This window comes from Salvelinus sp. IW2-2015, linkage group LG20, assembly GCF_002910315.2.
Source record: "Salvelinus sp. IW2-2015 linkage group LG20, ASM291031v2, whole genome shotgun sequence".
NCBI lineage: Eukaryota > Metazoa > Chordata > Actinopteri > Salmoniformes > Salmonidae > Salvelinus > Salvelinus sp. IW2-2015.
The window spans coordinates 47,062,693-47,117,465 of record NC_036860.1 but is presented as its reverse complement, the minus strand read 5'-3'; the positions used below and the strand labels follow the sequence as shown (position 1 = coordinate 47,117,465).

Here is a 54,773-nt window from a genome sequence, read left to right as displayed (position 1 = left end):
GGGGATGTGGACATACTCGGTATACATATCCCGAAAGAAAGAAATGATCTCACTCCAATAAATTTTAATAGACAGTTAGCAAAAAATAGTAAAAAAAATAAAAAATAACGTTCCCAAGGTAAACGGACTATTTCTCAGGTCCAGATCGTAGAATATGCATATAATTTACAGATTAGGATAGAAAACACTCCAAATTTTCCAAAACTGAGGCGAAAACCTGAGGAAATCTAACCCGGGAAGTGATATTTTTGTTAAAAAATCTTTGTTTCCTGGCCTGTCTTTCTTCCATTTAAAGGGGGTATCAACCAGATTCCTTTTCCAATGGCTTCCTCAGGCTGTGACCAGGCTTTAGACATAGTTTCAGGCTTTTATAGAATTCTTTTATTTTGAAAAATGAGCTAGATTTTTCAAAAGTAGTCAGGTGTCCTCTGAATAGTTCCTACGCGCGAGAGGGGAGTTCTCTATTTTCTTTTTCTCTCTTATTGAATAGGTTACGGTCCGGTTGAAATATTATCGATTATGTTTGTTAAAAACAACCCGAGGATTGATTATAAAAAATATTTGACATGTTTCTACGACCATTACGGATACTTTTTGGACTGTTCGTAGAACGGAACGAGGCTGTAGTTTTCTGAACATAACGCGCAACCTAAACGGCGTTTTTTTCTTATAAAAGTAATATTTATCGAACAAAAAGAACATTTGTTGTGTAACTGGGAGTCTCGTGAGTGCAAACATCCGAAGATTATCAAAGGTAAGCGATTCATTTTATTGCTTTTCTGACTTTCGTGACCATGCTAATTTGGGGCTAGCTGTTCTAGCATTGATTGATACACTCACAAAAGCTTGGATTTCTTTCTCTGTAAAGCATATTTTCAAAATCTGACACGATAGGTGGATTAACAACAAGCTAAGCTGTGTTTTGGTATATTTTACTTGTGATTGCATGATTATAAATATTTTTAGCAACATTTTGCGCCCTGCAATTCAGCGGTTGTTTAGGAAAATGATCCCGTAAAAGGGATCCGTGCGCAGAGAAGTTAAGATCCTGCCTATTTGTGGAAAAATCACCCTGCTTAACTCTCTGAATTCAATTTACATATTTCTTCCCCGGTAGATGCTGTGTTATTGGTTGATGGACAATATTAAAAACAGTCAAATGCATTCTCTCCGTTTCCCACACGCACTTTAAACATTTGGATAATAAAGCATTTAAAAGGCTGACATTGGCTGATTTTAATACTTCTGACAGCCGAAATTCTAATATATATATATATATATATAAAGTAAAGACCAGTAGTTGATTTATTTAAGCAATATTTTTAGCATTTTCCGGCCTACTTTACAGTGTTGTAGCCTACACAGGCGAATAGAAGTGTGCGTGACCATAATCCTCAAGCACCTTTTCGCGCTGCTCTGAGACAAGCATGGGGACTGGTCTTATTTTCATCTCCGTTTGGGTATTGGTTAGACTACAATTAGGATGTGGAAATGTTAGGATTATTTTGCTCTTCACTCGCAGTCACTTAGAAGCCTACTCCCGACCGGTCCCGTTGTACAGCGCCATATTTTCCTAATGGAAACTCTGAGCGTTTCGTTTTTTGTTTTTCTTGGAATAGAAACACCATAATATTAATCAAATTAATTAAGCTAAATTTCTTTAAATCAATCCCATATACTATGTTCTTACAAAAAAAAGGTTTTAAATTCTCTAGTACAGCCAATATTAAAAACAGTCAAATGCTTCTCAAAGATGCCCTCTGATGGTCAAACGAGCACTAGAGCATTAATGGCAACAATGGCTGACACTTAAAATAACGTGCCATAGAATTCTGCGGCAGCCTGCAAGCTGTGCTGCAGTAGGACTCAACGTTTAAAGGAAGAACCACTGTAGGTGGCAAGCTGCACTTGGTAATGAACTAAACACTCTGCCAGCTTGTGATATCTGTGACGTCATCACTGAGTTCTTAAAGGGACAGGCTTTTTTACACAGCCGCCCCAAATGTCTGCTATGACATTCAAACCAGATGGAAAGTCTGTTCTAGGTGACAGGTTCTTCTGCATCGTCATCAAGGATGGCTGGGAGCTGCACCAGCCGAGCCACTGGTCGTAGCTAAGTCCAACCCTTGACCTGGATAGAAGCAGTCCAAATATGTCCATCAGTTCCGGGGGAAGCCTTCCCAACAGGCCAGAAAGCTTGAGGGAGCTGAGGGTCCACGATGAGAACCACTTGATCCACAGTAAGTTCCCTTCCATCCTTCCTACACTTGTCCTTCCTGTAGACTTGACAAGTAATAGCGAACGAACTGGGACCTAAAGTGATCGGCAAGGACTTGGCTATGCCTCCAGCGGTGTTTCCCTAGGATGTTACTGGAGTCATACAAAACCTGAGGAAGAGATACATCATAGCGTCCCATGAGTAGGAGGCTCAGTGTGACGGGATCTGGGTCCGTGAAAATGGTGAGGAGCTGAAGCTCATTGGCTAGAACTCTAATTGCTAAGGGGCTGGCCCACATTGGGGAAAATGGTGCAGCACAGCTTCCAGAAAAACAGTCGCTTTCAAACTAGAGATTTTGTGAGTGACTCATTTGTATAATGCACACTGTATTGTTTTGACCCACTCTGTTTTTCCACAGATGAGAGTAGTGGTTGAAGAGGGACTCAATCAGCTGCCATACAGCGAGTGTACAGTGACCACTCCCACAGGTTAGACATATTGAGTGAAATTCGTTTGAAATTATAGAAATTGGGCAAATACTATGCATTACTGTAAAATGTCTCACCAAGACTAGAACTGACTATTTTAATATCTCTCTCTCTCTCCCAACTCTTCCTTCAGGGCATAAGTATGATGGCGTGAAGTTTGAGAAAGGCAACTGCGGTGTCAGCATTATGAGAAGCGGTAAGACACTGATTATATAGGAGATTAAAGGAAAAATACATCTGAATTGGTCTCTGACTAGAACTCCTGACTGGTAGATTTGCCTATAAGCACCTGACATACATAGCATTATCCAATTACTGTTTGACTTATCAGTTGCTCATCATTACTACGTCTTGTATGAGGTTTCATTTGAATGAACTGCGTGGAATTCAACATCTATCCATTTCTGTGTGTGTGTGTGTAGGCGAGGCCGTGGAGCAGGGACTCAGAGACTGCTGCCGGTCCATCCGTATCGGTAAGATCCTCATCCAGAGTGACGAGGACACTCAGAAGACCAAAGTTTACAACGCCAAGTTCCCCCTAGATATCAACAGGAGGAAAGTCCTCCTAATGTATCCCATTCTCACTAAGTATGTATCATCATGTCAAGTATGGATCACCAACAGACTCAATACAGTACTAACTCCTCCTCAGGACAAAGAGTTCATGTGAAGTGTCGCTCTGCCCTGGGCCCAAGGAACTGTGCTGTAGGAGTCACTTTTTGAAATTACCAGAAATTAGGACTAAATTGCTCCCGTTAGCAAGGCAATAGTGTAGTAGTCATGGGCATCCCCTGTTTTTATGAAGAACACTTGACAGTGAGACTTTTCCACTTGATTTGCTCTCTGCAACACGATTTCTGTTAAATTACACCTTCCAGCTAAGATAATTGTGGGAAGGTGTCTTTTATTCGGCTCTGAAAATGACCTTGGTAGGTAGCGTGCTTCATATTTTTCAGCATCATTTACCCCAGGCAGATAATTACACGTTTCTGAGGGAAACCATAAAGAGCTCACTGGACGGCAATGAAAATTATGAATAGGCCAAATGGAGCCACTGAGAGTGAAGTAATGGTCATCTTTTTGTCCTCTAACTAGCATCCCTCCCTGGGAGCATGAAAACCTGCCTTGAGACAGATCAAAATGACATGTTCTTTTATAGAAAGTATCAGCAGATGAGTCATAGATGATAACTCAAGGCTAGTACTAAGGACAGACTTTTCTTCAAGACTTCATTAATGTTGCCTGTTCCTCAGTCAAGTCACTGTGATGTGTCCTGTTTTTATGCTATCTAATATACATATGTTCTGCCTTCAGGTACAGGTAACACAGTGATTGAGGCTGTGAGAGTTCTGACTGAACATGGTCTCTGGGCCAAACATATCCTCCTGAGCCACTTCTCCACCCCTCACAGTACGCCTCACCTATATAACACTGCCTCACCTATAGTCCCTAGCTTAATATGGAAGTAGACTCCATAAGGTTCAACATTCTAGGGTTTCATACTACACCCTGTTTTCCATTCATTCAGGGCTCTATTTGTAACTGCGCAAGTGTGAAGCGTGTGTTAGTTTGCAATTTCGTCATGCAAAACTGACACAGTGGCATTTTCCAGCCTTAACGCCAGGTTCGGCAATTTACCCGTTTAACATCAGCTTGCTTGCGCTAAGGTGGGAGGGGTGGCCATATTTGAGGCTTGTTTTTAAAGACACCTCAAATATGGCCATCGGGCGAGGGGCACTCTATGAAAATAGGGATGGATAGCCTACTTGAACAAGCCAAATGCAGGCATGTGAATTGTGAATAATTAAAAAGCATTAGAGCAAAAACKCTCCAAAATATTTCAAAGCACTCGCAGTAGACCATTTAAACCCCCTTTTATTTATAGGCTACTTTTGGCTAATGGCCAGGACTTAAAGACACACCTATGCGTTGCTGCTAAACCAGCCTTGATTAAGGGGGAGGGCAGGCTATGCTTGGCTTTTAATCAAATTAAATGGGTGGGAAACCAATAGTATTTTTATGTTTCTAATTACGAGATTCACCAGCACAAAAGGCACACGTCTCCTTCCATGGGCACTGTGCTTTTAAAACTTCCCATTTACGCTGCTTGAAATTGTAACTTTTGCGCTTGTTTTTAAGGACATACCTGCTCAAGCGCAATGCTTTTATCATGTTCCTGTCGGTTGTCATGCACACCTGTCTGTCTTCGTGCGTCTTTGAGACCCTGGGCTATTGTTTCACTGGTATGGTCATCGGGGAAGTATGACGTCTTGAGGCATACATTAAGCAATGTCTATTTTTCATCTATATAGTGGACTGTCAAGCTTAGGTATGGCTCCGACATTCTGCTCGACCATAGATCGGTTGTGGTGGAAAAGTAAGACACATTAGCCAGCTTCTCAGTGACTATTTGGCGGGTAGCAATGTATAACCGCGGCAATGCTTCTTCTGCAAAATACTTGCGGCTTGGTAGCTGATATTTGGGGTCAATTGTGTTTAGCAGCTTTTTGAAGCCAGGCTTCTCCACTGTATAGATGGGGACCATATATTTTGCTATATGATAGGTCACCGCATCTGTTATCTCCTTCCACCTCAAACTGTTCTTGTCATATGGGATGATGTTTGAAAATTATGCAGCTATGGTATATTTAAGCAATAAGGCCCGAGGCTAAAGGCTGTTCTTATGAACGACACAAAATAAATGTACATGTTATTCAATAATTTCATCCAAACTGCTTGCGAGCGTCTGCGTAGCCAGGCACTAAAATGCAGCTTGGTTCTATTTTTTATGCTTGACGCGCCGCAAGTCCCGCCTCTCCCATATCCTCATTAGTTTTTAGGAGCATATACCCACAAGGGTGATTTTAAATCTGAACTGAGGTCCAGACTCCAGCCCAGTTGGTGGTGGTAATGCACCTTAAAGTTGGTTGCCAACTGCCATATAAAGTCAGAAAAAGAAGAAAGAGACTGAAGGAGGAGAGATGACTAAAAACGAACTAAGTATCTGTGGATTAATAGTAGAGTAGAGGACCTTGTGCATTTCAGGTAAAATAACAACCCAACATTTATATCCCAGGACAAATTAGCTAGCAAAAGCAAGCTTGCTAAATGGCCATGAATGTTTAATGCGTTTCGACCTATTCCAAAATAAATATAGGTGGTTCAGACTTCGTTTTGATATTTCAACCTGCGCGTCCTGATCACATCTGATGTGGATGGACAAAATCAACATGCGCACGATGGCATGCGTGCTCGGTTTAGTCAGCATGTTAGCTGTGCTGCCATATTGCGTAGCAATTGTCTTTCGACACACTTTGCACAGGACATTGGTTTGCTGAACATGTAACTTCTCAAACTTGAACCACTTCCTTATAATAGAACAAACATTGCTACCCTTTTTGGGAATGATTTCATTCTCACGAGAGGCTGAGCTGGCTTCCTCATTGTAGAATGCCTGCCGCTACACTTCATGGGCATGGTTACAACTTGGGGAAAGGCTGTCCAGGATTGTGATTTGTGGACAACTTTTGTGCATGTGTTGTGACACCGTTGGGGCATGGTTCGGTTCACTATGGGTTGACAGAGCAAGATGATGCATTTGCCAATGTTATAACTCAAACCCTCGTAAAAACAACAAAACCTTGATTCTTGCCATACAGCCATTTGGTATATTGCACAAAAACATACAGTATCAGTCAAATATATTGATTTAATTTGAATGTACAGTACCAGTCAAAAGTTTGGACACCTACTTATTCAAGGGTTTTTCTTTATTTTTTACTATTTTCTACATTGTAGAATAATAGTGAAGACATCAAAACTATAAAATAACACATATGGAATCATGTAGTAACCAAAAAGTGTTAAACAAATCAAAATGTATTTTATATTTGAGATTCTTCAAAGTAGCCACCCTTTGCCTCTATGMCAGCGTTGCACACTCTTGGCATTCTCTCAACCACCTTCTTGAGGTAGTCACCTGGAATGCATTTCAATTAACAGGTGTGCCTTGTTAAAAGTTAATTTGTGGAATTTCTTTCCTTCTTAATGTGTTTGAGACAATCAGTTATGTTGTGACAAAGTAGGGGTGGTATACAGAAGAGTGCCCAATTTGGTAAAAGACCAAGTCCATATTATGGCAAGAACAGCTCAAATAAGCAAAGAGAAAACAAGAGTCCACCATTACTTTAAGACATGAAGGTCAGTCAATACGGAACATTTCAAGAACTTTGAAAGTTTCTTCAAGTGCAGTCGCAAAAACCATCGAGCGCTATGACGAAACTGGCTCTCATGAGGACTGCCACAAGAAAGGAAGACCCAGTGTTATCTCTGCCGCAGAGGATAAGTTCATTAGTTACCAGCCTCAGAAATGGCAAATAAATGCTTCACTGAGTTCAAGTAACAGACACATCTCACCATCAACTGTTCAGAGGAGACTTCGTGAATCAGGCCTTCATGGTCGAATTGCTGCAAAGAAAACACTACTAAAGGACACCAATAAGAAGAGACTTTCTTGGGCCAAGAAACACGAGCAATGGACATTAGACCGGTGGAAATCTGTCCTTTGGTCTGCTGGTTCCAACCACCGTGTCTTTGTGAGACGCAGAGTAGGTGAACGGATGATCTCCGCATGTGTGGTTCACACCGTAAAACATGGAGGAGGTGGTGTTTTGGTGTGTGGGTGCTTTACTGGTGACACTGTGATTTGTTTAGAATTCAAGGCACACTTAACCAGCATGGCTACCACAGCATTCTGCAGCGATACGCAATGCCATCTGGTTTGGGCTTAGTGGGACTATCATTTGTTTTTCAACAGGACAATGACCCAACACACCTCCGCTGTGTAAGGGCTATTTTACCAAGAAGGAGAGTGATGGAGTGCTGCATCAGATGACCTGGCCTCCACAATCCCTCGACCTCAACCAAATTGAGATGGTTTGGGATGAGCGCTCAGCGTATGTGGGAACTCATTCAAGACTGTTGGAAAAGCATTCCAGGTGAAGCTGGTTGAGATAATGCCAAGAGTGTGCAAAGTTGTCATCAAGGCAAAGGGTGGCTATTTGAAGAACCTCAAATATAAAACAGATTTTGATTTGTTTAACACTTTTTTTTGGTTACTACATGATTCCATATATGTTATTTCATAGTTTTGATGTCTTTGCTATTATTCTACAATGTAGAAAATAGTCAAAATAAAGAAAAACCCTTGAATGAGTAGGTGTTCTAAAACATTTGACCGGTAGTGTATTTAGCCATTGAGCATGTTCTGATTTGCCAGTGAGGGGCCAAGCATTGACACAAGCCTTGACACACCCACAACTTGTTTATCAAAACCCAGCCCTTTCGTGCCATCACTAGCTACTGCACCCTTAATTCCGGTTGTGAAAATAGCAATTATTACTGACACACTCCCAAACCTATGACGTTACCGCCAGCGCTAAGATTTACCATGGCATTATGTTTGTTAAAATAGAGCCCTCAACTCTAATGGTTGTGTCCATCATTCAAGAGTTCCCAGAGATCACCATACTGACCACCGAGGTGTACCCTGTGGCTCCCACACACTTTGGCCAGAGGTACTTTGGGACAGACTAGTCAGCCCTCCAGGGCCATTCATTGGGATACCATATTATGAGAACCAACCATTGAATGGTCCCTCTCTCTGTCCGATGTAAATTTGTCCACTTATTTCAAAAGGACTTGTTACCCTGCTGAAGAATGCAGCTTTGCTCTGTACGCCGCCTTAACCTGTGCTCCTCAGTCTGACACAAACAATGCAAAGATTATCCTGGAAACAAGAAAAGCACATTCCATGCAGGTCTTTTAGGAACTAGTCTAGCGGGCTTGCATGTACTGCTGCCATTTTATTTATTCAGTTATGGTAGTTAATTCTAGGTTGTTTTCTCTCAACAGAAAGTCTAAAAAAGTCAAATAATTAAAATATATATTTTTCAATGTATTCTATTGTCGTCATTATTATTGCCACAAACTGTTTTAATGTATCATAAAACTCAGAAGAAACAAACCACTCGAGAAACGCTGACCAGATTTAAAGTGGAATTTGATGGTATGCACAATTTGGACATTTCAGAGTGGAAAAGTCGAGAAAAAGAAGCTCAGACATACATTTCCCGTTTGACAAGGAATACACAGATAAAACCCATAGAAATACAACAGTGAATGATTAACTACATTCTGACAAAATTCTTCAGTCTATTGGATGTATTGACAAAGCATGCCCCTTTTCTTTCAGAGCAGGTTTGAGGATGGAATATATCACATTTGTAGAGGATCTTCATATACAGTGCTGTGAAAAAGTATTTGCCCCCTTCCTGATTTCTTATTTTTTTTGCACATTTGTTACACTTAAATGTTTCAGATCATCAAACAAATTTTAATATTACACAAAGATAACCCAGGTAAACACAAAATGCAGTTTAAGTGATAATTTTATTTATTAAGGGGAAAAAGCTATCCAAACCTTCATGGCCCTATATGACAAAGTAATTGCCCCCCTTGTTAAATCATGAATTTACTGTGGTTAATCAAATTTTTTGGAAAGTTGAGTTCAATTTCACTAGCCACACCGAGGCCTGATTACTGCCAGACCTGTTGAATCAAGAAATCACTTAAATAGAACCTTTCTGACAAAATGAAGTAGGCCAAAAGATCTCAAAAAGCAAGACATCATACCGCGATCCAAAGAAATTCAGGAACAGATTTGAAACAAAGTAATTGACATCTATCAGTCTGGCAAGGGTTACAAAGCCATTTCTAAAGATTTGGGACTCCAGCGAACCATGGTGAGAGCCATTATCCACAAATTGAGAAAATTTGGAAGAGTGGTGAACCTTCCCAGAAGTGGCGGGCCTACCAAAATTACCCCAAGAGCGCAGTGACGACTCATCCAAGAGGACACAAAAGAACCCACAACAATATCTAAAGAACTGCAGGCCTCACTTGCCTCAGTTAAGGTCAGTGTTCATGACTCAACCATAAGAAAGAGACTGGGCAAAAATGGCATCCATGGCAGAGTTCCAAGGCGAAAACCACTGCTGACCAAAAATAACATAAAGGCTCGTCTTACTTTTGGCAAAAAACATCTTGATGATCCCCAAGACTTTTGGGAAAATATTCTGTGGACTTCCGAAGCAAAAGTTGAACTTTTTGGAAGGTGTGCGTCAAGTTACACCTGGCGTAAAAGTAACACAGCATTTCAGAAAAAGAACATCATACCAACAGTCATATGGTGGTGGTAGTGTGATGGTCTGGGGCTGCTTTGCTGCTTCAGGACCTGGATGACTTGCTGTGATTGATGGAACCATGAACTCTACTCTCTACCAAAAAATCCTGAAGGAGAATGTCCGGCCATCAGTTCGTGACCTCAAGCTGAAGCGCACTTGGGTTCTGCAGCAGGACAATGATCCAAAACACACCAGCAAGTCCTCCTCTGAATGGCTTAAAAAACCCAAAATGAAGGTTTTGGAGTGGCCTAGTCAAAGTCCGGACTTGAATCCGATTGAGATGCTGTGGCGTGACCTTAAAAAGGCGGTTCATGCTCGAAAACCCTCCAATGTGGCTGAATTAAAACAATTCTGCAAAGAAGAGTGGGCCAAAATTCCTCCACAGCAATGTGAAAGACTCATTGCCAGTTATCGCAAACGCTTGATTGCAGTTGTTGCTGCTGAGGGTGGCACAACCAGTTATTAGGTTTAGGGGGCAATTACTTTTTCACATAGGGCCATGAAGGTTCGGATTGCTTTTTCCCCTTAATAAATAAAATCACTTAAACTGCATTGTGTTTACTTGTGTTATCTTTGTGTAATATTTAATTTAGTTTGATGATTTGAAACATTTAAGTGTGACAAATGTGCAAAAAATATATCAGCAAGGGGGCAAATACTTTTTCATAGCACTGTATGCCTGGCTGAAATTCTGTTGAGACAACACAAACAGAAGTTACTACTAGCTAAGAACTAAAAAGAAGTAAAGGTTTTGAACATATTCCTCATCATGCAAATACTTTTTATTTTTAAGTACACTATTTTTAATTACACTGATACAGAGGAGTGAAGTCATCAGATTCTACCTCATGGAATGTCTCTCCCTAGGATGTCGGGGAGGTCTCGAGCTGAAATCACGCAATAAATCAAATGAAATGTCAACACGGCAAACACCGACAGAAACAATACCTCTGCTCTGCAAACACATTCACTGGGGCTCTCATGAAAATGTTCAGAGACATAATAATACTAATAAGTGCTCAACGTGATAAACCCTCTGGCCACTAGGTGGCACTGCATCCTTTCTGGTGCACTGGCATGATTTTCAGGCACATTAATTACATTGTGGTGAATGTAATTCTAAAGTGTGTTAAGTGGCAAGGATAGGGAGCATGTTTGATTTCAAACAGTCACCAGTTTATCATGCATTTTGCCAGTGGAATATAGTGAGGGAAAAGGAACCACTATTAATTTGAACAGTCAATCAAATCTAAGAAGATTAATATCGGGAAATATGATTCAATTCCATATCCATGAAGAGCTTAGAGAGCGAAAGCTGTCTTGTCCACAGACCTTTAGCAAGGCTGCCTGCCTGTCATCATACTAAGCAACCTAACCTATTTCCGCACTGCTATGACATGTAGATGACCAATAGGTACACCAGTGAACGAACATGTGTGGTGTCTTGACAATGATTGAGTGAGTACCTCTAATTAGTGCAAATCAATATGTACAGTGGCTTGCGAAAGTATTCACCCCCCTTGGCATTTTTCCTATTTTGTTGCCTTACAACCTGGAATTAAAATAGATTTTTGGGGGGTTTGTATAATTTGATTTACACAACATGCCTACGACTTTGAAGATGCAAAATATTTTTTCTTGCGAAACTCGGTATCTTGTTAAATACGATGGATAACCCCCGATTTTCACTTGTCCACTGACTCGCCGCAGAAAGAAACCGCGGAAAAAGGTTGCAGACGCACATCCACCAGACGTCACACAAGTGTTAAATCAAAATATATTTTATATTTGAGATTCTTCAAAGTAGACACCCTTTGGTTTGATGACAGTTCAGCTGGAATGCTTTTCTAACAGTCTTGAAGGAGTTCCCACATATTCTGAGCACTTGTTGGCTGCTTTTCCTTCACTCTGCGGTCCAACTCATCCCAAACCATCTGTTTTTGTCAAATACTTTATCTGTTTGGAATTACTGCAGTCAATTTGCAGTGTACAAATTATTTAACTATGTTCTTGCCTTCCGACCATCCGCTCAAGGAAATATCGGCCCACGGCTGAATGTAATTTGTGACTCATGTCCTACATTATTTGCACACTGGCAGCCTTTAAACTATCAAGAGTTGCATGTGTTCTTAGTGTGGCTCCAGTATTCAAGCCATTTCAATACATCTTTATTTGTCCCCTTAGGGCAAGGGTGGGGGACGTCCGGCCTCCGGGTCTTATACGGCCTTCAAGACCGTTTGATCAGGCCCCGAGCCAATTCATAAATAAGTTTTTTATATAAATATATATAAAAAAGCTCTAGACATCGTTTTTCCACAAAAATTTATTTTTACAAATCCATCCACCTCCCCTAAAGCCTTGGCGCTACCAGACAGCTCATCGAGCACCTGTACATCAGAAAAATGGCTACAGTAAAGAAAAGTAAATGCAGAGTGTAACGTTTTCCAAGACAAATTAATATGGAAAGGCAAACCTGTATGCCTAGTTTGTGGGGATGCACTTGCAGTAATGAAAAAGGCAAATTTGGAGAGTCATTACAGCTCGAAACATACTAAACTGAATGAGTTGCAAGGACAACTTTTTGTGGATAAAGTCATTGCTCTTCAGCTGGGTTTGGGTGGCCAACAAGCCGCCTTTACAAAACCTCATTTGGATGGGGAAAATGTTATGCAAGCAAGTTGTGGTGAGTGAACTTATCGCAAAGAAACTGAAGCCTCATTCGGAAGGAGAATTTGTAAGAGTGTCTCCTTGCCACTGCAGAGTTGCTAGCACCAGACAAAGTTAAATTGTTCCAAAGTGTCAGTTTGTCTCAAAGAATCGTTACGGAGCGGATAACTGACATGGCACAAAACATTGGAGGACTTCGCAAGAAATTTAGTTTCTCTTTGGCATGTGATGAAACAASTGACGTAGCAAATAATGCCCAATTTGCCATTTTTGTGCGTGGAATTACAGCGGAGTTTGACACAAGGGATGAATTGCTGTCTTTGGAAGCCATGCATCGCACCACCAGAGGTGAGGACTTGTCTCGGCTATGAGCAAATTTGAGCTACAGTTTGAAAAATTAAGTGGCCTTAATACAGATGGAGCGACAGCCATGGTTGGCTCGAAAAAGGGGTTAACCGTAACACGGAACGCAAACCGGCTGCGCGCGTGCGCTATCGTGCATACATTTATTTTGCCCCCCTACACCAAACGCGATCACGACACGCAGGTTAAAATATCAAAACAAACTCTGAACCAATGACATTAACTTGGGGACAGGTCGAAAAGCATTAAACATCTATGGCAATTTAGCTAGTTAGCTTGCACATGCTAGCTAATTTGTCCTATTTAGCTAGCTTGCTGTTGCTAGCTAATTTGTCCTTGGATATAAACATTGAGTTGTTATTTTACCTGAACTGCACAAGGTCCTCTACTCCGACAAATTAACCCACACATAAAACGGCCAACCGAATCGTTTCTAGTCATCTCTCCTCCTTTCAGGCTTTTTTATCGTTGAATTTATATGGTGATCGCATCTAAACTTTCGTAGTATTACCACGACTACCGGCAAAACAGTTCGTCTTTCTATCACCCACGTGGGTATAACCAATGAGGAGATGGTACGTGGGTACCTGCTTCTATAAACCAATGAGGAGATGGGAGGGGCAGGACTTTCAGCACGATCTGTGTCAGAAATAGGAAGGAGTTCTATTTTAGCCCTTGGCAACGCAGACACTCGTTGGCGTGCGCGAGCAGTGTGGGTGCAATAATTGAATAACATGGATTTCTAAATTTATTTTGCGACGCTCGCGCACGCGACGTGTCCGGTCTGGTCAGCATGTTAGTGAAAAAAAATTATAAGTTGTCTCAGTCTTGATCCAAGTGATTTAATTGTATGCAACTACATCATACATAAAGAAAGTCTGTGTGCACAGTCGCTGAAGCGGAACAATGTAATGGCAACTGTAGTGTCGACCATCAATTTTATCAAAAGCAAAGGGCTGAACCGCCAGTTTAAGGAGCTACTGAGTGATCTTGAATCGGAGTATGGTGATCTGGTTTACCACTGTGAGGTGCGATGGTTGAGCCGTGGAAACATGCTTGCGCGGTTTTATGACTGAAGGATGACGTTAAACAATTCATGAAGGGGGAAACCTGTTGCGGAACTGAGTGATGACAAGCGGATGTGTGATTTGGCCTTCATGGTGGACATAACCAAGTATCTGTCTGACTTGAACTTCAAACTCCAAAGGCCGAACCAGCTTCTCAGCGATTTGCTGTCAAACATGAAATCGTTCGAAGCTAAATTAAAGCCGTGGCAAGTCCAACTAGAAAGGAGTAACACAGTACATTTTTCTACTCTGCAAGGACAAGAGCCTGAGATTACGTCAGAATATGCTGGTGAGTGTGGAAAGCTCGCAAAAGGAATTTTGTGAGCAGTTTAAGGATGTGAAAAGTAAACTGGAGTTGAACATATTTGCAACCCCGTTTAACGTCAAACCAGCAGATGTGCCGGATGGCCTACAACACGAAGTCATTGAGCTGCAAAGCAATGACAAGCTCAAACCCAGGTACAACAACTGCCCTCTCCTTGAGTTCAATGTACGTTAGCGCTGAGCATTTTCCTGTTCTGAGGAGACATGCGCTTAAATTCGCATCTGTGTTCGGGACGACCTAAACTGACTCTTGCAAAGACTCGATTCCACTCAAAACTGTCTGACACAAACCTGGAAAACCAGCTGCGAGTAGCGTCATCTTCACTGCCAGCTGACATCAAACGCCTCGTCAAAGATAAGCAGTTTCAGCCATCGCAGTAGAGGTGAGTTTGAACAAGTAATCATAACATTATTTACAATACTAATATTTATTTAAATAGGACTAGCACTTTTCAAAATACTCAAGGACACATCATAAAAGTCATATTTAAACTATAAAACCAATGTCAGTTATTAAAGTCACATTAAAACATGAATAAAGCAGAAAATAGCTCATGTTAATAATATGGCCCCCGAATTAATTTATAAATATCCAAATGGCCCTTGATGGCAAAAAGGTTCCCCACCCCTGGCTTAGGGCAGTTACTATAGCCGTGTAACATGGCCTGGGTGATGACAGACAGGAGGAAAATGGGGCGGACGATACTGATGTCTTTCAGTGTCCCAGACTCTTTGCTGATGGCCACGATGGCCCATATGGGGATCTACAGACAACAGGTGGCACCCATGCACACAGCCAGCTCCTTGCCCCAGCGGTATACACATAGGCACCATAGTGCAGCTGGGTGTTGTACATCTCAATGAAGATATAGGTTAGGATGAACAGGGACACAGAAACAGAGAGGTGGGGTGAAACAAAGGCAACAGAAATGAAAACATCAGCAATAAGACTTTGCTCATAAAACACACATATCAGACATACTGAGGGGTGATTGAAAAGAAGCCCATAGAGAACACAGCCGGGGTGAAAGGGGATAGATGTCAGTTTCTTTCAATTATTCACCACTGAGGGCGCAACAAAGGGTGGATTTAAGACAGAGGGATGCTTTCCCAGAGATATAATGTAAAGGTCAAGGGTCAAATAAATCTGCCTGACTCGCCAGTAGGAGAAATGGGGTGCAGAATACTCAGCATGCTTTGAAGTAGAGCAGCACTTTGCGGCACCAGGAAGGACAGAGACAGATCATTGCAATGATGTCCTGGCAAAACTGGTTCACTCATGTGAATATTAAGGAATGCAGACACTTATTAGTCAAAGTATCTGAATAGACTAATGACATACAGTAAGTGTGTGGCATGTCTGAATAGTGGTTAGTATGTGAAATGTAGCATGCAGGGTATGGAGTTAGAGGTGCATGTTGCTGTGTACCATAGAAGAAGGAGATGCCAATGAAGAGGGTAATGAGGCCGAAGCTAGTGGTGAATGAGTCGATGAGGGTGAACCAGTAAATCCCTCCCTATGGAGAGACGGACACCAGCACTAACACAAACACACCCCTTCCTCACTAATACACACGTGATCAACAGCAGTCCCATTAGACAGAAGCCGAAACACAGAAGTCCCAGGAACAGAGACTTCTCCTTCATGTTAGCTCTGAGCTGTGGGAACTCATCCAGCATGGCCATGGTGATACCCTCCATGTCACCAAACTACAGGGATGAGAGCCAGAGAAACAGGGAGCGGGGTGTTAGATGTCTGTGTTTGGTGAGTTTAAAGCACTGTGGTTCAATACAGAACAAAACTGTGGCTTACCAGAGTGTCGACCCCCAGCATGAAAAAGAAGAGGATCGACCAAAACACAGAGCCTGGCAGTCAAGCAAGAGGTTCTGAGTATGCCACAAACGCCAAACCGGGACCTGGCGGAAGAACAATAATGAGCTTATATTTGCCATAAAATTACTTTATTGCCATGATAATAACTGGATGTATTGTGATTACCATGTCATAAACATAAATAAATGTATTGTTAAAACAAGAGTGATTTGCTCATTGTGAGCTACCAGTGTCTTCCACCTCTCTAACAGGCACTCCCTTCCTTCAAGCCATGTGACCCAGGATTGAGAATATGGCGAAGCCCACAAAGAGGCTGGTGATGCAGTTCCCTATGGTGATGACCAGACAGTCCCTGAAAGCAGAACAATATTAGAATTGACTCCATTTCCCAGCATGCCTGTAGCCTCAGAGTGCATAGAAGAGTACTACTGACCTAATGACATTGTTATCAAACTTATTATAGGTGGCCGTGGAGAGCAGCCCCCCCAACACCAATCCCCAATGAGTAGAAGATCTGGGAGGAGCATCGTTCCACACCTACATGGTAATGGTGACAGATAAGACATGCTGTTTACTTTGTTGGCCAGCAGCAAGGACCTTGACACACATCATTAAAGGTAGGCACACACACACACACAAGCACACATCCTATACTTGAATCTAGATATACCAGCCTGTATCCACTACGGGACATACCTGTGCACTGGTCAGCCGACCCCATTCAGGGGTCAGGTAGAAGGCAACACCCTGAAGTGACCCCTCCGGTGTAGCACCTCTGATGATCAAAACGATCAGCACTAAGTCACGTAAACCAGTCACGTAAACCACCTACAAAGTTAGAGTAACAGCTCTTAAGTACATAGCTGTTTTCAACTCTCAACTCTCCCTACCTGCTATTTCGACCTCTGAATGCCCGGCTATGAAAAGCCAAGTGACATTTACTCCTGATGTACTGACCTGTTGCACCCTCTACAACCACTGTGATTATTATTTGACCCTGTTGGTCATCTATGAACGTTTGAACATCTTGGAGAACAATCTGGCCTTAACGGCCATGTACTGTTATAATCTTCACCCGGCACAGCCAGAAGGGGACTGGCCACCCCTCAGAGCCTGGTTCCTCTAGGTTTCTTCCTAGGTTCTGCCTTTCTAGGGAGTTTTTCCTAGCAACCGTGCTTTTACATCTGCATTGCTTGCTGTTTGGGGTTTTAGGCTGGGGAAACTGGATAATTCAAGCGGAGACATTCCTCATTCGTTTGATTGTTTATACACTGAGCTGATGCACGTATACACGGCATGTAAGGACAGTTCCTACAAACAGCACTATGGCTTMATAATCACTTACTACATCTGGAATGCTGCCAGCCAACACAAGAGGATTCATTGTTCAACTATTGAAGCATCAGCATGTACTAGCTTCACATGGAGAGTTGAAGGAGACACAGTAGACTGACTAAGATGTGTTTGCGGTAGCAGAGGTAGGGAAGCCTCCACACGTTCCCCAGTCCCACACAGTAGCCGATACAGGAGAGCAGAAACTCATACTTCCCACCCCACTGCTCTCTACTGAGAATATTTGGGTCTGGTGCGGGTGTAGGGGGCGGGACTCAAACTGTGGCTGGGATGAGGGATTGGTGACATCATGAGTTAAATTAAAACCATTCAGCTGTGCTGGACTCTAGAACAGATATAACACATTTAAAACTGTCAGACAGATCCTATAACGGTGTCATGCCTTGATTTTCGAAAAGTATAATTCCATGTCACAAGTGAAGTACTCCCTCTCCATTTTAACTTGTATGAGACACTGGGACTGCACATTGTTTAGGGTTAATACAGTCAGTGACAATGGTAGGAATTGCTATGTAGTCCAGATTAACAGATATGGGTGTGGTTCACACATCAGGAAATGTGAGTGAGTGAGTTGTCAGTGGACCAGTAAAAAGACAGCAAAGAGATTAACTAAGGACAAGAAGTGGAAGTAGGTCTGGTTAAAAATGGTAGTTCAGTTTTTGGAACAGCAAATCATTTGATTTAGGCCACTACCATTTGCCTCCCTTCATCAACATCATGACACATTGTAAGTCATACAAGGTGAATAAAGAGTACCCTACAGGTAGTTGATATAAAATGTTTTAAAAAACAAGAGCTGCACACTAGGAGCTCAGATGCAAAAATATTTAGGTCCAACGGTGACAGACAAGCTGTCTTCATCCGGGTATAATGACAAACACTGCAGGATGACTCATTTAAATAGTGTCAAAAGACACACAGGTGTCTGTAATCATGGCCGAGTGTGGCCTGATATCATTGGTTAATTTTCATATTAAAATAGCATACAAAAAACTACTAGGCCACTACCATCTGCCCCCCTTCATTATCAACATCATGACATATTGTATGTCATACAAGGAGAATAAAGAGTACCCTACAGGTAGTTGATATAAAATGGGCTATAATATGTTATGCAAAACTAACAAACGAGAGGATAAAACGTTAAATATGTCTTTGAAATAAAAATATCTTTGGATTGTCGATATATTCCTCAGAGCAAAGTTCCATAGTAATCTATGTGGTTTGGATATTTTCGTCAATGATGATTGAAATGGGCACTTTTGGTAATGACCGGGAAATTACAGTTGAGCACAGGTAGTCTTGCTAACGTCAGCCAAGCTAGAGCGCAGGTGCAGTCATTGAACATTTAAAAAAAAAAATTATATATATATATATATATATATATATATATATATAAATAAACACGCCCTCTTTGTACAGACTCACCTTTACCGTTGGTGCACCCGATATCTGTGACTTCGGGACAAGTCTCTGATTGTCCTTGAGTGGCCCAGCCAGATTCCAGACTTGAACCCGATCGAACATCTCTGGAGAGACCTGAAAATAGCTGTGCAGCGACGCTCCCCATTCAACCTGACAAAGCTTGAGAGGATCTGCAGAGAAGAATGGGAGAAACTCCCCAAATTCAGGTGTGCCAAGKRTGTAGCGTCGTACTCGGCTGTAATCGCTGCCAAAGATGCATCAACAAAGTACCGAGTAAAGAGTCTGAATACTTATGTAAATGTGATACTTATGTAAATACTTAATACTTATGTAAAACTGTTTTTGCTTTGTAATTATGGGGTATAGTGTGTAGTTTGAGGGAAAAAACAAATACATTTTAGAATAAGGCTGTTACGAAACAAAATGTGGAAAAAGTCAAGGGGTCTTGCGGTCATATGATTTGTAATTATGTTCTGCCCTCCGACCATCTGCTGAAGAAAAAATTGGCCCGCGGCTGAATCTTGTTGATGATCCCTGTTTTACGAGTCTGTAACCTCTTTTGGGGACATCCAGCAGATGAAGATGAAAAGCCCAAGAATGACCTAGCAGCAAACTGTTGAGCCTGAGCTCATGACCAGATAAGACTCACCTAATCCAAATAGCCCAGGACAGGAAGAGATGGGGAGCCATTGTGGAAGATATGCTTATCAAGGTTATAATATATTTATATTAGTACTTTATATTATCAAGTTGTATTGTACCTTCATCATAAAATTACACTGTTCCCAATTCATAGTGTGGATATAATGTTTCGTTTCAAAGGGTTCAATACAAACAGGGTATTGAAACAAACAGCACAGGGTGCTATAGCCTATCTTTCTTTTGCACATGGACTGACTGCCATTTTTAATAAACTGTTCATTTTGTCAAAACAAGGAGGAGCAATGCAGTCACTTTGTGAGTTTTTTTTATTAACCATAACCACATTGTCTATCGTAATATACCCATTTTTAGATAGAATAACAAATAATCTAACAATTCATGTATTTGCTGTGAAACATTTTAAAGGAGTCTTGTGCAAAGGTGAATACCGGTATATTGTTCAAGAATTTAACCTATTAAAATTGTTTTATGGTCCTCTTACTGTAACATGTCCTCTAAGAAATGTCTCTGAGCATTCATCATCCTTATTTGATCAGTCAGTATTGTAAAGAGTAGGTTGATGATGTAGTCTTATTCAGTGTTTGCCAAACAAAGCCAACCAACCCACAAAGCAAATGACCTAGTTTACGTTTCAAAATATCCCGCCAGATTTTGTTTATGGTGACAGCTGACTGGAACACGGAAACTAAGGAGAACAAGCCGCTGTAATTGGTTTAACCAAAGATTATGGATAAACTGACAAGATACGAATGGGAGTCGTTGTCCACAAAACGGCACGGTGGGGTGTCTAGCGCCCGCCTATAATTTCTTTGGATTGGTGGATAAATCTCATTATTGTAAACCGTCTGTATTCCATGGAGAGATCCTATCCTACTAGCCTCATGCCATGAATATGCTGCAGAATGTCACGTGTTCTACTTATATCAGTACACTTGTAACAATTTAAGCATTACGAAACTTATTTTTGATCAAATAAACATAACGTAGAAAATAAGCCATTCATTTTTTTGTTGAATAAATTCGACACTCATTGACCTCCATACAACAGCTCCTTGCTTGGACGACGAAAAAAATACCACTTGCTGGAGGGAGACAGATTTTCCGCCGAGTTGGGCCTCCAAAGATGTTTATAACCAACCATTGTTCTGTGGCCTCGTTCTTCCTCTGATTGGCTACACATTTTGTGCCAAAAGAGTTTGTGGCGGGTTGTTTAAGTTATTCGCGCTTTATCCTCCTCATTTGAAGTCAGCGGCGTCTGTGTCATTGTACCGCTACATTCTAAGCTATATACAGTATTAGTGTTATTCTTATATTTCGCACTTTCTCTGGAAAGAAAACAACCCTTGTCAACATGCATGTGATAAAGCGAGGTAGGTCCTTTATAGTAGGAAGGGTAGCAAGTTAACGTTACTGTACTTGTCATTTCCCTGTGTCTTGATCTCATGTTTCTTCGTACAAGCAAGCTTGAGTATTTTGCTGTAGTTAGTATATACTTTCAAATTAATCACGTTGAATGACTTTGCCTAGTTAGGTTGCTAGCTACTGTCAGCTGGTTGGCTAATCTAGCTTTCTGCGTAGCTATAATGCTAACCTAGTTAGCTAAGGTTAGTTAGCTATAATATAACACATGTAAAGTTGTTGTATTAACTACTGTTAGACATGTCAGTTATATTGAAAATACTTTTTGAAGACCACGTAGCTAACTTAGTTGCTAAGGTAACTTCACCCACCAATTCAGAAATTGAACTGTTAGCAAATGTGATTGAACGCCTTAACTAGATCAAGACAGGAATGTTCAGGCTTTGTCAAACTTGGCGCCTAATTGTTTAAACTTTTGTTTAGCTAACCTCTACATAGGTAATTTGATTGGAAGTGATTTATTATCCCATCAATTAAGTAGTCATATATACAGTAGCTAACTAACATTTTCAAGTATTTCAATTTTGTTACTTTTTCCCCAAACAGCTTTCTGGTTTACAAAACAGGACGTTAGCTGGCTGAACAAACATAAACYCAACATGTAAAGTGTTATAATATAAGGTTCCAGAAAATGTACATATGCACAAACATTTTATTTCTCTCAAATTTTGTGCACAAATTTGTTACCATCCCTGTTAGTTTTGCAGAAGTGTGCAATTGGCATGCTGACTGCAGGAATGTCCACCAGAGTTGTTGCCAGAGAATTGAATGTTCACTTCTCTACCAAAAGCCACCTTCAACGTCGTTTTAAAGGATATGGTAGTACATCCAACTGGCCTCACAACCGCAGACAATGTGTATGGCGTGTGGGTGAGCGGTTTGCCTGTGTCAACGTTGTGAACAAGGTGCCCCATGGTGGGGTTATGGTATGGGCAGGCATAAGCTACTGACAACAAACACAATTGCATTTTATCAATGGCAATTTGAATGCACAGAGGTACCGTGACGAGATCCTGAGGCACATTTTCGTGCCATTCATCGGCACCATCACCATGTTTCAGCATGATAATGCACAGCCCCAGCCCCAGGAGATATCGCGCTGCATGAGGCAAATGGTGGTCACACCAGAAACCGACTGGTTTTCTGATCCAGGCCCCTACTTTTATTTTTTTTAGGTATTTGACCTACGAATGCATATTTGTATTKCCAGTCATGTGAAATCCATAGATTAGGGCCTAATGAAGTTATTTCAATTGACTGATTTTCCTTATGAACAGTATCCCAGTAAAATCTTTGAAATTGTTGCATTTTTATATTTTTGTTCTGCATAGACACTAGTCACTAGTTTTAAAGCTTTGGGGAAATATGACTGACATTTACTTCAATGTTCTTTTCCCATGGCACACATTCATGTTATTGAAGTGATTTCTGACTAACACTTCAGTCTTTACATAATTTTCAGATGGGCGCCAAGAGCGTGTCATGTTTGACAAGATCACCTCCCGCATCCAGAAGCTGTGCTATGGACTCAACTCTGACTTTGTCGATCCAGTAAGTTGACATGTTATGTTCAATGTATTTCTATTGTTTGTCAATTGTAGTGTTTTCTGTGTGCACCATAACCCTGTATTCTGCCTGTTACACCTTTCAGACCCAGATCACTATGAAGGTCATCCAAGGTCTGTACAATGGGGTCACCACAGTGGAGCTGGACACGCTGGCTGCAGAGATCGCTGCCACACTCACCACCAAACACCCCGACTATGCCATCCTGGCTGCCCGCATTGCAGTCTCCAACCTGCACAAGGAGACCAAGAAGGTTTTCAGCGGTAAGTCTCTCTCGCACTTGCTCTCTCTCAAACTGTAATTCTTCTGACCTTTGTTCTAAAAGTTATGCATACTGCTCAGTTATCAGGCTCGGTCAAAGTAGCCTATTTTAAGCAACCACATTCACTGGCTCAGATGTCCAACATGCCAGTGAGCTGACAATCTCACTTTGGTTATTAAAAAACATGGTGTGTAAAAGTAATGTCTAAGCCATGGGTGTGTCCTGGGTCTATCTCTGCTTATTTCATGGAAGAGTGAAAAAAAGCTCTGACCAGATACACATCTTTTGTTCACAAATTGACTTTTATTTTGTCAGGAGGTAAGCAGAGGGGAGATGGTATATAACAGATCCATGCTTGGAAAGTCGGTTTAATAATACGCTCATTTAGATATTGACTCAAATTCCCTGCACCATATTGCTCAACAATCCTGCCCACAGGCGCAATTGAAATTGAATTGTATTTAATTTCTGGTTTCCCACTGACTGTTTTTGTGAAACCCAATACAATTGAAACCAATGCTAGTGTATGTACAGTGCATTCGGGAAAGTATTCAGACTCCTTGACTTTTTCCAAATTTTGTTATGTGACAGTCTTGAATGAATACCTTTTTCCCCTTGTCGATCTACAAACAATACCCCATAATGACAAAGTGAAAACAGGTTTTTGGACATTTTTGCTAAATAAATTAACTGAAATACCTTATGTAAATAAGTATTCAGACACTTTGCTACAGTATGTGACTCGGAATTGAGCTCAGGTGCATCCTGTTTCCATTGATCACCCTTGATGTTTCTACAACCTGTGGTAAATTCAATTGATTTGACATGATTTGGAAAGGCATACACTTGTCTATATAAGGTTCCACAGTTGACAGTGCATGTCAGAGCAAAAACCAAGCCATGAGGTCAAAGGAATTGTCTGTAGAGCTCCAAGACATGATTGTGTTGAGGCACATATCTGAGGAAGGGTACCAAAATATTTCTGCACCATTGAAGGTCCCAAAGAACACATTGGCCACATTCTTAAATGGAAGAAGTTTGGAACCACCAAGACTCTTCCTAGAGCTGGCCGCCTGGCCAAACTGAGCAATCGGGGGAGAAGGGCATTGGTCAGGGAGGTTACCAAGAACCCGATGGTCACTCTGACAGCTCCAGAGTTCCTCTGTGGAGATGGGAGAACCTTCCAGAAGGACAACCATCTCTGCAACACTCCACCTATTAGGCCTTTATGGTAGTGGCCAGACTGAAGCAACTCTTCAGTCAAAGGCTCATGACAGCCCGCTTGGAGTTTGCCAAAAGGCATGTAAAGGACTCTCAGACCATGAGAAAACAAGATTAAACTCTTTTTCATGAACGCTAAGTGTCACCTCTGGAGGAAACCTGCCCTACGGTGAAGTGTGGTGGTGGCAGCATCATGCTGTGGGGATGTTTTTCAGCGGCAGTGACTGGGAGACTAGTCAGGATCGAGGGAAAGATGAACGGAGCAAAGTACAAAGAGATCCTTGATGAAAACCTGTTCCAGAGCACTGAGGACCTCAGACTGGGGCAAAGGTTCACCTTCCAATAGGACAACCACCCTAAGCACATAGCCAAGATAATGCAGGAGTGGCTTCGGGAGAAGTCTCTGAATGTCCTTGAGTGGCCCAGCAAGTTCCCGGACTTGAACCTGTTTGAACATCTCTGGAGAGATATGAAAATAACTGTGCAGCGACACTCCCCATCCAACCTACTTGAGAGGATCTGCAGAGAAGAATGGGAGAAACTCCCCAAATACAGGTGTGCCAAGCTTGTAGCGTCATACTCAGCTGTAATAACTAAAAAAGGTGCTTCAACAATGTACTGAGTAAACAGTCTGAATACTTATGTAAATGTGATATTGTTTTTAATAAAAAAATTATAATTTAGATAATTTTTTTTGTCAATGTGGGGTATTGTGTGTAGATTGAAGGGGGGGAATGATTTCATTTTAGAATAAGGCTGTAATGTAACAACATTTGGAAAAGTTAAGGGGTCTGAATACTTTCCGAATGCACTGTAAATACACCCGCGTTGCTAGAAGCACCTAAGAGTCCCAATGGCTGAAGTCAGGCCTAGTGCTAAAGTCCTGGTCCAAGTGCTCAAGTCTGAGTCACTGGGTCTGAGTTTAACAAAGTATACCACATTAATATTGGTTTAACAACTTTTTATGTTTAGACATTTGGTATTTTGGTTAGGCCTACTGCTGTTTAATTTTTTTGCTTGCTTGTTTGCTGGCTCGATGATCGTCTGTTGCTAGATTTGCGCCTGTATTGATTTGGCAGAAATCTGTCTGTCAACAACTAGTGACGGGATGATTTTTCATGTGAGCATTTCACAATGGTCATAATTGCCTGAAATATGCAATAGCCTATGAAAATAAAGTCCCTAATACACGTTCTCACACACATTTTAATACCATGTTAAATAGTTATGTCAAATTTGTACAGATGTTTTGACGGGATGAAATGTTCTCGACTGAATTGGCTATTTCTCCTGTCAGATTGATCAGATTATTATTTGCAATAATTGTAACGGGCTACTTTTTTTTGTGATAACTCACAAATATTTCTATTTTTTTAATGTTTATTCCAGAGTGTGAACTAAAGGGAGACATGGGAAAGTGGGAGCGTAGAGACACTACACATTCAAAGACGGCCTACTTTTCAATACTTATGGGAAGAGACTTTTACTTTTAAACTAAAGAAACAAACTGCTTTATGAAATGTAAAACAATAGTATTAACTAGCCAATGCTAAATAGTAGGCTGGTGGTTACAGGGACGCGAGTTGCTTGCGTAATGTCTCGCCTAAGATTGGTGGCGGAGTGGAGCCTGTCTGCCCACACTCATCGCTTGCGTCGCCGAAGCTCACCTTCTGATATGGGCTGCGTGTGCCGGTGTGGCGCATCAGTCCCATTACTAGCTAGAGAACAACCCTCGCTGCTCTGCGTACCCGGTGCTGCTAATATTCTGCTTATCATAGTAGCCTATCCAGTCCAAGTGCAAATGCAAGTCCGATTCACCAATGGTAGTCAAAAGTCATGAAAGTCAAATCTCGAGTCAGTCCTGGGCTTGCGTACTACAGCACTGCAAACTACTTGTATCCGGAAAAATCTATTTTTAACCATCTTATTTTCTTCGTCAATGCTGTTGCAGATGTGGTGGAGGATCTATACAACTATGTCAACCCGCTAAACAAACGGCACTCTCCCATGGTCGCCAAGGAAACACTCAACATTGTCCTAGAAAACAAGGACCGCCTCAACTCGGCCATTATCTTTGACCGGGACTTCTCCTATAACTTCTTTGGATTCAAGGTCATTTTTACAGTACATGGTTTATGAGCAATAGCAATTTAAGTCAATTCTGCAATGGTAGGAGAGTAAACAAATTTGTATTTTTCTACATAGACTCTTGAGCGGTCCTACTTGCTGAAAATTGATGGGAAAGGTGAGTTGGCTCATGGATACATTACCTCCCTGTCAGAAATGACATCTTGTCATGACATGAACATATGCTACATTGGATTAGGGCTCATCACCAGTGGCACCTGGTCAAACAGACACATTATCGGAGCAGCTTTTTTATGTGGAAATATGTAGTTCAGATGAGCTATATCCGTCATGTTGATCTGTCCTGTTCCTGTGTAGTTGCTGAGCGACCACAGCACATGCTCATGAGGGTGGCAGTTGGGATTCATAAGACTGACATTGATGCTGCCATCGAGACTTACAACCTGCTGTCAGAGAAGTGGTTCACCCACGCTTCCCCCACACTCTTCAACGCTGGCACCAACCGCCCACAGCTGTCTAGGTAAGCGCTTACTAACAGCCATCCTACTATAAGCCATTCCTCAGTGTAATGGCTATGATTACTGAATTATAAACTCAGAAAAAAAAGAAACTTCCCTTTTTCAGGACCCTGTCTTTCAAAGATAATTTGTAAAAATGTAAATAATTTCACAGATCTTCATTGTAAACACTGTTTCCCATGCTTGTTCAATGAACCATAAACAATTAATGAACATGCACCAGTAGAATGGTTGTTAAGACACTAACAGCTTACAGATGGTAGGCAATTAAGGTCACAGTTATGAAAAGTTAGGACACTAAGGAGGCCTTTCTACTGTTTCTGAAAAACACCAAAATAAAGATGCCCTGGGTCCCTGCTCATCTGCGTGAACATGCCTTAGGCATGCTGCAAGGAGGCATGAGGACTGCAGATGTGGCCAGCTGATCGTCCTCGCAGTGGCAGACCACGTGTAACAACATCGGTACATCTGAACATCACACCTGCAGGACAGGTACAGGATGGCAACAGCTGCCCAAGTTACACCAGGAACTCACAATCCCTCCATCAGTGCTCAGACTGTCTTTAATAGGCTGAGAGAGGCTGGACTGGGGGCTTGTAGGCCTGTAGTAAGGCAGGTCCTCAACAGACATCACCGGCAACAACGTTGCCTATGGGCACAAACCCACCGTTGCTGGACCAGACAGGACTGGCAAAAAGTGCTCTTCACTGACGAGTTGCGGTTTTGTCTCACCAGGGGTTATAGTCGGATTCGCGTTTATCATCGAAGGAATGAGCGTTACACAGAGGCCTGTACTCTGGAGCGGGATCGATCTGGAGGTGGAGGGTCCGTCATAGTCTGGGGCGGTGTGTCACAATCATCGGACTGAGCTTGTTGTCATTGCAGGGAATCTCAACGCTGTGCGTTACAGAGAAGACCTCCTCCCTCATGTGGTACCCTTCCTGCAGGCTCATTCTGATATGACCCTCCAGCATGACAATGCCACCAGCCATACTGCTCGTTCTGTGCATGATTTCCTGCAAGACCGGAATGTCAGTGTTCTGCCATGGCCAGCGACGAGCCCGGATCTCAATCCCATTGAGCACGTCTGGGACCTGTTGGATCAGAGGGTGAGGGCTAGGGCCATTCCCCCCCCCCATGAGGAGAGATGCACTGCAGTGCTTATGCAGCTGGTGGCCACACCAGATACTGCTGTTTTGATTTTGACACCCCCCCCCCCCCCTTTGTTCAGGAAAAGCATGTATGTGACTAACAGAAATTGAATAATGTCTGTGGAACCTGTTCAGTTTGTCTCAATTGTTGAATCTTATGTTCATTCAAATATTTACGCATGTTAAGTTAGCTGAAAGTAAAGTTTAGAAACTATAGACATTGACCGTTCCAGGTGCAAACCAGAAAAGTGCTTGATGTGTTTTATATGGGTTGTCCTTGTTGATTTTCAGCTGTTTCCTGCTGGCCATGAAGGACGACAGCATCGAGGGCATCTACGACACCCTGAAGCAGTGTGCCCTAATCTCAAAATCAGCAGGGGGCATCGGAGTGGCAGTCAGCTGCATCAGAGCCACGGGCAGCTACATCGCTGGGGTGAGGATCACACGGTCGCATTTATAAATAAGACTGCCCCTTGAGGCGTTGCAGTCTGACTGTAAGTGTCGAGCCTGTGTCATGAGGGGCAGAGAGTGATGGCTATGTCTACTCCAACGACCCAGAACAGTGGACGATTGATTGCTCCGACATGGTGGGGGAAAGCGTTTTATAAATAATCAAAGATGCCTTTTCATTGTAACGCTTGGCAAGTCTCATTGACTGAMGCTTTTTACATTATTTTTTTTCAGACAAATGGAAATTCCAATGGGCTTGTTCCCATGCTCCGAGTGTACAACAACACAGCACGCTATGTGGACCAGGGAGGCAACAAGGTGAGAAAGAAATGAGATTAGCTAGAGGTTGTGTTATTGACTCTGGCTACAGGATGACCTCACAGATGTGCATTAGTGTTCTGCGCAGAGTTGACCCACCCTCTACACCCAAGGCTGATGGCTCTGAGAACATGCATTTCAGACTCTGTGGCCTGTGTTTACTGTACATTCATCAGACAGTTAACGCCCTCTCTCATTCCCCTCTCCTCAGAGACCTGGTGCGTTTGCCATGTACTTGGAGCCGTGGCACTTTGATGTGTTTGACTTCTTGGACCTGAAGAAGAACACGGGGACGGAAGAGCAGAGGGCCAGAGATCTGTTCTACGGCATGTGGATCCCTGATCTCTTTATGAAGAGAGTGGAGAGCAACCAGGTATGCAGCAACATCCGTGTACAAACTGAATTGTTCAAACGGGATCTGGAGTTTAGTGATAAAGAAAGGAATATGGAATGGTTTTATTTCAATGGGTATCTTCAAGATATCAGTACTCATGGTGTATTGTACCCACAGGACTGGTCCCTGATGTGCCCCAGTGACTGCCCTGGACTGGATGAGTGCTGGGGGGAGGAGTTTGAGAATCTCTATACCAGGTAAGACTGGTGCTCCTGAGCCTGTATAACACAGCTACATACCAGTCTCAGCTTTGTGTGCAGTCTCACTGGTCCTGTCTCACCCCAGGTATGAGCAAGAGGGTCGTGTGAAGCGGGTGGTAAAGGCCCAGCAGGTGTGGCACGCCATCATTGAGTCCCAGACTGAGACGGGCACCCCCTACATGCTCTACAAGGACGCCTGCAACAGGAAAAGTAACCATCAGAACCTGGGAACCATCAAGTCCAGTAACCTCTGTACTGAGATTGTAGAGTATACCAGCCATGATGAGGTGAGGGAAACAGATTACCTAAACAGTTGGAACTACTGAGGCTGTGTCCAAAATGGCACAATATCAACTAGAGTTCGACCGATTAATCGGTATGGCCGATTAATTAGGGCCGATTTTCAAGTTTTCATAATAATCGGTCATCTGCATTTTTGGATGCCGATTATATTATATTTCATTCCACGAGGAAATTGCGTGGCAGGCTTGACCACCTGTTACACGAGTGCAGCAAGGAGCCAAGGTAAGTTGCTAGCTAGCATTAAACTTATCTTAGAAAAAAACTATCAATCTTCACAATCACTAGTTAACTACACATGGTTGATATTACTAGGTTAACTAGCTTGTCCTGCGTTGCATATAATCAATGCGGTTCCTGTTAATTTATCATCGAATCACAGCCTACTTCGCCAAACGGGGGATGATTTAACAAAACACATTCGCGAAAAAATGTACCTAACCATAAACATCAATGCCTTTCTTAAAATCAATACACAGAAGTATATATTTTTAAACCTGCATATTTAGTTTTTTTTTAAATCATGTTAGCAGGCAATATTAACTAGGGAAATGGTCACTTGTGTTCATTGCACGCATAGTCAGGGTATATGCAACAGTTTGGGCCTCCTGGCTCATTGCGAACTAATTTGGCAGAATTTTACATAATTATGACAACATTGAAGGTTGTGCAATGTAACGGCAATATTTAGACTTAGGGTTGCCGCCCGTTCGGTATTTCACTGAAAGAATATACGTTTTGTTTTCAAAATGATAGTTTCCGGATTTGACCATTATTAATGACTGTGTTTATATTATAATAAAGTCTATGATTTGATAGAGCAGTCTGACTGAGCGGTGGTAGGCAGCAGCAGGCTCGTAAGCATCCATTCAAATTTTACTGCGTTTGCCAGCAGCTCTTAGCAATGCTTGCTGCACAACGCTGTTTATGAKTTCAAGCCTATCAACTCCTGAGATTAGGCTAGCAATACTAAAGTGCCTATTAGAACATCCAATAGTCAAAGGTATATGAAATACAAATGGTATCGAGAAATAGTCGACACGTCATAATTCCTATAATAACTACAACCTAAAACTTCTTAACWGGGAATATTGAACCACCAGCTTTCATATGTTCTGAGCAAGGAACTTAAACGTTAGCTTTTTACATGGCACATGTTGCACTTTTACTTTCTTCTCCAATACTGTTTTTGCATTATTTAAACCAAATTGAGCATGTTTCATTATTTTTTTGAGACTAAATAGATTTTATTGATGTATTATATTAAGTTAAAATAAGTGTTCATTCAGTATTGTTGTAGTTGTCATTATTATATAATATCAACGGCGGTACCYATTTATTAGAGGACCAAAAAAAGCCGATACCGATTAATCGGACAATTCTTTTTTTTAAAGTATTATTATTATTATTATTTTTTATATGAATATATATATATATACATACACACACACACACACACACAGTTGAAGTTGGAAGTTTATATACACCTTAGCCAAATACATTTAAACTCAGTTTTTCACAATTCCTGACATTTAATCCTAGTAAAAATGTCCTGTTTTAGGTCTGTTAGGATCACCACTTTATTTTAAGAATGTGAAATGTCAGATTAATAGTAGAGAATGATTTATTTCAGCTTTTATTTTATCACATTCCCAGTGGGTCAGAAGTTTACATACACTCAATTAGTATTTGGTTGCATTGCCTTTAAATTGTTTAACTTGGGTTCGAAAACTTTGTGGGGTGAGCCTTCCACAAGCTTCCCACAATAGTTGGTGAATCTTGACCATTCTCTTGACAGAGCTGGTGTAACTGGGTCAGGTTTGTAGGCCTCCTTGCTCGTACACACTTTTTCAGTTCTGCCCACAAATGTTCTATATAGGATTAAGGTCAGGGCTTTGTAATGTCCACTCCAATACCTTGACTTTGTTGTCCTTAAGCCATTTTGCCACAACTTTGGAAGTATGCTTGGGGTCCTTGTCCATTTGGAAGACCGTTTGCGACCAAGCTTAACTTCCTGACTGATGTCTTGAGATGTTGCTTCAGTATATCCACATAATTTTCCTACCTCATGATCCATCTATTTTGTGAAGTGCACAGCCCCTCCTGCAGCAATGCACCCCCACAACATGATGCTGCCACCCCCGTGCTTCACGGTTGGGATGGTGTTCTTCGGCTTGCAAGCCTCCCCCTTTTTTCTCTCCATTAGGCAAACATGTTATATTTTGTTTCATCAGACCAGAGGACATTTCTCCAAAAAGTATGATCTTTGTTCCCATGTGCAGTTGCAAACCGTAGTCTGGCTTTTTTATGGCGGTTTTGGAGCAGCGGCTTCTTCCTTGCTGGCGGCTTTCAGGTTATGTCGATATGGACTTGTTTTACTGTGAATATAGAACTTTTTGTACCTGTTTCCTCCAGCATCTTCACAAGGTCCTTTGCTGCTGTTCTGGGATTGATTTGCACATTTCGCACCAAAGTACGTTCATCTCTAGGAGACAGAACACGTCTCCTTCATAAGCGGTGTGACGGCTGCGTTGTCCCATGGTGTTTATACTTGCGTACTATTGTTTGTACAGATGAACGTGGTACCTTCAGGCATTTGGAAATTGCTCCCAAGGATGAACCAGACTTGTGGAGGTCTACAATGTTTTTTTCTGAAGTCTTGGCWGATTTCTTTTGATTTTCCCATGATATCAAGCAAAGAGGCACTGAGTATGAAGGTAGGCCTTGAAATACATCCACAGGTACACCTCCAATTGACTCAGGCTAATTGACATAATTTATCAGAAGCTTCTAAAGCCATTACATCCTTTTCTGTAATTTTCCAAGCTGTTTAAAGGCACAGTCAACTTAGTGTATGTAAACTTCTTACCCACTGGAATTGTGATACAGTGCATGATAAGTGAAATAATCTGTCTGTAAACAATTTTTGGGAAAAATACTTGTGTCATGCACAAAGTAGATGTCCTAACCGACTTGCCAAAACTGTAGTTTGTTAACAAGAAATTTGTGGAGTGGTTGAAAAAACGAGTTTTTTAATGATTCCAACCTATGTGTATGTGAACTTCCGACTTCAACTGTGTGTATGTGTGTTATGTATATACTTATATATAAGAATCGTCCGATTTAYTCGGTATCGGCTTTTTTTGGTCCTCCAATCGATTTCGGTGGTGAAAAATCATATTCGGTCAAGCTCTAATATCAACTACCCATTTGCGCTATATTTTTCGTAGCGTCATTACGTCATCTACCTACGTTATATAGGTATGTATGTCATTTTTAGCGAATATCTTCTGATATGCTTACGATATACCGAGCATCCCTAATAAATACTGACTGTATTTTCAGACTCATTATTAAGCATGCCTGTATGCATACCAGTGTTTCCGTTAGGAAAATGTGGCTCCGTATGTTTTGAAAAGTTGACCTATTCTATTGGTCAGCTTGTCGAATGAAATAGCCTATTCCAAACAGACTCTGGGACAGTTGTGGTATGATGGATCGCAAATTCATACAACCAGTAGGCCTAGGCTACATACAAAAGGTAACTTTAAAAAGCAATGAGTCTGATSCAACCGATCAGAATGTTTAGCCTAATGTTGATAAACTATTTATTCACTTAAGTGCAGCAATGCGCACAAGGCAGTAGGCTATGCGTGAATGTTTGTTCCATAATGCAATTAGAGGAAAACCTTTCAAAAGCGTACACACATGCGAGTGGTTTCATGTGACCAAGATGAAAATAGCCATTCGAAATTTTGAAAAATGGGCGATCTAATATGCAACAACTAGCATGGGCTGCTAATATGACAAGGATTGTGCCTTTGGCTACTGGACAATGAAATACATTTTAGCAAATTTCCACCATGGATATGGTCTGATTTTGGCTACACTACTTTGAAGCAAGGTAAGACATGCCTCATATGTAGTAAAAATGTTCAGTTGTCTGATGAAGCCTGCCTTCGTTGCCTATGCATTTGCTGTTTGAGATGCTGTAGCACCAGCTCTCGCACTGTCTTAAAGATTTTCCGCTCAAAGGCTCTGTATGCGTGTGATAAATAAAATACATAACAAATATACAGAATGTGCGACAATTTTAATTCTGCAAATTAACCTATAGACCGATATTCATAACCAGTCAAATATATTTCCATCAATGAATAGGCTCAAAAGCATTATTTCGCAATGCGATTTATATATATATTTTCTCCTGGACAATTGGCCGGTGCCAATATTATTCATCAGCTTTTTAAAATTATTATTATTCTCAAAAGCTGGCTATTACCGGCTAATGGAAAACTTTAAGAGCTGGAATCCTTCAGTGAATGTAATGTCATGTAAAGGTACTAGGTGATGTGTGTATGTATATGATAGAGGGTGCGTGTTGTGTATTTTGTTGGGGCAGCATGTTTGCCTACTTGCCAAAAATATGTGGCCTTAATTCATCACCATGCAGTGTTCAAAGTGGAATTGTTAATCTATTTTGAAAATTCAAATGAACTGGCAGAGTAAACTAAATTGAATATCTGTATATCTAAAAGAAGACCGATTTTTAGTTTGTAACCAAAAAACTAGACACATTGAACCCCGTTTCAAATTATCACTCTTTGAGACTAACTGTTCCAGGCACGAGATGCGCATCACTTCGCAAGTGCAGCTTTTTAATTTGGAAAAATATTCTGTTCTATTTTATTACATGTTTWAAAAAAAAWATATATATAAAATAGGTGTCTTGACTAAGGGCTCGTGAAATAAGAGCGTCTTGTCTGGTAAAAGAACAAAACAAGACTATGCCTTTGTACAACAATAGGCTTTTGCATGTAACCGCCACAGTCATGATATAATCAGTTGCTATTACGGTTTCAATCAAATCTTAAATGGCACTTGCTTTTTCTTGAAACAGTGCTTGAGAGGATCTGCAGAGAAGAATGGGAGAAACTCCCCAAATATAGGTGTGCCAAGCTTGTAGCGACATTCCCAAGAAGACTTGAGGCTGTAATCGCTGCCAAACGTGCTTCAACAAAGTACTGAGTAAAGGGTCTGAATACTTATGCAAATGTCTTATTTTTATAATTTTGCAAACATTTCTAAAACCTGTTTTTGTTTTGTCATTATGGGGTATTGTGTGTAGTTTGATGAGAAATATTTCATCCAATTTAGAATAAGGCAATAACATAACAAAATGTGGAAAATGTTAAGGTCAGAATACTTTCCGAATGCACTGTAGATTTTATGTAATTGTTTTTGCTCTAGTACTCTGAAAAGAATTATGCGAGTACTCAGTCAAAAATGTAAAATGCCCATCCCTACTATCTATCACCCAAGGCTGATGGCTTTCTGAGAATATCCATACTTAATCCCAAAACATTTTGAATGACATCCTTCGATTTGTATATTGTAGAAAATCAATGTTGATCACACATAACAGCTGTTTTTAAAGTGTGATGCTAATCTATCTGGCTCCTGTTTCTCAATCTCAGGTGGCAGTGTGTAACCTGGCGTCAATCGCCCTCAACATGTACGTCACCCCAGAGAAAACATTTGACTTCAACAAGCTGGCCTATGTCACCAAGGTCATTGTTAGGAACCTCAACAAGATCATCGAGATCAACTACTACCCTGTGYTCGAGGTAAGGTCTATAATTAAATGTAGTGGTACTAATAATGTTCAGCAAGACAGATGATTCTACAAGTTATGTCTTCATGTTGACCTGTAACTGATTTCCCATGCCGGTTATTCTTTCTAACCAGGCTGAGAACTCCAACAAGCGCCACAGGCCCATTGGTATTGGTGTCCAGGGTCTGGCTGATGCCTTCATTCTGATGCGTTTCCCCTTTGAGAGTGCTGAGGCCCAGAAGCTCAACACTCAGATATTTGAGACCATCTACTACGCTTCCCTGGAGTCCAGTTGTGAGCTGGCTGCTGAGCTTGGTGCCTACCAAACCTACACAGGCTCCCCCGTCAGCAAAGGCGTGAGTACCACCACACTAAAACCTAACTGGGATGTTAGATATTGTGTGTAGGATTTCTGTTTTTGGCTAACTTGTTAATTTCAGGCCTTTCTGGTTGGTGTCTTGGGCTTAAACTGTTTTTCCTCAGATCCTTCAGTATGACATGTGGGACAAAACCCCAACTGACCTGTGGGACTGGAAACTTCTCAAGGAAAAGATTGCCAAGTAAGTTGTCAACCTTGTCCTCCATTTTACCAATGCAACTACAGTTAGTCTCAACACATACATTACCAACCAAGCCCTCCATGTGGATTTATATGTCCTAGCCTTTGTCTCATCACCACTTCACTCCCCCCCCCCCCCCCTCCAGGCATGGTGTCAGGAACAGTTTGCTGCTGGCCCCTATGCCCACGGCCTCCACAGCCCAGATCCTGGGCAACAACGAGTCCATCGAGCCCTACACCAGTAACATCTACACCCGCAGAGTCCTCTCTGGGGAGTTCCAGGTCAGTATCACTCTCTGGGGGTTCCACAGACACTTAGACCTCTGCTGACATACACAGCATACTCAAACACTTGAAGGGTGTGAGCGCTAATGTTTTGGTTTTGTGTCACTTGCAGATTGTGAACCCCCACCTGTTGAAGGACCTAACAGAGCGAGGGCTGTGGAACGAGGCAATGAAAAACCAGCTGATTGGTCAGAACGGATCCATCCAGGTGAGAACCCAGACCCATCACATTACAGCTCTAATCAATGAAGAGCAATTGGAGTGCAATTATGCCCTATTTGACTGTATGTTATGTCATGTGTGACTTTTTGTTAGATTTTAAGTGTTATCCTTTTCAGTAGTCATTGTTCTAATTCCTTTGTTACTTGTCTTTAGGGCATTGCTGAGATCCCAGATGACCTGAAGGAGCTGTATAAGACTGTGTGGGAGATCTCCCAGAAGACTATTCTGAAGATGGCTGCTGACCGCGGTGCCTTCATAGACCAGAGCCAGTCCCTCAACATCCACATCGCTGAGCCCAACTATGGCAAGCTCACCAGCATGCACTTCTACGGCTGGAAGCAGGTGAGTCTACTTGACTATTGAAATCTATAGAACACTACATGGTCCCAGCCCAGGGCTATCCTCAACCATTGGGCTAAAATGGCTGCTCGAGGCGTTGCAGTCTGACTAAGTGTCGAGACTGTGTCATGAGTGACAGGCCAACATCTACGCCGAGGACCCTGGACAGCTGGCACTTGGAGTGATTGATAACACTTACAAAAGAGACGGGTGGGCTGGCTAGGAAGAATCAAAGCAGTGCTAAATATAAACCGAATGCCGCTGTTCATCAAGATAAAGCATTAACCTCTTTTCTCAGGGTCTGAAGACAGGCATGTACTACCTGAGGACCAAGCCTGCAGCCAACCCCATCCAGTTCACCTTGAACAAGGAGAAGCTGAAAGAGTCTCAGTCGGTTAAGAACGAGGAGGAGATCAAGGAGATCAACAGAGCCGCTATGGTGTGTTCCCTGGAGAACCGTGACGACTGCCTGATGTGTGGCTCTTAGACCGGCCCCTAACTCCTTCTCCTATCCTTGCTCTTAGTTAATTAACCATTGCGGTGGACCACTGAACTCCTCAATATCATTGAACCCCACTCTGATTGTCTTTAGGCCAGTTAATGTCATAGTTATCTGCCCTGATGTCAGATCATAGGCTCACGCTTGGGGTTTATAGATCAGGCTATTATGGTTGTTTTGTGGGCGTAGTGCTGTACATGGTGCGCTTCCGTCTGCCTTATCACAGATTATTAACTGTAGGCAGTTTTCTATTTATCGCACTTGGGTACACTGTTTGATTTGTATAGAATTCAGTGTTTCATATTTTTTTTAAGTGTGAACTCCATTGTTAATATGTAAATCTAAGGATTTCATAATTTGAATTTCATTCAAGAAGTTAACCTCTGGTGTATTCTTTGTATTTTACCTGTGTGGTGGGTGCTTTGTAATTAAGTTTTGACACTCATGCAATGTCCTGTGGTACTTATGGTAAAGTATACAGTAGTTCAGTGGCCATTTTAGCATGTAAATCTTGGAGGGGCAAAAAAAAACTAGATAACAATACATTTAATTGGACTATAACGGTGCCATACGGTGCCCACAAACTGTTAGTGCCTATATAAAGCTGCCCCCGCAGCAGTCCCAACATCTTACCACTGCTACACCTAGCTATCAGCGGAGCCTTGTTTGGCAGCGAAACCGTTCATTCAGCCACATTTACTGCCTTAAAAAAATAAATAAAAATACATAGCTGACTTGTGTAAACAAATGTGGGTTCTACTTACAATTGAGATGTACAAATAAGGGGACAACGATCGGATAAGAGGCTATCCATAATAAGACAATGAACAAGCTAGGATGGACGTAGTCAATCTATTTGCTCAGCACTTTTTGAAATTTACAGTGACAGAACTCAAAACATGGGCCATTCTTAGTGTTCTCCCTGTGCACCAAGTCAGAACCGTAGGATAAATAAAGGGGACATATAAGTAGACCATAAACTCTTACAATCTTTGATTACATTACTCTAAAACAGGCTATAGGCTACATGTGCACCACCAAGTCTGAACTGTAGGCTAAGGTACCAAATTATTAGGGTGAGAAACATGGGCTACTAACAGCTTACTACACAACATACTGTAGCTAAGAAAGTAATACTATCTCCCTGACATATTACATTTATGCAGCAGTATACAATACATTTTTGGACTCACCTTATTGTACTGTGCTCACTTGAACAGAAAGGTGGCGTGGCGGTCCTTTGTGGGCAAATTGTGTCAAACTTTGTCATAAGTCTGGCATTCTCTGGATTTATGGTGCTTTCAAAACAACTGGGAACTCGGAATAAAACAAGGTCGAATCATGACGTTAGTGGTCTTCAGATCTGAGCTCTAGAAAGAGATTTCCCAGTTCTGAGTTTTCAGTTTTGAAAGCGGCAGGAGTCATGATGGAATGACAGCATGGCCAATGTTGAATYTTTATCCTTATTAAGATTGGAAAAGAGACCCATAAACCCAGACTTGGACCACACATCCACTCCACTGAATAGCATGTTAGTGATTGCTTTGCAATGCTTGCAGTTAGCCAATGATTCCTTCCAAACCACTCATTGTTGAATTTGCGATTTCTAACTTGTTTAATGTTTATGGCCGATGAGCACTGATACGTTTTATCTATAATTTCTCTTCATATGACAAGGATTGAAAAGGATTTGCCAGTAGATTGTCGACTTGATTCAAGATGACTGCTAGCTTGCTAGTTAAGATTTTGAAACTATGATGTTGACATGATCAGTCCAATCAAACCTACTGTAGATATGTAATTTTATCTGTGGCCAATGACCTTGAGCCATCTTGGATGGGCACTTCTAATGTAACTCTGGCAGCACCCAAGGGGCTTGCTTGAATATTCGAGCTCTCCCTGTAGATTTTGCAGTGACGTAGTGTCCCCATGAGTGACAGAACACTGAGCCAATCACGGCGCAACTAGAGAACATTACCAACCCATACGCTCTGTATTTTCCTCTGGCTGCCCACCACCACAGAAAGCACGGTATGCTGAAACACCTGCATTTTGTAGCTGCCTTACTCAAGAAAGCAAAGAGACCATGTTTGTATGCAGCTTTATTAACTCAATATTTTTATTTTATTTTTTGCATTATTTGCAAACTGATATGTGACATGTATTAATGCCAAAATAACATGCGAAACAGGTAACAAGAAAATAAAATGAATTTTAATTATTATTTATTACTTTAGCTAAACAGGTAGGGCTCTGCCCTGAATGACGGGTCGCCACTGCAGTAGTTAAGCAATACCAGTACATGGGCACAAGGTGACTATTTTGTACTTGATAGGCATTGCATTAGGAAGATGGGGCTTCTTTCACTCTGGATCTTCTAATCCTAAATCCAGAAGTGTTATGGTGAGTGTTGGGTCCAATCCCAAATGGACCCCTATGCACTTGTGGAGATCTGAGAATTTTTATTGCTATTAGAAATGTAGTGGGGAAATTCTTACACCGGGACACTCAAAGTCAATCGTAAATGAATAATTGTCAGCGTGCTGGAGAGGTTCCAACCAACTCAATGCACCATAGTACACGTCTGTCAGAAGCTCTTCCTGGGTAGACCCAGCAGTTGTCTTCTATACGGCTATAAACGGACAAGTTATATTTGCATGTGATGGGATCGGATTTCTGAACTTTAAATATTATTAATCATTAGTTATGTTAGATACATGAGCGGTGCCATAGGGTTTACACCAGATGGTTATCTGTAGGAGGAATGTTTATGGTGGGTGCAATTAAGCTTGGAATGTGCTAAGTGCAGGGAAAAGGATCACATGTGGCAGCACTGATAAGGGGAGAGAGCCGTGGATTAGTGAGGAAGGGGGTAGAGGTAAGGTCGCCTTAAGGGAGAAGGAACAGTTTATTGCCTTTATAACAATTTCCTGCCTAGTAATAAAGATGTAGTGTTTAAAGAGGAGACCACTCAAATTGGGGTATATCTTACCACTGATGGAGATATGTCTTTGTCTGTTCAGCTGTTCGATCCTTTGGGGTGAATAAACTTGGTTTAAGCTTTCATAGTGTCTGTAGAGTTCTTACTCTGATATTTAGAACCTAACACATGATTTAGCATAATTAATTCATCATTACCGTTTTGTTTCATTCATGCGACCGACAAATACTGTTTCATAACATGTGAGTTTGTTCTCAAAACAAGGTTTGGGCGTACTGCCAAATTGCAGCTACTGATAAGAGGATTTGTTCAGTCAACCACTTGCATGAACACAGAAATTGGTTCATAGAACAGCACTTAAATAGAACACAGAAATTAGTGATAAGAAAAGCACAAACATTAAAATTCCCATGACAGAAATATGGCAAAACTTCCACCTAGAATATCAGGGCAAGTTGGAGCTATTACTATATTGCTTACACTAGTCAAATCCTCTGATCTTCACAGGTGGTTAGGGATCCATTTGGGATTGGGCATTAATTTCTATGACAAACCCCTAACAAAGGTATTCAAATAACTATCAAGCACATGTATTTTTTTATTTTTAAATGCAGTTTAAAGTGCTTAGCAAAAGTAAAAAGTGAAACCATTTCTAGACAAATATTAAATTAAGAAAAAATATACAACTGGACCTTAGAGACCAATGCAGCAATAAAGATAAACATGGATTATGTAGATAATGGCTAAGAKAACAAAGCACCATAGGTAAAAGCCAAGAATTGTGTGAGACATTCTACAAGTGAGACTCAACAYAATGTACAGATGGCGGCATCTCCTAGAAATGTATAGTAAGATGTCCTATTGGTTGGAAATTATGTATACATCCGCATATGAAGGCCTACAATTATTCGATACATAGTAGTGCAAGTGCTGATCAAATCTAGGGAGGGTCTAGATGTTTAGCTAGAGCTCCTAGATGGGAACAGTGGGATGATATCACCCCGTCCCTGATGCTACATCAGCCTACTGTGCCACTGGGAGCTAAAGCCAAGGTGGGGGTTTTTCCACAGTGGAGGAACTCCGGTGTTGTGTGAAGCCTGGGGACAGGAGGGAATGTGATGCTCCAGGTGATGAATTAATGAGCTGCTGCGGCAACCTCTGGGGAGAGGAAGGTGTTCTGCAAGCTGAGACCTGCGCATAGCAACATAAAGATACAAACAGACTAACACATCCTGATGAGGGGGCAAGGGGGACTGAGGAAAGATTAATCATCTTTACCAACAGGGAAGAGACTGTCAGAGCTGTATACAGTGCATTCGGAAAGTTTTCAGACCCCTTGACCTTTTCCACATTTTGTTTCGTTCCAGCCATATTCTAAAATTGATTAAATTATTTCCCCCTCAAACTACACACAATACGTCATATTTACAAAGCAAAAACTGTTTTTTAGAAATTAAAAAAACTAACTGAAATATCACATTTACATAAGTATTCTGAGCCTTTACTCAGTACTCAGCACCTTTGGCAGCGATTACAGCCTCGAGTCTTCTTGGATATGACATTACAAGCTTGGCACACCTGTATTTGGGGAGTTTCTCCCATTCTTCTCTGCAGATCCTCTCAAGCTCTGTCACATTGTTAGGGGAGCAGTGCTGCACAGCTATTTTCATGTCTCTCCAGAGATGTTTGATCGGGTTCAAGTCCGGGCTTTGGCTGGGACACTCAAGAACATTCAGCGACTTGTCCTGAAGCCACTCCTGATGTTGTCTTGGCTGTGTGCTTAAGGTCATTCGTCCTGTTGGAAGGTGAACCTTTGCCCCAGTCTGAGGTCCTGAGCGCTCTGGAGCAGGTTTTCATCAAGGATCTCTGAACTTTGCGCCGCGCATCTTTCCCTCAATCCTGACTTACTTACTGACTTTATTGTCCTCATGGGGAAATTGTGTTGCAGTGTCATGTGGCGTTTAAATACAAAACAAAAATGACAATACAACTTACTGACTAGTCTTCCTGCCACTGAAAACATCCCCACAGCATGATGCTGCCACCACCATGCTTCACCGTAGGGATGGTGCGAGGTTTCCTCCAGACGTGACGGTTGGCAGTCTGGCCACTCTACCATAAAGGCCTGATTGGTGAAGTGCTGCAGAGGTTCTGCCATCTCCACAGAGGAGCTCTGTCAGAGTGACCATCGGGTTCTTGGTCACCTCCCTGACCAAGGCCATTCTCCCCCGATTGCTCTAGGTAGAGTTGGTGTTACCAACCTTATTCCATTAAAGGATGATGGAGGCCATTGTGTTCTTGGGTACATTCAATGCTGCAGACATTTTTTGGTCCCCTTCCCCAGATCTGTGCCTCGACCCAATCCTGTCTCGGGCGCTCTATGGTTAATTCATTCGACCTCATGGCTTGGTTTTTGATCTGACATGCACTGTCAACTGGGATCTTACATAGACAGATGTGTGCCTTTCCAAATTATGTCCAATCAATTGAATTTAACACAGGGGGACTCCAATCAAGTTGAAGAAACATCTCAAGGATGATCAATAGAAACAGGATGCACCTGAGCTCAATTTCGAGTCTCATAGCAAAGGGTCTGAATACTTATGTAAATAAGGTGTTTCTGTTTTTTTWTTTTTTATACATTTGCAAAAATGTCTAAAAACCTATTATGGTGTATTGTGTGTAGATAACGTAACAATGTGGATAAAGTCAAGGGGCCTGAATACTTTCCGAATGCACTGTAGCCAGTCTTCCTGAAATAATTTACTTTATATAACACAAGGACACAATGTATATTTTGGGTATTTTAATATTGGTTTGAAAAGTTGTATTTAAAGTGAGATAGCTTTTTGTAATAAATACTGAACCAAAATCTAAACGCAACATGCAACTATTTCAAGGATTTTACTGAGTTAGAGTTCATATAAGGAAATCAGTCAAATGAAATAAATTCATTAGGCCCTAATCTATGGATTTCACATGACTGGGCTGGGCGCAGCCATGGGTGGGCCTGGAAGGGCATAAGCCTACCCACTTGGGAGCCAGGCACAGCCAATCAGACTGAGTTTTCCCCCTCAAAAGGGCTTTATTACAGACAGAAATARTCCTCAGTTTCATCAGTTGTCCGGGTGGCTGGTCTCAGACGATCCCGCAGGTGAAGAAGCCAGATGTGGAGGTCCTGAGCTGGCGTGGTTAAACGTGGTCTGCGGTTGTGAGGTCGGTTGGACGTACTGCCAAATTCTATAAAACGATGTTGGAGGCGGCTTATGGTAGAGAAATGAACATTCAACACTTTACATGTTGCGTTTATATTTTTGTTCATTATACATGCCTTCGAATGGTTTGTACCTCCTTTTACAGCAAAATGTTCCTATGCTACCAACTGCAAGTGTATATTGCTGCGTTGATGTAAAGAATCTCCTGTGGTCAACCAATTACTGTACTATGGATTTGACTGAAACAATGCTAACTGGCTGACACCTCTAATCTGGAGATGATGCACTCAGATATGCGGGTCTCATTGGTCCTCCATTGATGGACCCCTCCCCTTCCTGTGAGCCGAAGCCAGTGTCCTGTGAGCTGCTGCTGCCGGACGGGGAAGGAACAACCTTCTCCCCCAGGATATTCACCCCAGCCCTGGCAGTATTCTCAACCACCACCATGCCAGCCTTGGCAGCCTTCTTCTCAGTCACATTCTCCTCCACTGCCCTCCCCTCCCCCTTATCCCACCTCTCTGCCACGTTGATCTTCCCCACCACTCTTTTCTCCTTTAGTTCCATCGCTTTGACCTTCCTCTCTACCTCTTTCACATCTTCCAGTCCCATGTCTACTTTACCTTCATTCCCACATCCTCCCATTTCATTAACTGTTTTGTCACCTCCTACAACTCCTTTGTCCCTGATTGTATTATCCACACTGCTATCTACCTTTTTCCCTTTGTCTTTCACTTCCATCCTTACTTCTGCCTTACCCGGACTGGCCTCTCCCTCCACCCTTTTCTCCACCATCTCATTGGTGCGTGCCTTATTTATCCCCTTCTCCCCCTTCCCGTCACTGTCTCCTCTCCTTTCCATCTTGTGCTCTGTCTCCTTTACCATTTCTTCCACTCTTACCTCTCCCTTTCCTCCATTTTCCATGTTCTGCTCTGACTCCTTCACTACCTCCTCCGCCCTTCCATCAGCTCTCCCCTCCTCCATCTTTACAACATCCATGTCTCCTACCTGCTTCGTCCCCTCTGTTCCATCTAGCCCCACATCCACCTTTACTTCCTGTTTGACCACCATCCCTCCATCCTTTGCCTCCTTTTCCATCTCCACTTTTTTGTCTAGTCCCATTGCTGTCCTTCCATCCTTTCCTATCTCCACCTTTCTGTCGTGTTCCACCTCCATCCCTTCGTCACCTAGCATCACCACTGCTCCAGCCTTCTCTTCCGCCACTTTTCCCTGTTGTCCCATCTCCACAGTCACCCGTAGAGGTGTGTGTTTGTTGTCCAGCTTGTTGTCGAACCCCCTGAAGTTGTTCTTGGCTCCCATTATGTATTTCCCCAGGATGGAGGAGCCATCAGTGTTGGGGATGTCTCCTGCAGCCTGGCCAGAGTCCACCAGAACCTGCATGATGGCCTTCATCTCAGCATGCAGCCTGCCCACCACCTTGTTTAGCTCTGTGATCCGATTACCCACATCTGAGAAGGTAAGAACAGACCAAACCAATGACACCGAATGCACCACAATGCTATTTACATACATACAGTACTAAACAGAGTATGCGTGTGTGAGGCCAAGTCAGTACTTCCTCTCTGTTTAACTGACCTTTAACACATAGACATGTCTTAACTGAAGACTTGAAGGCCCTAAGGCTGGGTCAGGAAACATGATGTGTTACCTTTTCTCTTGGTCTCCTCAAACTTCCGACGTTCAGACTCGATGTAGCGCTGCACCAGAGCTCGTATCACCTGCTGGCGATAAGGTATCTGGTTCTCCCCCGACCCTCCACCATCCATCTCCTTCCCGTTCGACTGGACAACGAAGGGAACAGACACATTCTCATTGGTCTGCATTCTGTATGTCAAGGCCATGTCAAATGAGCTGAGGTGGAGTTCTTACCATGGAGGTTATGGGGGGATAGTCTGGTGTCGAGTTCAAAGTACAACAGCAGCAGATCTGACGAAAAATACCCCTGGGATAAACATGAAAACAGGAAATATGAGACGAAACTGACCTTTGAGATAGAGGTTGTTCTATTGTAGGTAGAGGAAGTTGGCTGTATAACAGTATAACCTACCGTCGGGCTCTCCAACCCTGTTCCTGGAGAGCAACCGTTCTGTAAGTTTTCACTCCAACCCTAATCTAGCACACCTGATTCTAATAATTATCTGGTTGATAAGCTGAACCAGGTTAMTTATAACTGGGGTTGGAGCGAACACTTACAGAAGGGTAGCTCTCTAGGAACTGGGTTGGAGACCCCTGACCTACCGTATGAGGTAGAAAAAGGCCTTAGGTGAGGGGATGATGTTGAAGGGGACAGGCATAGTGAGACCTTCTCGGAAGTAACTCAGATAGAGCTTGGATCGGGCAAATTTCCACTCAACGTCAGCATCATCCTGAGAGAGGACAGGTACAGAAAGCAGCAGTCGACACATTCTAGAATCCCTTCTAAACTTTACTGAGTAATCATAAAGCTTTGAGCTTTGAAACAGTTTTATCTGCTACAGTGGAATGCAGTTTCTTCCATTCAAAGGCATCTGTCCTGCCCTTGAGGTGGACCAACTYAGAGCCAAGTTTCCTGAGTGCAATCTTTCTCACCTCAATCTTCTGGAAGGAGTTGGTGATCATTGCAATGAGCATGTTGAGCAGCACGATCACAATCACCAGGGTGAAGATGCCGTAAAGGATTCTGCCCACAAACTCTGCAACCACAAACTCGGGCATGTCCACATAGTCCTGGTTGGCCACCCCAAACATGGTCCAGAACAGGAAACGAAAGGTCTCGTTAAACCTAAGGAATGGAGTTAGGGTCGGGAGGTTTATGATTGTCATAATGATTTAATAAGATAATTATGGAGCTATGTAGTTAAGTATAGTTTACTTTAAAATATTCTTTACCTTCCAAGATATGGTTGGGTGACATAAGGAACATAGATGTTATTGATACCACAGAGGAATGCAGTTCCAATAATCATCAATATGAACATGAACCTAGGGAGAGAAAAGAAACTTGTATCTACCAACCAACCAATATTGGTTTATTTTGTGAGGAAAGCAGCACAATCACAAACACCTCACAGCATATATTGCACAACATCTCAGTGGACAGCATAGCCTGAGCATTTCATTCTACCTCATCATGTCATCGATCATCTTCCCTATGGAGATCTGGAGTGTACCCAGGGACTCCTGTGCAGGCAGGATGTAGGCCAAGCGGGTGAAGCTCAGCATACTGGTCACTGCAAACAGTACCTCAGCTATGAGCTGGGGGTCCTCCTGATGCCAGTCCTGGCGCACTACAGGGCAGTGGCAAACAATATTAGKCAGTTTACCCAAGGAAACATGAACATGCATTGCAGGATTGGGGTCAATTCCATTTCAATTCAGTCAATTCTGGAACAGGAAGTAAACTGAAATTCCTCTGTTTACTTACTGAATTGAAATGGAATGGACCCCCATCCTGGTAAAACGTCAACTTCAAATCTAACACCATGATAATGACCCAAATCCATGTCTCTGGTTGAATAAAGCCTCTTTCTCTCACCAGTCTGGGTGAAGTAGGCACACTCCTCAGTCCCGTCAGGGGCCTGGCACAGGAAGTGACCTTTGAGCATGATGAGGACGCGCAGAGTGAAGGAGGCCAAGTACATGCTGAGCACCATCATGTCCATGCAGTTCCACCAGTCCAGGAAGTAGCTCCGCAGACCTTCAATCCACACCTCCTTACATTCATACCAGAAGAACCCTGTAGATGATAGACAGTACAATATGGAGGACTGGTCACTTGACTGATAACTGCTGTATGCCCAATTGGCAATTTCACCATACGACCATAAAGGAAAAACTGTATTTATGTTATTTCAATATTCATAGTAATAACAGAGTCTGTGTTAAGGGAGAAATAGCTAACCCACCGACCACCCACACCATGTGGAATGAGCTGTGCAGAATATTCTGCTGACGCGAAGCAAACTGATCTCTGTACAACTCCATGGTGATGGACTCTCCCAACAATGTGATGAGGAACCACATGTAGGAGGCAGAGTGAAGAAGGAACTTTATCACCGGAATCTTCAGTATCTTTCCCACCTGAGAGAAACAGTAGAGTACATACAAAGCCAAAATCAAATACATGAGAAAATGTACCCATACATCTGCAGGCCCAAGACAGACCCACAGAGTCACACAAGGCCCATACAACATCACTACCTTAACAGAACTTGAGGCCATCTGACCTTGGACTTGGGTGCAATCCAGTAGACGAGGCAGAGGAGGGGCATGGTGAAGAAGATCCCCACAGACACCAGCAGCTTCCAGGCCGTCTTGCTGCCTCTCCAGCCAGACAGGTTCCCACACCAAATAGAGGACAGCACCTGCTGGCAGATAGGGTGGGCTACAAACTAGAAAGAGAGAAAGAGCGGCCACAATTCACAAAAGGACATATGGAGAGGAATGCACCTTTCATCTCACTGAACATGTTCAGCAACCCAAATAACATCACTCAGAATCTAGGTCTATGTACAGTATAAAATACTCAGGGATGGTCTTGCCTACTAGCTCCGTATATATTACTGTGGCTCTACCTGTTTTTGGTTGCAGTTGACTGCAAGCCTCAGGCGGGTCAGGTTGGGGATGCCCTCCTCGAAGGCCTGCTGGTCAAGGGCGTCCTGGCTTTCATCTCCACAGCTGTTCAGGATAGTGGTGACCTCACTCTGGTTACGGCACATCCCCAGCAGCTCCACCGCAAACTCCTGGCACAGCTCCTCCAGACCCAAGTACTGAGGCTGGGGGAGCGAGAGAACACAAACAYTCACGCAGATAAACAATCTAATAGCACTTCACATTACAGCACAGAATAAAATGGTAATGGTATGGTAACAAGTTATAGTTACTCACAATTAAAAAATGTATTTCCCAGAATAGTTATATTCCTGTTCCAGGGTAATCTCAGTGAACCCAGAACTACATTTGTGCGTCATTTATGTTTACGTAGTCTGTCCACGTGAGATTTGTTCCAGGGTAATACACCACATACTTTGTGCAGAGGGACTATATGGGCATAAGCACAAACAGGATCTAACCTTGAACTCGGGTTCCTTCTTGGAGAGTTTGCGTAGCTCCCTGCTGAGGCCGAAGGCACTGAGCATGGCGTCTTCTGAGGTGATGGACAGGTAGGCCCGGCTGGCAATGCCACGGTAGGTGTTGATGCGAGACAGGGAGAACTTCAGCAGGTCATACTGCCGCCCGTTCCTACACTCTAGACAGGCACAGGAGATCTTGTGTGGCCGTGGGATGATGTGGCCCTTCTGGGTCAGCATGGTGACAATCTCATACAGGTCCTTCTGACAGGCCAGGGTCAGCGGGGTCACGCCTGGGGCGAACTGCGAGTCGTCGATAGAGTGGTCGAAGATGGCCAGGGAGAAGGATCGCACATCCATCTTGTTGCCCTTCTCCTGGTCCAAGCGGTCGAGGAGCCTCTTCACCACGCGGGGCTGGTTGGTGTCCACGGCAACCAGCAGAGCCTCATGGATCTGGCGAAAGTCAAACTTAATGCCCTGGAGGAGGGTGTCCATGGTGTCCTCGTTGCCCAGGCGGATGGACAGGTTCAGGGCCTCTCTCCACAGCCGGTCCTCGGAGTCATCCAGCTGGCGGATGATACCGTCACCAGTATTCAGCAGGCCACACACCATCACTATGTTCCCCTCCTGGATGGCACTGATCAGCTCCAAAGGAAAGCGCATCTTCTTGTTCACTATCTCCCGCCATTGCTCCGGCTAAAACCACAAGGAGACACAGAGACAGCTTATTGCTTTAATGTCTCCAAATCTAAATAACATTAATCCAAACTAGAACCCTTAGTTGCTACATCCATTTTTTTTACATATAAATTAATGATATATACCCATTGATTCTGGAAGAAAATTACTTATAACTGCCTCATGAGCTTAGTTCAACTATCGTACCCCATCAGAACCCTAAATATGAGCTTGTTTTACTCCTATGTTTGTAAACAACGTAAATGTAAACAATCACTGTATATCTTCAAAACATAGTAAAAACTATACATTTGATATCATGGGTGGTCAGTCCTTACGTGCATAGCTCTGTCTATACWTTTGGGGGTGGTTACATTTCTCCATCCAAATCCCTTAACTTTTTTGCAAAACGGGGAAAATGCTGTGTTATTGATTCCAATTAAGGATTCTAGCTTTAATTAATACAAATGTTTATTATACAATAGGACACAAATCACAAATAACTTTACAAATTAAATGTATTATTATTATCTGAGCATTTAACAGGAATATATACTACGAGAACATAAGTAGAAAACATGTAATATTATTATGAGGCCCATCCCTAGATAAAATGGAAAGATATCGCCAAGACCATCAGTGATAATGGTTTCTATTCTAGTACATCTGGTCATATTAATTCCTAATGCTCTTTTCTTTCATTCTTTGCATAAAACAAATATTCACATCTTTTTAATCGTTTGTAGAGCAAGAAAGGAGCTTTACAATTGAAGTTTAGAGTATTATAAACAAACAAATTCTATTACATAATTGTTTTTATTATGTTAGAATACAGACATATTTCAATCAATTGCTTAACATCTTTCTTTTCTATGAAAAGTTTATTTCAAATACACTCACTGTGAGGTTTTCCATGTTTCTTCAGTAAAATTGACAGACAATGGAGTAATTGTCCCTAGTGTGAAGATGACCTCACATTATCGGTGGAAAAAGCTCCCTGGTTATTCTTGAGGCTGAGAAGGGTAGACGAGAACGGCAGTGGGGTCCGCTGACTGCTGTTTTGGGCTCCGTCAGTGTGCAGAAAATGGATCACTGTGGTCATGTGCTCTCGGCTGACTACAGAGCTTGGTTAGAATGACTCCCCACAAACCAAATAACACATCTCTACTCCCCTGGGACAGGAGCAATTAAAAAGCAACCATTTCAGTGTGTTTCACGCCTGGCTAGGCCCAAACCAGGCAGTGGCCCTTGCCTTCCTTACCAAGCCTCTATTAAAATTAACGCTGCAATGCTCCCCAGTGGAAATGCTGCAGGTGAGATGGCTGTTAACTAACAGGTAGCAGCAGTCATTAATGTTCCCTGTGGGAACAAGTTCAGAGTGGTGAAAAAAAACAAGGAGCAGCCAACAAGACAAGATAAATCAACAATGAATTGATCATTCCGATTATGATTGATTACTTCCGAAATAAATGTACTGAACACAGTCTATTGTTGTTTATACTATACAATATGTAATAGGTAATCATTAGCAGACATATGTAAACAGTGCAAGCAAGAACAAACTGAGCCTTCAATGAGCTCAGGAGAGAACCAAACACTCAGAGCAGAGTGGGGAATAAAGGTAGGCAGAGAGAGATTATTTTCAACGAGTATATAGCTACAGAACTAGTCAGTAAAATACAAATGTACATACAGTATATTAAAATGATAGCATATCCACGTTTGCAGCACTGCCCACTAGATAAAAGCAGAAATGTGTAAATATACAATGCAGTCATTCCTAGTCCACCCATATGACATGGGAGTCCACGTGGTCTCCATCTGGATGTGGGACAGAGGGAACCTGAAGGAGCAGAAAGGGCAGTAGTGTTGTCATGATACCAACATTTTTACAAACGATACCGAGTAGTATCGCAAATACCACAGTGAAAAATAAATTATTGGCCTAGCATCCTGTTCGCCCCGTCCCCCGGCCGCTTGTTCGCGTTTTCTAAACGTTCTCAAAAAACCTGATCACTGAAATGTACACTTCTACCCAATARAACACATTGAATTTAACTTCACACTGTTCAGTTTATAATAGGATACTGCATAGAATGGGTGATTTGCTCATTTCTGCAAAGTCCTACCTGTGATTTGGCTGGAGGAATGGGAGGAAGGAATATACAAGCATAATGATCTGCATGTCATTGTGTCAGTAAGGGGAAAACACTGAATGAAAGCTTTACGCTTCAGTTAACACAGACACTCACGCTCCTCCCTTCATCACACACTCCCTCTGTCTACCTTACTTTCATAAACACACACACACACACACACACACACACCTCTCCCTCTCTCTCTCGTTAGGCACCAATCAGAATTGAAGGAGCGCAATAAATAAATCAAGTTTTTATATAGTTTATGCTTATATTAGGCCTATATGAATCCTACCTTTGAAGCACATCTCTTGAGTAGCAGACGCTTTGTCTTTCTTCCTGTGCCAATCAAATTTGCCTAAACCTACTGTCAAGTTACCAAATTGTTAGATAGCTAGGTAACATGACTAAACAACGTTGTTTGTTATCAAATCAATAATTAGCGACCCAGGATTAGTTTAAAACGGCCTGAAGCATGGTTTAGGCTAGAGAAAAGCCGTTCTTTGCTGTAAAGCTGCAAGCATCCCTGTCGCAAAGCGGTGCTCCATTTTCCCTCTCTGACACTCAGCTGCTTGACAGTGAACTTGCAAAGTCTACTCAGACTGGTCTGTGCTCTTGGTTATACTAGGCGATGAAATTATACAATGTATCAACATTYCTCGCTTTGCTCGTTTCTCCAATGTAACACATGTACAAATCTAAAGACTCATCAGGGTCTTGGTCTGCATCGGCGCTCGCCATCATGGCTAAATTATATTTATACTGAACAAAAACATAAACGCAACTTGCAACAATTTCAAAGATTTTTCTGAGTTACAGTTCATATAAGGAGATCAGCCAATTTAAATAAATTCATTAGTCCCTAATCTATGGACTTCACATGACTGGGCAGGGGTGCAGCCATGGGTGGGCCTTGGAGTGCATAGGCCCACCCACTGCTGGCCCACTTATTAGGCAGGATTTAGGCGGCAGATTGATGAGGGCGCATTTTCTGAGCTAAACTGACCAAGAACCACCTCCAACAACAACACGTAAAACCTCACATAATTCATCAAAATCAATGACAATTTCTCTCAACCGGTGTCCTATGGGCTTTTTAGGTGAGCACTGATGCCGCCCAAGGCAGGGGAGCTAAATATTTTGCTTGTCCATTCCCACCACGCCTCTCCAGGGTGCTCTTGGAGAGATGCACCTCTGCAGCACTCCACCAACGTTCCGTCAAAAATGTATCTAACATAAATAATGTAGCAGATACAAGATATGGTAGAAAGAGTATGTGGCCTTTTCTGTAGCCTACAGGCTGGAGATAAAATGTATGACAATGTAATCAAACTGACACTTTTTCCATCATGTTGCTCCCATTGTCATGATCAGTGGTTTTGAGTCTATCTGTCAATTTTTGACAAGCTGATCATAGCGAAAAAGAAAATACTGTGTAAAAGCATTGTAAATAAAATCTAATTGTATTTGTCACATGCGCCGAATATAACCGGTGTAGACATTACAGTGAAATGCTTACTTACAACAATGCAGTTAAGAAAAATAAGTGTTAAGTAAAATAGATAAATAAAACATTTAAGTTAGAAATAATTAAAGAGCAGCAGTAAAATAACAATAGCGAGGCTATATACAGGGGTACCGGTACAAAGAGCGATAACTCCTAATAAAGTTGGTTAGCTACTAGCTGATATTCAGAGCTTAAATGGCCAAATTGATTAGTGACAGGAATCAGGACTAATAAAGCCAATGCAATGGCCTGTTTTACAAACGGTGGGCCTACCACATGGATGGGCATTCATACAAATCCATTGTGGGCCGACATGGTAGGCTACACCCCAGTAAGCACGAGCCAATGTATTTTTTTGGTGCAGTTCTGGTTAATTTCCACATCCACAGACTTTGTTTTTTGAGGGAGGGAGGGGGGGTAGAACGGCAAGGACCGGCCCTGGGCCTACCCACTGGGGAGCCAGGCCCAGCCAATCAGAATGTTTTTACCCACAAAAGGGCTTTATTACAGAAATAAATACTCCTGAGCACCCCCCACCCTCACCTCAGACAATCCCGCAGGTGTAGAAGCCGGATGTGAAGGTCCTGGGCTGGCATGGTTACACAGTTGTGAGGCCGGTTGGACATACTGCCAAATTCTCTAAAACGGCATTGGAGGCTGCTTATAGTAAAGAAATGAACATTGAATTCTCTGGCAACAGCTCTGGTGGACATTCCTACAGTCAGAATGCCAATTGCACCCTCCCCCAAAACTTGAGACATCTGTGGCATTGTGTTGTGTGACAAAACTGCACATTTTAATGTGGCCTTTTATAGTCCCCAGCACTAGGTGCACCTGTTTAGTGATCATGCTGTGCACCTGTTTAATGATCAGCTTCTTGATATGCCACACGTGTCACGTGGATGGATTATCTTGGCAACATCTGCACTGAGCTAAAGGCTAGAGCTGCCGCTTTCAAGGAGCGGGAATCTAACCCGGAAGCTTTTAAGAAATCCCGCTATGCCCTCTGACGAACCATCAAACAGACAAAGCGCCAATACAGGACGAAGATCGAATCGTACTACACCGGCTCTGACACTCGTCGGATGTGGCAGGGCTTGCAAACCATTAGACTACAAAGGGAAGCACAGCCGAGAGCTGCCCAGTGATACGAGCCTACCAGATGAGCTAAACTTCTATGCTTGCTTCGAGGCAAATAACACTGAAAAATGCATGAGAGCATCAGCTGTTCCGGAACACTGTGTGATCACGCTRTCCACAGCCGATGTTAGTAAGACCTTTAAACAGGTCAACATTCACAAGGCCGCAGGGCCAGACGGATTACCAGGACGTGTACTGCGAGCATGCGCTGACCAACTGGCAAGTGTCTTCTCTGACATTTTCAACCTCTCCCTGTCCGAGTCTGTAATACCAACATGTTTTAAGCAGACCACCATAGTGCCTGTGCCCAAGAACACTAAGGTAACCTGCCTAAATGACTATCGACCCGGAGCACTCACGCCTGTAGCCATGAAGTGCTTTGAGAGGCTGGTCATGGCTCACATCAACACCATTATCCCAGAAACCCTAGACCCACTCAAATTCTCATACCACCCCAACAGATCCACAGAGTATGCAATCTCTATTGCATTCCACACTGCCCTTTCCCACCTGGACAAAAGGAACAGCTATGTGAGAATGCATTTCATTGTCTACAYCTCAGCGTTCAACACTATAGTGCCCTCAAAGCTCATCAATAAGCTAAGGACCCTGGGACTGAACACCTCCCTCTACAACTGGATCCTAGACTTCCTGACGGGCCGCCCCCAGGTGGTAAGGGTAGGTAACAACAAATCCTCCACGCTGATCCTTAACACAGGGGCCCCTCAGGGGTGCATGCTCAGTCCCCTCCTGTACTCCCTGTTCACTCATGACTGCACGGCCAGGCACGACTCCAACACCATCATTAAGTCTGCTGACTACACAACGGTGGTAGGCCTGATCACCTGAATACCGATTGCAGTATGGTGCCAGGACAACAACCTCTACCTCATTGTGAGCAAGACAAAGGAGATGATCGTGGACTACAGGAAATGGAGGGCCGAACACGCCCCCATTCACATCGACGTGGCTGTAGTGGAGCGGGTCAAGAGTTTAATTCCTCTGTGTCCAATCACCAACAAACTATCATGGTCTTG

At 42.4% G+C, this 54,773-nt stretch overlaps 3 protein-coding genes and 1 pseudogene across 7 annotated transcripts in view; 3 read left to right on the top strand and 1 right to left on the bottom strand.

Moving 5' to 3' along the window:
• LOC111980149 (uracil phosphoribosyltransferase homolog) overlaps window positions 1-8,687 on the top strand; it is a 13,618-nt gene extending 4,931 nt beyond the window's left edge. Inside the window, exons 2-8 of the mRNA XM_024010804.2 lie at window positions 2,046-2,240; window positions 2,350-2,460; window positions 2,637-2,706; window positions 2,840-2,902; window positions 3,129-3,308; window positions 4,021-4,116; window positions 8,180-8,687. Of these exons, the coding sequence (XP_023866572.1) occupies window positions 2,416-2,460; window positions 2,637-2,706; window positions 2,840-2,902; window positions 3,129-3,308; window positions 4,021-4,116; window positions 8,180-8,301 (576 nt within the window). The 5' untranslated portion in view covers window positions 2,046-2,240; window positions 2,350-2,415 and the 3' untranslated portion in view covers window positions 8,302-8,687. The remainder of the gene's footprint in view (window positions 1-2,045; window positions 2,241-2,349; window positions 2,461-2,636; window positions 2,707-2,839; window positions 2,903-3,128; window positions 3,309-4,020; window positions 4,117-8,179) is intronic.
• Window positions 8,688-14,250: 5,563 nt separating this feature from the next.
• LOC111980701 (ribonucleoside-diphosphate reductase large subunit) lies at window positions 14,251-37,496 on the top strand. Of its 5 annotated transcripts, XM_070449439.1 has the most exons (20): window positions 14,691-14,754; window positions 16,457-16,539; window positions 16,669-16,749; window positions 22,528-22,616; window positions 22,717-22,894; window positions 26,066-26,226; window positions 26,320-26,359; window positions 26,560-26,722; window positions 28,163-28,304; window positions 28,556-28,639; window positions 28,851-29,012; window positions 29,151-29,230; window positions 29,319-29,520; window positions 35,011-35,160; window positions 35,282-35,503; window positions 35,631-35,707; window positions 35,853-35,988; window positions 36,104-36,199; window positions 36,367-36,555; window positions 36,851-37,496. In XM_070449439.1, exons 3-20 carry the CDS (start codon window positions 16,707-16,709, stop codon window positions 37,037-37,039), a joined length of 2,403 nt encoding a protein of 800 aa, XP_070305540.1. In that variant the 5' UTR covers window positions 14,691-14,754; window positions 16,457-16,539; window positions 16,669-16,706; the 3' UTR covers window positions 37,040-37,496. The 5 variants fall into 5 exon arrangements, with proteins under 5 accessions (XP_023867364.1, XP_070305539.1, XP_070305540.1 ...); XM_024011596.2 differs by lacking the exon at window positions 16,457-16,539 and having other exon boundaries at window positions 14,251-14,754; XM_070449438.1 differs by lacking the exon at window positions 16,457-16,539 and having other exon boundaries at window positions 14,251-14,754; window positions 16,669-16,822.
• Window positions 28,337-28,458, top strand: LOC111982164 (small nucleolar RNA SNORA17; annotated as a pseudogene).
• Window positions 37,497-42,783: 5,287 nt separating the features above from the next.
• On the bottom strand, window positions 42,784-49,247 carry LOC111980221 (short transient receptor potential channel 2). Its single transcript, XM_024010906.2, has 12 exons — window positions 48,277-49,247; window positions 47,779-47,979; window positions 47,431-47,595; window positions 47,110-47,284; window positions 46,740-46,940; window positions 46,329-46,491; window positions 46,094-46,186; window positions 45,794-45,986; window positions 45,464-45,591; window positions 45,095-45,167; window positions 44,874-45,006; window positions 42,784-44,673 (listed from the first exon to the last, which is right to left on the bottom strand). Exons 1-12 carry the CDS (start codon window positions 48,934-48,936, stop codon window positions 43,475-43,477), a joined length of 3,384 nt encoding a protein of 1,127 aa, XP_023866674.1. The 5' UTR covers window positions 48,937-49,247; the 3' UTR covers window positions 42,784-43,474.
• Window positions 49,248-54,773: the final 5,526 nt, after the last annotated feature.

Excerpts from the sequence above, each read along its gene's own strand:
- LOC111980221 (XM_024010906.2), bottom strand. The coding sequence starts at position 48,936 with ATGCGCTTTCCTTTGGAGCTGATCAGTGCCATCCAGGAGGGGAACATA. Across the intron at positions 46,492-46,739 it reads TGCCTACTTCACCCAGACTG|TGCGCCAGGACTGGCATCAG; the intron begins GTGAGAGAAAGA and ends ACTGCCCTGTAG. Across the intron at positions 46,187-46,328 it reads ATGATCGATGACATGATGAG|GTTCATGTTCATATTGATGA; the intron begins GTAGAATGAAAT and ends TTCTCTCCCTAG.